This window comes from Triticum aestivum, chromosome 2D (assembly GCF_018294505.1).
Source record: "Triticum aestivum cultivar Chinese Spring chromosome 2D, IWGSC CS RefSeq v2.1, whole genome shotgun sequence".
NCBI classification, from domain to species: Eukaryota; Viridiplantae; Streptophyta; class Magnoliopsida; order Poales; family Poaceae; genus Triticum; species Triticum aestivum.
This window is the reverse complement of record NC_057799.1, coordinates 35,028,406-35,098,806: the sequence shown is the minus strand read 5'-3', so window position 1 is coordinate 35,098,806 and position 70,401 is coordinate 35,028,406. Positions and strand designations below refer to the sequence as shown.

Sequence of the window (70,401 nt, the reverse complement as noted above, 5' to 3'; positions counted from 1 at the left end):
TCTCCATTGCAGGAAAAACATCTCTACTTTTCGTTATATCTGTGTTCTTTACTTTCAAGTGTTATTACTCTTGCCACCACAAACTCATCATATTTACTACTCTGGTTCATTTGCCTCTTGGGACACTGGCAACGTTTGCAGAGTCACATGCAGTTACTTCACGTAAGAACTGTGACAACTTGTGTGTGACAGAAACACTACTTATAAATATTCGCCTCTGCTCTTCGTTGGGGCGATTACTATTTGGGATACTTACGTGAAAGTGCTACACCACCACGTTTGGTTTGCAGGTTATCAAGCATTTTCTACTGTTCCCGAGGAGCTAAGTGTAGACTATTTGTTTCATAACTGTTTTACAGGCGTTGTTATTGTAGATGATGCTTCATGTTGGTGACATTTGCTCTACTCGTTCTGGGAAGACTTATCTACCTGAATACATTTCTCGTTTTCCTCAGGAGTAACAAGCTTCGTTAGAAGAATACAAAAAAGTACGACTACTGAGCTTAATACTTTGTTTGCAGAAATATCGATCACTCGACAATAAGATAAATCAGTGAGAGAGTATTGTGCTCCGTTCTTGGGCTCAAGATCTCCCATAGTCTATCCTACCAATTATGCAACTGAGCATTCGATTGACTGTGATCTTATTAAGGAAGTCAAAATGCATGCCTTTGCAGGGACTGAAGAGGAGGACCCTCAAACACAACTTATGTTCTTTGTGAAGGAAATATGCCCTAGAGGCAATAATAAAGTTGTTATTTTATATTTCCTTATATCATGATAAAATGTTTATTATTCATGCTAGAATTGTATTAACCGGAAACTTGATACATGTGTGGATACATAGACAAAACACAGTGTCCCTAGTAAGCCTCTACTAGACTAGCTCGTTAATCAAAGATGGTTAAGTTTCCTAACCATACACATGAGTTGTCATTTGATGAACGGAATCACATCATTAGGAGAATGATGTGATGGACAAGACCCATCCGTTAGCTTGGCATGATGATTGTTAAGTTTTATTGCTATTGCGTTCTTCATGACTTATACATATTCCTTTGACTATGAGATTATGCAACTCCCGGATACCGGAGGAATACCTTGTGTGCTATCAAACGTCACAACGTAACTGGGTGATTATAAAGATGCTCTACAGGTATATCCAAAGGTGTTTGTTAGGTTGGCATAGATCGAGATTAGGATTTGTCACTCCGAGTATCGGAGAGGTATCTCTGGGCCCTCTCGGTAATGCACATCATGATAAGCCTTGCAAGCAATGTGAATAATGAGTTAGTTACGGGATGATGCATTACGGAACGAGTAAAGAGACTTGCCAGTAACGAGATTGAACAAGGTATGATGATACTGACGATCGAATCTCGGGCAAGTAACATACCGATGACAAAGGGAATGACGTATGTTGTCATTGCGGTTTGACCGATAAAGATCTTCATATAATATGTAGGAACCAATATGAGCATCAAGGTTCCGCTGTTGGTTATTGATCGGAGATGTGTCTCGGTCATGTCTACATAGTTCTCGAACCCATAGGGTCCGCACGCTTAATGTTCGATGACGATTTGTATTATGAGTTATGTGTTTTGGTGACCGAAGATTGTTCGGAGTCCCGGATGAGATCACGGACATGACGAGGAGTCTCGAAATGGTCGAGAGGTAAAGATTGATATATTGGACGATAGTATTTGGACACCGAAATGGTTTTGGGACGTTTCGGATATTTATCGGAGTACCAAGGGGTTACCGGAACCGCCCGGGGAAAGTATTAGGCCTACATGGGCCATAGGGGAGAGGGGAGGCAGCCCACAAGGGGTGGCCGCGCCCCCCTCCCATAGGGAGTCCGGATTGGACTAGGGGAGGGGGCGCCCCCCTTTCCTTCTCCTCTTCCCTCTCCCTTCCCTCTTTCCCCCTCCATGAGAAGGAATAAAGGGGGGCCGAATCCTACTAGGATTGGGAGTACTAGTAGGACTCCCCCCCTCATGGCACGCCCCCTAGGGCCGGCCTCCTCCCTCTTCCTCCTTTATATACGTGGGCAGGGCACCCCTTGGAGACACACCAATTGTTTCAAGCCGTGTGCGGCGTCTCTCTCCACGGTTTACTCCTCCGGTCATATTCACGTAGTGCTTAGGCGAAGCCCTGCGCGGATCACATCACCATCACCGTCACCACGCCATCGTGCTGACGAAACTCTCCCTCGACCCTCTGCTGGATCAAGAGTTCGAGGGACGCCATCGAGCTGAACGTGTGCTGAACTCGAAGGTGCCGTACGTTCGGTACTTGATCGGTTGGATCGCGAAGATGTTCGACTACATCAACCGCGTGAACCTAACGCTTCCGCTTTTGGTCTACGAGGGTACGTAGACACACTCTCCCCCTCTCGTTGCTATGCATCTCCTAGATAGATCTTGCGTGAGCATAGGAATTTTTTTGAAATTGCATGCTATGTTCCCCAACGCTTTGATACTTTATGTGGGACTTTTAAAATGAAAGATACATCTTGAGAATTTATTTTAATGAGACTCTTCAAGTTTTCTCTCAAGGATGATGCACCAATTTTGTACACTCGATTGCCATATGGCAGTATAACCAACTGGAAAAATATGTGCAGATAGGTTCATGGCTAAACTCCTCCCTGCCTCCAAGATTACCAAACTATGAAAAAATCTTACTTCCTTCGCTCAAGAAGTGGTAGAAAGTTTGTATGCAGCCTGGGAGAGATATTCTAAATTTCTGAATCTTTGCCTGACCATGGTTTTGCTGAATATGTGATACTCCATATGTTCTATCATGGCATTAACGATGAATCCAAGTCTCCTCTTGAGTTGAGTGCAGGTGGGCGATTCATGGCTCTAACTCTTGAAGAAGGAAAAGCACTCATCGAAAGAATTATGACTGTTGGGCCCATCGAGATGGTATAATCGGTCTCACCAAAAACGCTAATATTCAAGTCTTTTGCACTAGTCGGTCTCATCGAGATTATCACTTTGGTCCCATCGAGTTTAGTCAAAAGCTTGTAACGGTTGGATTTTTGGTGTTGCGTATTTATACCCCTCCACCACCACTTACTCTCTAAGATAGCCATCAAAACGAACACAGATTCCACCATTCATTTTCTGAGAGAGAACCACTTGCTCATGTATTGAGATCAAGAGATTTCATTCCTACCATTTGAACCTCGATTTCTAGCTTCTTCAAGTTGCTTTCCACTCCAATCCTTCTCCTACCCAAGCCAAATCTGTGAGGGAGAGATTGAGTGTTGAGGAGACTATCATTTGAAGCACAAAAGTAAGGAATTTGTAAGTGCATCTAGTGCCACCCCTAGTTGGTTTTGGAGTATTGACGACAAACTTAGTTGAGGGACTAATGTGTTTGTGAGAATTGTAGGATAACACAGGTAGTAGTCCCTTATTGATTCAGTTTACCTACCAGAGATGACCCCTACAAATGTGTGAAGACATTGAAGACAATGGTGGTTCGTGAAGACATTCACGATGAAGATAATGACATGTGAAGACATTCACTTGAAGATTATGGAGTGCGAAGACATAGTTGTTTCTTAGTTTCCTTTTCTTCTTTATTGAGTCATAGGAACCACCGTACTGTTAAGTGGGGTCCAAGTGAACAAAGTCAAAATGACTGATGTGATGCTCAACCAAAATCCTATGCCTTTGAGTGAACACAATGAGAGCAAATCTTATCCAGAGTCGCGTGAGTCACCTTTGCTTGTAGCCCAAGCCAAGCTGCCGCGCGTGTTTGAAATCCGACCGTTGGACACGTGTCGGTTCTTTAGTGACCTAGGGTCATTTCGGACATATCATGTCGGGTTGCCTCCAGGCTATAAATAGCCCACGCCCTAGACCATAAATTGGTGGCTGCTCAGAGTTAGTGCATGATACGTCTCCAACGTATCTATAATTTTTGATTGCTCCATGCTATTATATTATCTGTTTTGGATGTTTATGGGCTTTATTATACACTTTTATATTATTTTTGGGACTAACTTATTAACCCAGAGCCCAGTGCCAGTTTCTGTTTTTCTCCTTGTTTCAGTGTTTCGCAGAAAAGGAATATCAAACGGAGTCCAAACGGAATGAAACCTTCGGGAGAGTTTTTTTGGAACGGAAGCAATCCAGAAGACTTGGAGTGTACGTAAAGGAAGCAACGAGGAAGGCACGAGGCAGGGGGCGCGCCCTCCACCCTCATGGGCACCTCGTGGCTCCCCTGGTGTATTTCTTCCTCCTATATATACCAATATACCCTAAAACCTTCGAGGAACATAATAGATCGGGAGTTCCGCCGGCGCAAGCCTCTGTAGCCACCAAAAACCAATCGGGACCTGTTCCGGCACCCTGCCGGAGGGGGAATCCCTCACCGGTGGCCATCTTCATCATCCCGGCGCTCTCCATGACGAGGAGGGAGTAGTTCACCCTCGGGGCTGAGGGTATGTACCAGTAGCTATGTGTTTGATCTCTCTCTGTCTCTCGTGTTCTTGAGGTGATACGATCTTGATGTATCGCGAGCTTTGCTATTGTAGTTGGATCTTATGATGTTTTCCCCCCTCTACTCTCTTGTAATCGATTGAGTTTCCCCTTTGAAGTTATCTTATCGGATTGAGTCTTTAAGGATTTGAGAACACTTGATGTATGTCTTGCGTGGGATACCCGTGGTGACAATGGGGTATTCTATTGATTCACTTGATGTATGTTTTGGTGATCAACTTGCGGGTTCCGCCCATGAACCTATGCATAGGGGTTGGCACACGTTTTCGTCTTGACTCTCCGGTAGAAACTTTGGGGCACTCTTTGAAGTACTTTGTGTTGGATTGAATAGATGAATCTGAGATTGTGTGATGCATATCGTATAATCATACCCACGGATACTTGAGGTGACATTGGAGTATCTAGGTGACATTAGGGTTTTGGTTGATGTGTGTCTTAAGGTGTTATTTTACTACGAACTCTAGGGCTGTTTGTGACACTTATAAGAATAGCCCAATGGATTGATCAAAAAGAATAACTTTGAGGTGGTTTCGTACCCTACAATAATCTCTTCTTTTGTTCTCCGCTATTAGTGACTTTGGAGTGACTCTTTGTTGCATGTTGAGGGATATTTATATGATCCAATTATGTTATTATTGTTGAGAGAACTTGCACTAGTGAAAGTATGAACCCTAGGCCTTGTTTCCTAGCATTGCAATACCGTTTGTGCTCACTTTTATCATTAGTTACCTTGCTGTTTTTATATTTTCAGATTACAAAAACCTTTATCTACCATCCATATTGCACTTGTATCACCATCTCTTCGCCGAACTAGTGCACCTATACAATTTACCATTGTATTGGGTGTGTTGGGGACACAGGAGACTCTTTGTTATTTGGTAGCAGGGTTGCTTGAGAGAGACCATCTTCATCCTACGCCTCCCACGGATTGATAAACCTTAGGTCATCCACTTGAGGGAAATTTGCTACTGTCCTACAAACCTCTGCACTTGGAGGCCCAACAACGTCTACAAGGAGAAGGTTGCGTAGTAGACATCAAGATCTTTTCTGGCGCCGTTGCCGGGGAGGTGAGTGCTTGAAGGTATATCTTTAGATCTTGCAATCGAATCTTTTTGTTTCTTGTTTTATCACTAGTTTAGTTTACAAAAGAAAACTACATAAAAATGGAATTAAGATTGCCTCATATGCTTCATCTTTTTAATGTCTTTCGTGAAAATGATGGGAAGGAAAATTGTGCTCAAGTACTAGAAGAAGAATTACATAGAATGCTTGGCATAATATATGTGAATGATGAGAATGATTGCAATGTTGTTAGTATGAATTCTTTGAATACGCATGATGCTAATGATATGCAAAGCCACAAGCTTGGGGATGCTATGTTTGCTGAAGATGATATTTTTAGTCCCCCAAGTTTTGATGAGCAAATTTATTATGATAAAAGCATGCCTCCTATTTATGATGATTATTGTGATGACACGTATGTTATAAAGAATAAAGATAACCATGAAACTTGTCATCATGATTTGAATTTTCAATTGGATTATGCTTCACATGATAGTTATTTCGTTGAGTTTGCTCCCACTACTATTCATGAGAATAAATTTGCTTATGTGGAGAGTAGTAAAATTTATATGCTTGTGCATCATGAAAATAATGCTTTATGTGATGGTTATATTGTTGAATTCATTCATAATGCTACTGAAAATTATTATGAGGGAGGAATATATGCTTGTAGGAATTGCAATAATATCAAGTTTCCTCTCTATGTGCTTAAAGTTTTAAAGTTATGCTTGTTTTGCCTTCCTATGCTAGTTGATTTTTGTTACCATAAGTTGTTTGTTCACAAAATCCCTATGCATAGGAAGAGGGTTAGACTTAAATGTGCTAGTCATATTCTTCATGATGCTCTTTTTATGTTTCAATTCTTATCTTTTATGCGAGCATCATTGAAATCATCATGCCTAGCTAGGGGCGTTAAACGTTAGCGCTTGTTGGGAGGCAACCCAATTTTATTTTTGTTCTTTGCTTTTTGGTTCTGTTTAGTAATAAATAAATCATCTATCCTCTGGTTAGATGTAGTTTTATGTTTTAATTAGTGTTTGTGCCAAGTAAGACCTATAGGATCTTCTTGGATGATAGTTATTTGATCTTGCTGAAAATTCCAGAAACTTTCTGTTCACGAAAACAATTGTTTAAAGTCACCAGGACGTGATAAAATACTGATTCCAATTGTATAAGATCAATAATCAAATTATCTAGGTCTTCCTATTTTTGTAGAATGTTTTGAGTTCCAGAAGTTTGCGTTAGTTACAGATTACTACAGACTGTTCTGTTTTTGACAGATTCTGTTTTTCGTGTGTTGTTTGCTTATTTTGATGAATTTATGGCTAGTAAAATAGTTTATAAACCATATAGAAGTTGGAATACAGTAGCTTTAACACCAATACAAATAAAGAATGAGTTCATTACAGTACCTTGAAGTGGTGTTTTGTTTTCTTTCGCTAACGGAGCTCACGAGATTTTCTGTTAAGTTTTGTGTTGTGAAGTTTTCAAGTTTTGGGTAAAGATTCGATGGACTATGGAATAAGGAGTGGCAAGAGCCTAAGATTGGGGATGCCCAAGGCACCCCAAAGTAATATTCAAGGATAAACAAGCGTCTATGCTTGGGGATGCCCCGGAAGGCATCCCCTCTTTCGTCTTCGTTCATCGGTAACTTTACTTGGAGCTATATTTTTATTCACCACATGATATGTGTTTTGCTTGGAGCGTCATTTTATTTTCTTTTGTTTTGCTTGCTGTTTGAATAAAATACCAAGATCTGAAATTTTTAAATGTTAGAGAGTCTTCGCATAGTTGCATAATTATTCAACTACTCATTGATCTTCACTTATATCTTTCGGAGTAGTTTGTCGTTTGCTCTAGTGCTTCACTTATATCTTTTAGAGCACGGCGGCGGTTTTATTTTGAAGAAATAGATGAACTCTCATGCTTCACTTATATTCTTTTGAGAGTCCTAAACAGCATGGTAAATTTCTTTGGTTATGAAACTAGTCCTAATATGATAGGCATCCAAGATAGGTATAATAAAAACTATCATAAAAAGTGCATTGAATACTATGAGAAGTTTGATACTTGATAATTGTTTTGAGATATGAAGATGGTGATATTAGAGTCATGCTAGTTGAGTGGTTATGAATTTGAGAAATACTTGTGTTAAAGTTAGTGATTCCCGTAGCATGCACGTATGGTGAACCGTTATGTGATGAAGTCGGAGCATGATTTATTTATTGATTGTCTTCCTTATGAGTGGCGGTCGGGGACGAGCGATGGTCTTTTCCTACCAATCTATCCCCCTAGGAGCATGCGCGTAGTACTTTGTTTTGATAACTAATAGATTTTTGCAATAAGTATGTGAGTTCTTTATGACTAATGTTGAGTCCATGGATTATACGCACTCCCACCTTTCCACCATTGCTAGCCTCTCTAATACCGCGCACCTTTCGCCGGTATCATACACCCACCATATACCTTCCTCAAAACAGCCACCATACCTACCTATCATGGCATTTCATAGCCATTCCAAGATATATTGCCATGCAACTTACCACCGTTCCATTTATTATGACACGCTCCATCATTGTCATATTGCTTTGCATGATCATGTAGTTGACATCGTATTTGTGGCAAAGCCACCGTTCATAATTCTTTCATACATGTCACTCTTGATTCATTGCATATCTCGGTATTCCGCCGGAGGCATTCAGATAGAGTCATATTGTTGTTCTAAGTTTGAGTTGTAATTCTTGAGTTGTAAGAAAATAAAAGTGTGATGATCATCATTATTAGAGCATTGTCCCAGTGAGGAAAGGATGATGGAGACTATGATTCCCCCACAAGTCGGGATGAGACTCCAGACAAAAAATAAAAGAAAATAAAAGAAAAAAAGAAAAAAGAGGCCATAAAAAAAGAGAAAAGGCCCAAATAAAAAAATGAGAGAAAAAGAGAGAAGGTACAATGTTACTATCCTTTTACCACACTTGTGCTTCAAAGTAGCACCATGATCTTCATGATAGAGAGTCTCCTATGTTGTCACTTTCATATACTAGTGGGAAATTTTCATTATAGAACTTGGCTTGTATATTCCAATGATGGGCTTCCTCAAAATGCCCTAGGTCTTCATGAGCAAGCGAGTTGGATGCACACCCACTTAGTTTCTTTTGTTGAGCTTTCATACACTAATAGCTCTAGTGCATCCGTTGCATGTCAATCCCTACTCACTCACATTGATATCTATTGATGGGCATTTCCATAGCCCGTTGATACGCCTAGTTGATGTGAGACTATCTTCTCCTTTTTGTCTTCTCCACAACCACCGTTCTATTCCACCTATAGTGCTATGTCCATGGCTCACGCTCATGTATTGCGTGAAGATTGAAAAAGTTTGAGAACACCAAAAGTATGAAACAATTGCTTGGCTTGTCATTGGGGTTGTGCATGATTTAAATATTTTGTGTTGTGAAGATAGAGCATAGCCAGACTTTATGATTTTGTAGCGATAACTTTCTTTGGCCATGTTATTTTGAGAAGACATGATTACTTTGTTAGTGTAAGTGCATCTAGTGCCACCCCTAGTTGGTTTTGGAGTATTGACGACAAACCTGGTTGAGGGACTAATGTGTTTGTGAGAATTGCAGGATAACACAGGTAGTAGTCCCTCATTGATTTGGTTTACCTACCAGAGATGACCCCTAAAAATGTATGAAGACATTGAAGACAATGGTGGTATGTGAAGATATTCACATTGAAGACTATGACAAGAGAAGGCATTGCGTGAAGACTATGGAGCGCGAAGACTTAGTTGTTTCGTTGTTTCCTTTTCTTCTTTGTTGAGTCGTAGGAACCACCGTACTGTTAAGTGGGGTCCCAGTGAACAAAGTCAGAGTGACTGAAGTGATGCTCAACCAAATCCTATGTCTTCGAGCGAAGACAATGAGAGCAAATCTTATCCAGAGCTGGATGAGTCAGCTTTACTTGTAGCCCAAGTCAAGCTGCCGCGTGTGTTTGAAATCTAACCGTTGGAACACGTGTCAGTTCCTTAGTGACCCAGGGTCATTTCGGACAAATCAGGTCGGGTTGCCTAGTGGCTATAAATAGCCCACCCCCTACACCATAAATTGGTAGCTGCTCAGAGTTAGTGCACGGCTTTTGTCGTTTGAGAGCAACCCACCTCCGAAGCTTTTGAGAGAGAGAAATCCTTGTGAGGACAAAGCCCAAACACCCAGAGCCAAAGAGTGTTAGGCATCACTGAAGTCTTTCTATCCACGTGACCTGAAGACTTGTTACACTTGAGGACTATGAATCCTCCAGCCGGTTAGGCGTCGCGTTCTGAGCATCCAAGAGTCATTGTGGATCGCCGGTGAACGAAGTCTGTGAAGGTTTGGAGGTCTACCTTGAAGACTTGCCAGAGTGATTGGGCGAGGACTGGGTGTCCTTAGCTCAAGGGGAATAAGGTGAAGACGTGGTCTTCTGAGTTGAATCTCAGCCTCCCTAACCAGACGTATTGTTGTCACAGCAACTGGAACTGGTACAACAAATCATGTGTCCTCACCAAGTGACTGGTTATATCCTCTCCCTCTCTTTACTTACAGTTTGTCTTTGTGAAGTCATTGCCTACTTGCACTACTTGTTTGACTTCATTGTGTGACTACTATCATTGTTTGGCTTCATACTATCTCCCATCCTGATCTTTACTACCTAGCTGCTATTAGTCTTCGTGCTTTCACTTCATTGCATACTTGACTATGGCTTGCTTGGTGTAGTCTACCTTCCGCTACATATCAATAGGTTCATTTCTATTGTTTGTCTTCGAATCTCTCATGTTTTGAAGACGTTCATAAAAATCGCCTATTCACCCTCCCCCCCCCTCTAGTCGATAACTAGCACTTTCAATTGGTATCAGAGAAAGGTACTCCCTTGTTATGTGTGATTCGGTTTTACCACCTGGAGTTTTAGCTATGTCGACTGCAGGGATAATCAAAGTCTCCGCTGCTTGCCCCGTCTTCGATGGAACTGAATATCCCTACTGGAAGAATAAGATGCGCATGCATCTTGAAGCCATTGATGTCGACCTCTGGTATGTCATCAAGAATGGCGTTCCCAAGAATGGTGAAGGTGTCACCCCTGCTGATGTCAAGAAGTTCATTCAACTGGATTCTACTGCCAAGAACATCATCTGTGGTCATCTGACCAAAGGACAGTATGGCCGTGTGAGTGCTCTGGAAACGTCAAAGGTAGTCTAGGACTGGCTCTCCAAGGTCAACGAAGGCGTCTCAACCCAGAGAGATCAAAGGATCAGTGTTCTTCGCAACCTCTTCAACCGCTTCAAGAGAAACGACAATGAGAATGTCCAGCTCACGTTTGATCGCCTCACTGACATCACAAATGAGCTTCGTGCTCTCGACGCCACTGAGATCACCAAGCATGAAATCGTCAAGACACTACTGAGATCACTTGACAGCTCGTTCGACACCCTTGCCCTGATGATACAAGAACCCCCTGACTTCAAGACACTCGATCCGTCTGATATACTTGAGAGGCTCAACACACATGAGTTCCAGCTATCTGAGAAAAGAGATATCTATGGTCCCAACTACGGCCGAACTCGTGCTTTGAAGGCAAAAGCTGTTTCCTCATCTGAAGAAGAATCTGACTGCAGTTCTGATGATCCTGAAGACATTGGAAAGGAACTTGCTATGCTTGTGAAGAAGTTCCAGAAGTTCACTAAGAAGAAGGGCTTCAGAAAGTCTTCACGATCCAGCTCAAGAAATGATGAAGCTTCCACTCATGACTACAAGAAGAGAACATGTCACAAGTGCAAGAAACCTGGACACTACATCTCTGAGTGTCCACAGTGGGACAATGAGAACAAGAAGAAGAAGAAGAAGAGCAAGGAATATGATTCTGATGACAAGAAGAAGAAGAAATCCTCAAAGTCTTCTTCCAAGTCTTCATCTCATAAGAAGAGCTCATCTGGCAAGGCTCGTGCTTTTGTTGGCAAGGAGATGGATTCAGAGGAGGAGTCTGCTTCTGAGGAGGTGGAGGTGGAGTCTGAGGAGGAGTCTGACCCTGGCGTTGCAAGTCTGGCTCTATCTACAGCCTATGTTGCCAAGTCCATCTTCAACACTGAAGACAATGGCCCCGTCAACAACGCTGAAGCTAATGACAAGGACGACTCTGCTCCCACCTACTGCTTCATGGCACATGGTGCCAAGGTAAAATCACGCGGTGCTTACTTTCAAACATCAAGTGAAGATGACTCTGATTGTGAATCCAAACCCAGCTACAAAACACTTGCTAAAATTGCAACTGAACAACAGAAAGCTATGGAACATACTCAAAAACTGTTAGACAAAAGCGATGACCTGTTGGACGCTGAAATGACCCGTTCTTAGTCCTTAATTGAAGACATAAAAAATCTTCATGTTAAGTACCAGGAACTTGAAAGTCGTCATGAAACGCTCTCAACCACTCATGAAAAGCTCTCCTATGATTATCTTCAAAGGAAGCAAGAGCTTGAGAAATTGAGAGCGGCTCATGAAGATCTTCAAAAAGAGAATGAGTCACTTCGCGCTCAATAGATCAGTTCCGCTCAGGAAGGATTTGAACCACCATGTCTAAAATGCATTGAGCGTGATAACGCTACTTCTGTTGCCGAATGTTCTACTGCTGCTACTGTTGCAATATCTTCAACTGCTGATGTGGTAACTAACCCCTCTACTGAGGATACCACTACTATTGCTGATGAAAATGCTAGGTTGAAGACATTGCTTGAAACAGGGATGTACAAAAGTCTCAAAGGGCATCAGACACTGTGTGATGTCCTCAAAAAGCAGATTCTGAACCGAAACCCTAGGAAAGAGGGTGTTGGGTTCGAGAGGAAAATGAATGTTGATGGCTCCTACTGGAAGCCTGAGCAGTACCCCAAAACCACATGGGTTGCTACAAAGGAACCTTCAGTGGATCCATCCACCTTATCTGGCTTCACTTGTGCTAACCCTATTATCATTGATGAATCCTTTGATGCAAACTATAAACTGTTTAAGAATCAGAATGGTGAAGTGTTTGCCAGATATATTGGTACTAACTGCAGGAATGGGCCACCTATGAAGAAGATCTGGGTTTCCAAAAGTTGTCTTGAGAATCTTCCTGTGAATGTCATCATGACACCGCCTGGGAAGAAGACAAATCCTAGACCAAAGGCTTTATATGGTCCAAAGGCTTCATACAGACAGAGGACTCGCCTGAGTCATCCTAACGCCAATGTTTTGCAGGGAAATCATACTCAGACTTATGAATATGAGCGTGTTTCTTCAAACCGCTATGTTCATAAAACTAAGAAATTTTCTGCTTATTCATATGAGTATCATTCATCTCCTGCAAGGCTATTTGCTAGGGCTCCAAAGCCGAAGTTCTCAGATGCTGCACTTAGACTCATTACTTCTAAGCCACCCCTGAAGATGTGGGTGGTTAAGAAGAATTAACTTTCTTTTGCAGGGAAAGGTCTCCAGCCAGAAATCATAGGCGTCTGATGCTATTGCTGGGGACCTAAAACATCTTGTAGGGCGCAAGATCAAATGCCCAAATGGTCTTACTATGTATTTTGTTCCTGCATCGCTTGCCAATCATCCTATCAGTCCTAATCTTGATCTGAGCTTTGATAATCCTCTTGCCCGTCAAATATTTATGCTTCACAATACTCTTGGTGAAGCCTATCCCCCTAACTGTACTGTAGGGTATGGCACCTCATGCTTCAGAATGGATTATGGACAGCGGATGCACTAATCATATGACTGGTGATCGAAGTCTTCTCATGGACTCAACCTTACGTCCATCTGACAAGAGTCACATCACATTTGCTGACACTGGTAAAAGCAAGGTACTGGGTCTAGGTAGAGTTGCAATCTCAAAGGATCAGCACATGGATAAAGTGATGCTTGTTGAATCCCTTGGTTTCAACTTAATGTCTGTCTCAATGCTTTGTGACTTGAACATGATTGTGATATTTGGAAAATATCGTTGCCTTGTACTAATGAAATCTGACAAGTCTCTAGTCTTTGAAGGGTACCGGAAAGATGATCTGTACATGGTAGATTTCTCAGCAGGACCACAGCTTGCCGTATGTCTTCTAGCAATAGCTTCAGAGTGCTGGCTCTGGCATCAGAGGCTAGGCCATGCTGGCATGAGGAACTTACACACTCTCGCAAAGAAGAAGCATGTCATAGGCATTGAGGGCGTCAAGTTCAAGAAGGGTCACTTGTGCGGTGCCTGCGAAGCTGGAAAGATGACAAGGGCCAAGCATCCCTCGAAGACAATCATGACGACATCTCAACCCTTCGAGCTGCTACACATGGACTTATTTGGCCCTACTCACTACTCTACTCTCACTACTACTGCTTGTCTCTATGGCTTCGTCATTGTTGATGATTATTCAAGATATACGTGGGTGCACATAATTCTCTACAAGACTGAAGTGCAGGATGTCTTCAGACGCTTCGCCAACCGTGCCATGAACAACTATGGCGTCAAGATCAAGCATATCAGGAGTGACAACAGCACTGAGTTCAAGAACACCGGCTTCGACCTTTACTTGGATACATTAGGCATCACTCATGAGTTCTCTGCTCCGTACACACCTCAGCAGAATGGCATCGTGGAGCGCAAGAACAGAATGCTCATTGAGATGGCACGGACAATGCTTGATGAATACAAGACTCCAAGAAAGTTCTGGCCTGAAGCTATTGATACTGCATGTCATGTCATCAACCGTGTTTATCTTCACAAGCTTCTGAAGAAAGCATCCTATGAACTCCTCACTGGTAAGAAGCCAAATGTCAGTTACTTCAGAGTATTTGGTGCTAGGTGCTGGATCAAGGATCCACATCACACTTCAAAATTTGCACCGAAAGCACATGAAGGTTTTATGCTTGGTTACGGAAAGGATTCGCACTCCTATAGAGTCTTCAACCTCTTTCACTATAAAGTGGTTGAAACTGTGGATGTGCGGTTCGATGAGACTAACGGCTCGCAAAGAGAGCACCTGCCAAATGTGCTAGATGAAGTTCCACCCAGTGAATCCATCAAGCTAATGGGAACTGGAGAAATCATACCATCTGAAGCACAGCCTGAAGAGGAACTTATCATTTCTGCACCTAATCAACCTGAAGACAATGCTCAGCCTGAAGACAATCCTCCTAACAACGACAATGATCAGCAAGAGCAAAATCTTCGTCCAGTTCATCCTCGTGTTGCAAATGAAGTACTGATTGAGAAGATAATTGACAGCATCAATGCGCCTGGTCCACTCACTCATTCAAGAGCAACACAGCTAGCAAATTTCTGTGGGCACTTTGCATTTGTCTCAATATCTGAACCCAAGAAAGTTGCTGAAGCCTTCATGGAACCTGAATGGATTCAAGCTATGCAAGAAGAGCTTCAACAGTTCAAGCTGAACAATGTCTGGGAACTTGTCAAGCGTCCTGACCCCCCGCAAGCACAACATAATAGGCACAAAATGGATATATCGCAACAAGCAAGATGAGCATGGTCAAGTTGTCAGAAACAAGGCTCGCCTCGTTGCTCAAGGATACACTCAAGTTGAAGGTATTGACTTCGATGAAACATTTGCTCCTGTGGCTAGGCTTGAAGCTATTCGCATATTGCTAGCCTATGCAAACCATCACAACATCCTGTTGTATCAAATGGATGTGAAGAGTGCATTTCTCAATGGCAAGATTGAATAAGAAGTGTATGTTGCACAACCTCCTGGCTTTGAAGATCCAAAACATCCTGATATGGTGTACAAGCTAAACAAGGCACTGTATGGCCTCAAACAAGCCCCTCGCGCTTGGTATGATACACTCGAAGACTTCCTGAAGAGCAAAGGCTTCAAACCTGGTTCCCTGGATCCCACACTCTTCACGAAGACATATGATGGTGAACTGTTTGTGTGCCAAATATATGTGGATGACATTATCTTCGGCTGCGCCAACCAGAAATACAGTGATGAGTTTGGACACATGATGCAAGAGCAATATCAGATGTCCATGATGGGTGAGCTGAAGTTCTTCCTTGGTCTTGTCAACAAAGCAATGGCATCTTCATATCTCAAGAGAAATATCTCAAAGATTGCCTGAAGAAGTTTGGAATGCAAGACTGCAAAGGTTACACGACGCCAATGCCAACCAAGAGTCATCTGAGTTCTGACGCCAATGGTAAAGAGTTCGATCAAAAGGTATACCGCTCCATGATTGGTTCTTTACTTTATTTATGTGCATCTAGGCCAGATATTATGCTTAGTGTTTGCATGTGTGCTTGATTTCAAGCGGCACCAAAGGAATCGCATCACTTAGCTGTGAAGCGAATTCTTCGATATTTGGCTTACACCCCAACATTAGGATTATGGTATCCAAAGGGCTCAGAGTTTGATCTAGTTGGATTCTCGGATGCTGATTATGCTGGTGACAAGGTGGATCGCAAGTCTACATCAGGCACATATCACTTTCTGGGACGATCACTTGTCTGTTGGTCTTCAAAGAAGCAGAACTGTGTATCACTCTCCACTGCTGAATCTGGATACATTGCTGCTGGATCTTGCTGCGCTCAGCTTCTATGGATGAAGCAAACACTCAAGGACCATGGCATCCATCTGAAACAAGTACCACTCTACTGTGACAACGAAAGCGCCATCAAGATTGCCAACAACCCAGTTCAGCACTTGAAGACAAAGCACATTGAAATTCGCCATCACTTTCTCAGAGATCATGTCATGAAGGAAGATATTGATATCATACACGTCAACACTGAAGAGCAACTGGCAGATATCTTCACAAAGCCCTTGGATGAGAAAAGGTTTTGCAAATTGCGGTGTGAGCTAAATATCTTGGAATCCTCAAATGTCATGTGATCAGGCACACATCCTAACACTTATGCATGTTGATGACTTAGATGTGCAACACACGAAGTAAAGTATATCTTCAATCAATGAAGACTTACACTCTAAGTGTGAATACATTAACGCGGAATTTGACTTCGGAGCGCCACGATAATTGTGCGCCGTGTCTGGGTCTAATACTTCCTATACGGTGGGTAACGCCACCACCAAATTCTTCTATTTGAAGTGTTTTTCTCATGGCGTTACATTTGCTATGTCTTTGCATTTGGTCTGTCTTCATTAACAACATGACTTCATGATTATCTTCACAATGTTGATTTGGTTTTATTCTGATATATGTTCTGTCCTCTATAGCATTCACTTATAGCTATGTCTTCTCGTTTGAATCTTTTGAACTAAGTGAATGTGATCGGACCCTAACCTCTCTATGCTTTCTACATCAAACTCTATCTATCCAAATCATATGCATTCTGTTGAAACTGTCGAATGTCTTCTCTGTGTCCTTGTCAGCAGAAGATACAGAGACAAACATTAACTCTGTTTTAAATGCTCAATTCTTATTGCCTGAAACCCAGAGAAGCCGGAACGACCATCCGACAGTCCAGGCGGGCGTGGGAACGTGGGACAACTCCCAATGTGTTGCATGTTCGCCACGTGTCCCTCAGATGTGAACCGCCAGGGGCACCTGCGTAATTGCGATGTGCCGTCCCTTTCCCTATAAATACACATCCAATCGCAGTCAAAATCTTTCTTCCACCTCTCCATCTCGACAAACCCTAGCGCCACCGCTAGCTCTCGACAACGCCAGCGACGAAGCGCTTAGCTGCCGCGACCTCTCCGACGCCGTCTTCACGCCGGCCGCGGACATCGTCTTCTCCGCCGCCGCCGTAGGTGTCCTCCGTCGCCAAGTTAGGCCACGGAAGATCGAACTGCTCGGCCTCATCTTCTACTCCGTCTAGCAGTTCATCATGTGGTAAATTAAAACCCTCTTTTTTACCTTCTTTTTGATCCTATAGATTCATCCTTTCTACCAAATGTGGTTTCTGCCTCCACAAATTTGGATATATCCTGTCTGCATCTCATATGATGCCTAGTATATTCACTTATGCTTCACACGTAGTTAGATTCCTCACTTGTACTTATTCTTGGATTCGTACAAATCTAGAACCAACTCTCAACATATAAGTGAATGTCTTCGCGCTATGAGGTCAATGTCTTCTAAACTGATTTATCTTCAAAATCTTCTGAGAATGCATATGACCTCTCCCCTTCCCTCGCATCTCTAATGCTGTCACAGGTACATGTACGTGGGAGAATCCCTTGGTTCTCATGGTCTGCATTCATTTGCAGAATTCTTACAGCATCACATCAACTCTCCCGAAGCCAGTTCCTGTCTGTCCAGCAAGCGGAAGCCTTTGACAGTGTTGAAGCCATTCAGTCTGAACCTCATGGCAACAGAGAAGTCTGCAAGGAAGGGTGGAAGATAGCGCCGTGGGAATACATCAAGAGATTTGCCTCCTGACCTCTATGAGCTGTACAAGACAGATCCAGAGGAGGACTACAATCAGCGAAAAACCCGAATCCAATGGATTCGAAGATATTGGGCAGAACAATGGTACAAGTACAGGTTCGTGGCCCAGGAATATGCTGAGAAGAATGCCATCAAGCGACCCTGGGGAGACATCTTGTACAAAAATCTTCCACCCAGGTCCAGAGCTGAAGCCATTGAACAAGGCTTCTACCCTTGCATGGTCTGTGGACCACAGCCTGCAGATGCCGGCCCATCTTCATTGCTATGGTGTCGTGACGACAATCTGTTCAAGCGCAACTTCCAGTTTGCCAAGAACTCGGCCAAAGAAAACAAGAAGTCGCGGGGATTAGACTTCAACCCCGGTCCCTCTGCTCCTCGTGCCGATGGCACACGCGAAGCTGAACCCAATCTTGTTGGGCCCTTCTACAACTTGGAAGGTCTCATCACTCATATTATGGTTCAAGGGACAGCCATGGATGAACCTGCAGACGACGCTGATTCTGACGAAGTGCCTGCACCACCGAAGCCTAAGAAGCTGAAGAAACCCAAGGCTTCGAAGCCTTCCACTGCACCAAAAGCTTCACGAGCGAAGCCTCTGGCCACTGCTCCTCCTGCACCAAGTGTGCAGTCTGAGGATCTCTCACGCATCTCCAAGTCTGAGAAGAAGAAAAAGAAGCCCATGCACACCACTGGTCCAGCTCTGACCCCTGCTGCTGTTCTGAGGAATGAGAATGACGCCATTGATCTGTCAAGTGACGACGATCTTGCTGATGACGCTCTTGAGCAGCTGATAAAGAGCAAGCAAGAGGCAGAAATCTTCAATGATTTGCCTCTCTTTGACGTGGAAGTATTGAACAACTTCATTGATGAGTGGTTTGACACCCCCAATCTCAGCTTTGACGATCTGCAACTTCCCATTGGCCTATGCGTCTCCTTCCATGGCGCCATTGCTCCTAAGCTGGCTCTTGCTCAGAAAATTGTTGAGCTGAAGCACAAGATCGATTATGAAAAGGCTCAGTTCAAGAAGCACATGGACAAGCTCAGCGTGGCAGACGTCCAAAACTTCAAGGTCATGCTGCATGAGCTCAAGGAAGCGTTTCACAAGAAACGTGATGAAGCCAAAGGTTCTCGTGAGCGCATGAAGATTCTCGCTGCCAAGTGTGTTCAAGCTTACAATGAAGCTGAGAAGCGCAAGGCACTTGGGCGTCCTGGCATCGACCCTAAGATGGCTGCCAAGCAGAAGAACAAGCCTGTTGTGGACCAAGCTGAACCATCCAGGCGGCAAGAACCTCGCATTGTCTTCCCCGCTAGTATGACAGGCGTGAAGCCTAAGGTCCCCACAGTGGCTTCAGAGCTTCAGAAGACAAGGGCAGCTGAAGCCAAAGCTAGAAAGCGCAAGACCAAGAACACCACTGATGATGCTCCACCCACCAAGAAGCGCAAGACCAAGAAGAAAGATCGGGCTGCTCCTACAGAGCCCCTTGTCGTCGAGCCAATTTCTGTTGCTCGTCCTCCATCTGCACAATAAGAACGTCGTTTGATAGTTCACGACCTGCTTCCCCAGAGGCTCCTGAAGCTGAAGACATTCCAGCTGTTGACCCCACCGCAGCTGAAGACATTGGTCATCAAGACAATGTTGAAGATGAGGAAGTCCTTCCTCAGATCGAGCACAATGTGGCAGCATCGCCTGTTCTCACGAACAGCGAACTCATCAGCATTGGTCGTCCATTGACGCCAATTGCTCAGGATGACTCATGGGTTGATCACCCACAAGACTCCCCCCGTCAAGCAGAAACACCAGTTACTCCCCCAACTCAAGTCACCACTCCGGTGATTGAAGATGAAGACTTTGTGGCCCAACCAACTCCATCTCCACAAGCGTCGCCAGCGTTCCACAGGCTTCGCAAAGGACCAAGGCCACAGGTCACTCTGTCAAGTGTTCCAGAAGGAGAAGAGCGCCAATTGGTGTCACGCCAAGTCTTTCCTGGAGCCTCTCCAACTGTGAACAACCCCGAGACTGAAGCCAACATGGCTGAAGATATTCCGGCTGCATCAGCCGATGACCAAGAAGAACCACGAGTTGAATAAGAACGTGTTGCTATACCCCCAACCAATCCTGAAGTTGTTCTCGAGGAGAACGTGTCCGACCCTCCAGCTACTCAAGTGGAGGCTAACAACATTGAGGCGACCACCAACACCAACACTGAAGCCAATGACATTGTCATGGCTGAAGCTAATGTGGCGCCTGAAGTCAATGTGGTGCCCGAAGTGATAGCACCTGAAGTCAATGCTACACCTGATGCAAATTTGCAGCCTGAAGCCACTGCCACTGCTCCTGTACCGCCTCCCAGGCCACATACTATAGAGCAAGCATACAACTATGGTCAGCTGGTCACTGTCAGATGGCCTATTCTGGTTCCTCCACCTGCTGCTGGTCCGCAATTTGATTATCATGTCGAGCACAGGCCTCAGCTCCAGAAGCCAAAGCCAAGATTGCCCAGGTTTCCAGGTACTGCCACTTCACCAGGGTCCTTCAATGCAAATGGCTTCATTGCGCACAACACTTTCTTTGATAGCGCCAAGAACCCCTATTCCAAGCCAAGGATTTCATCAGATCGGTTCTGGAGCTATCATCAGTTCTTTATGATCAAGGGCACATCTTCCCTCATATGCGTCTTGACTGTGAAGCCATTACTGGATTGCCATGCCTTGAAGAAGCCCTTGACTGCTTTCGTGATGCTGGATTGCTGAATTTTGTGACTGATAAGGAGCATTGGAATGAAGAGCTTCTGCTGCAATTCTATGCCACCCTCCACATTCGCGGCTACAACAGGGATCCGAAGACATGGATCCTTGAGTGGATGACAGGCAACGTACACCATGAAGCTAAAGCTTTTGACATTATTGAGCTCACTGGTCTGCCCACTCCAGGTGAACTATATGAACCTGGTTGTCAGCTTCACCGCAATGCTTTGGAGAGCATCTTTCAGAAGCCAGAGCCCAACATGAGCCAAATGTTGAGCATGATGAAGCCTCTGCCACATGACGTTGATTACCCAAAGGAGTTCTTTGTCGAATACCTAGAGTATCTGCCCCGCACTATTTATCATATCATCAGGCAAACTCTATGGCCTGTCAAAGGACATTCTTCAGCAGCAAAACTTGAAGGAGAAATGAAGACTTTGGTCTTTTATATCTTCAACAGCATCAGCTTCAATGCTCAAGACTTCTTTATCAGGCAGCTGGCTGCATCAGGCTCTGATCTCTTTGGACTGAAGTTCTACGCTCCATGGGTTATGCGCCTCATCAAGCTACATTCAGCTGTCAACTATCAGCCATCTGCTCGCAACCATCTGATCTTTCTGCCAGAGGTTGATATGTCAGTTGAAGCCATATACCCAGAGCCTACCAAGGAGCCTGTTTGTCTTCACAATGCTGATCACCAAAGCTTCACGCAACCCATTGAAGGAGTCCAGGCAGTCACTCGTGTTTATCCTTTGGCTGGCAATACACGCTTACCTCACCGTGCTCAAACTGAAGCCACTGAAAGCACTATTACTCAAAGGCCTCGGAAGCGATCTCGTGTTCTCAATGACCGAGAGCTTCTCGTCGCACTGCATCAGAAACAGGATAAGCATCACTACTGGCTGAAGCGTCAGATGCAAAGCCTCTTGGTGGACGTCAATCGCATTCGCAATCTTGCCACCAAGAATGCCTTTGTCACTCATGAAACCTGTCGGAGGTCTTGGAAGAGTTTGACATTGTTGAGTGCTGAAGCAGATCTTCAAGACGATGGCTTCACTGAAAGATTCAAGTTTGACTCCACTCCTCTAAGGAATGTTGTCTTGCGTCGAACTCCGTCTCTTGAAGACTCTGATTATTCCTCCTCAACTGCAACGGTGAATGCCAGAGTGATAGATGATCAAGATGATGCTACTTCGCCACCTCCAACTTCAGCGCGTATCGACACTGCACCAAGTTCTTCTACACCGCCAAACCCCGACGCCGACCCTGCATCTTCTGCTACTCCTTCTGGGAACGAGTAGAGGCTCTATGTCTTCAAACATTTTTTGTCCTTACTGACAAAAGGGGGAGAAGCATATGAGTTGATAGTCTTCAAGCGGGTCCATATGGGCGGTTGCTTTATATTTTTCCTGGTGTTTACAACTCTCGCTTTTTGATACATTTGGTTCTTTGAGTTGTAACACTTAAACTTGATGGTCGTCTGCTACTTGTTTGCTATTCTGTGATGCGATGATAAATTCCGCATGTGCGATGATAAATCCCGCACGAAGTCATATTGCAGACGTCCATTTTTCATTATGCATATCATTATCTTCGTTATATCAAATCATGCATGATGAATTGTCTTCATAAGTTGAAGAGGATCTCCACAAGTACAACCTGCCATGTGCATTTGCATTCCAAAAGCAAATTACTTATATGCACATCTTCAGGGGGAGCCTTTTGCTACTTATGAAGACAATACCTAAATCCTTTACAATTTCACATACTTTTATCCCCGTTGAAAACTTCAGCCAGTTTGTCATCAATCACCAAAAAGGGGGAGATTGTAAGTGCATCTAGTGCCACCCCTAGTTGGTTTTGGAGTATTGACGACAAACCTGTTGAGGGACTAATGTGTTTGTGAGAATTGCAGGATAACACAGGTAGTAGTCCCTCATTGATTCGGTTTACCTACCAGAGATGACCCCTAAAAATGTATGAAGACATTGAAGACAATGGTGGTATGTGAAGATATTCACATTGAAGACTATGACAAGAGAAGGCATTGCGTGAAGACTATGGAGCGCGAAGACTTAGTTGTTTCCTTGTTTCCTTTTCTTCTTTGTTGAGTCGTAGGAACCACCGTACTGTTAAGTGGGGTCCCAGTGAATAAAGTCAGAGTGACTGAAGCGATGCTCAACCAAATCCTATGTCTTCGAGCGAAGACAATGAGAGCAAATCTTATCCAGAGCTGGATGAGTCAGCTTTACTTGTAGCCCAAGTCAAGCTGCCGCGTGTGTTTGAAATCTGACCGTTGGAACACGTGTCGGTTCCTTAGTGACCCAAGGTCATTTCGGACAAATCAGGTCGGGTTGCCTAGTGGCTATAAATAGCCCACCCCCTACACCATAAATTGGTGGCTGCTCAGAGTTAGTGCATGGCTTTTGTCGTTTGAGAGCAACCCACCTCCGAAGCTTTTGAGAGAGAGAAATCCTTGCGAGGACAAAGCCCAAACACCCAGAGCCAAAGAGTGTTAGGCATCACTGAAGTCTTTCTGTCCGCGTGACCTGAAGACTTGTTACACTTGAGGACTGTGAATCCTCCAGCCGGTTAGGCGTCGCGTTCTGAGCATCCAAGAGTCATTGTGGATCGCCGGTGAACGAAGTCTGTGAAGGTTTGGAAGTCTACCTTGAAGACTTACCAGAGTGATTGGGCGAGGACTGGGTGTCCTTAGCTCAAGGGGCATAAGGTGAAGACGTGGTCTTCTGAGTTGAATCTCAGCCTCCCTAACCAGACGTACAGTTGTCACAGCAACTGGAACTGGTCCAACAAATCATGTGTCCTCACCAAGTGACTGGTTCTATCCTCTCCCTCTCTTTACTTACAGTTTTTCTTCGTGAAGTCATTGCCTGCTTGCACTACTTGTTTGACTTCACTGTGTGACTACTATCATTGTTTGGCTTCATACTATCTTCCATCCTGATCTTTACTACCTAGCTGCTATTAGTCTTCGTGCTTTCACTTCATTGCATACTTGACTATGGCTTGCTTAGTGTAGTCTACCTTCCGCTGCATATCAATAGGTTCATTTCTATTGTTTGTCTTCGAAACTCTCATGTTTTGAAGACGTTCATAAAAATCGCCTATTCACCCCCCCCCCCTCTAGTCGATAACTAGCACTTTCAGTTAGTATGCTTGAAGTATTATTATTTTCATGTCAATATTAAACTTTTGTCTTGAATCTTATGGATTTGAATATTCTTGCCACAATAAAGAGAATTACATGGATAAATATGTTAGGTAGCATTCCACATCAAAAATTCTGTTTTTATCATTTACCTACTCGAGGACGAGCAGGAATTAAGCTTGGGGATGCTGATACGTCTCCAACGTATCTATAATTTTTGATTGCTCCATGCTATTATATTATCTGTTTTGGATGTTTATGGGCTTTATTATACACTTTTATATTATTTTTGGGACTAACTTATTAACCCAGAGCCCAGTGCCAGTTTTTGTTTTTCTCCTTGTTTCAGTGTTTCGCAGAAAAGGAATATCAAACGGAGTCCAAACAGAATGAAACCTTCGGGAGAGTTATTTTTGGAACGGAAGCAATCCAGAAGACTTGGAGTGTACGTAAGGGAAGCAACGAGGAAGGCACGAGGCAGGGGGGCGCGCCCTCCACCCTCGTGGGCCCCTCGTGGTTCCCCTGATGTATTTCTTCCTCCTATATATACCAATATACCTTAAACCTTCGGGGAACATAATAGATCGGGAGTTCCGCCGCCGCAAGCCTCTGTAGCCACCAAAAACCAATCGGGACCCTGTTCCGGCACCCTGCCGGAGGGGGAATCCCTCACCGGTGGCCATCTTCATCATCCCGGTGCTCTCCATGACGAGGAGGGAGTAGTTCACCCTCGAGGCTGAGGGTATGTACCAGTAGCTATGTGTTTGATCTCTCTCTCTCTCGTGTTCTTGAGGTGATACGATCTTGATGTATCGCGAGCTTTGCTATTGTAGTTGGATATGATGTTTCCCCCCCCCCCTCTACTCTCTTGTAATGGATTGAGTTTCCCCTTTGAAGCTATCTTATCGGATTGAGTCTTTAAGGATTTGAGAGCACTTGATGTATGTCTTGCGTGGGATACCCGTGGTGACAATGGGGTATTCTATTGATTCACTTGATGTATGTTTTGGTGATCAACTTGCGGGTTCCCCCCATGAACCTATGCATAGGGGTTGGCACACGTTTTCGTCTTGACTCTCCGGTAGAAACTTTGGGGCACTCTTTGAAGTACTTTGTGTTGGATTGAATAGATGAATCTGAGATTGTGTGATGCATATCGTATAATCATACCCATGGATACTTGAGGTGACATTGGAGTATCTAGGTGACATTAGGGTTTTGGTTGATGTGTGTCTTAAGGTGTTATTTTACTACGAACTCTAGGGCTGTTTGTGACACTTATAGGAATAGCCCAATGGATTGATCGGAAAGAATAACTTTGAGGTGGTTTCGTACCCTACAATAAACTCTTCGTTTGTTCTCCGCTATTAGTGACTTTGGAGTGACTCTTTGTTGCATGTTGAGGGATATTTATATGATCCAATTATGTTATTATTGTTGAGAGAACTTGCACTGGTGAAAGTATGAACCCTAGGCCTTGTTTCCTAGCATTGCAATACCGTTTGTGCTCACTTTTATCATTAGTTACCTTGCTGTTTTTATATTTTCAGATTACAAAAACCTTTATCTACCATCCATATTGCACTTGTATCACCATCTCTTCGCCGAACTAGTGCACCTATACAATTTACCATTGTATTGGGTGTGTTGGGGACACAAGAGACTCTTTGTTATTTGGTTGCAGGGTTGCTTGAGAGAGACCATCTTCATCCTACGCCTCCCACGGATTGATAAACCTTAGGTCATCCACTTGAGGGAAATTTGCTACTGTCGTACAAACCTCTGCACTTGGAGGCCCAACAACGTCTACAAGGAGAAGGTTGCGTAGTAGACATCAGTGCACAGCTTTTGTCATTTCAGAGCAACCCACCTCCGAAGCCTTTGAAAGAGAGATCCTTGCGAGGACAAAGCCCAAAACACCCAGCCAAAGAGTGTTAGGCATCACTGAAGTCTTTCTATCCGCCTGACCTGAAGACTTGTTACACTTGAGGACTGTGAATCCTCCAGCCGGTTAGGCGTCACGTTCTGAGCATCCAAGAGCCATTGTGGATCGCCAGTGAACGAAGTCTGTGAAGGTTTGGAAGTCTACCTTGAAGACTTACCAGAGTGATTGGGCGAGGACTGGGTGTCCTTAGCTCAAGGGAAATAAGGTGAAGACGTGGTCTTCTGAGTTTAATCTCAGCCTCCCTAACCAGACGTATAGCTGTCACAGCAACTGGAACTGGTCTACCAAATCCTTGTCTTCACCAAGCAACTGGTTCTATCCCCTACTTCCTTTACTTTTCAGTTTGTCTTCGTGAAGTCATTGTTTGCTTGTCTGATCTAATTGACTTCACTGCGTGAAGACTATTACATGTTTCGCTTCATACTTTCTTCCATTTTGATCCATACTACCTGGCCGCTGATAGTCTTCGTACTTTCTCAATATTGCTTACTTGACTATATGGCTTGTCTAGTGTAGTCTATCTTCCGCTGCATATCTATAGGTTCATTTCATCTGTTTGTCTTCAAAGACCTCGTGTTTTGAAGACTTTCATAAAAATCGCCTATTCACCCCCCTCTAGTCAATAACTAGCACTTTCAGAATTCATCACCAACACAACATCTATTACCTTTTGGAGTGGTGTCTCCTAGATTGGTTAGGTGTCACCTGGGAGTCTCCAAGATCATGTGGAGTTGAACCAAGGAGTTTGTAAGGGCAAGGAGATCGCCTACTTCGTGAAGATCTACCCGAGTGAGGCTATCCTTCATGGACGGAAGCCCCTTCGTGGACCCTTCGTGGGTGAAGCCCTCCGTGGACTCGCGCAGCCGTTACCCTCCGTGAGTTGAAGTCTCCATCAACGTGGAGGTACGATAGCACCACCTACTGGAACCACGCCAAAAATCATCGTGTCTTCGTTGCGTTTGAAATCTCCAAACCCCTCCTTTACTTACATGTGCAATGTTTTACTTTCCGCTGCTACACTCTTAGAATTGCATGTGTAGGGTGATACTTGACCGAAAGTGCCTTGGAGCACCCGGCGACTACAACCATTGAAATCGCTCCCATTCAATCGCATTGGGATCCCATCCACTATATTAGGGTAGTGTGTATTAGATGAATCTGCACCATGTATAGCTCTTCAGCATTTCCGTATCAAATGACGAAACAACTGTTCTCTCTGACATGCATGTGTACCCCACGTGCTATCTGCCTCAACGACCAACGCCCACCAATCCAGCATCAATTCAATACACCCCGCTCCTCATCCTCCCATCGTTGCCCTTCTTCCCCAGGACATGCGATTCTTCCCCATTCATCCTTCTTCGAAATCCTCTTCTACAGCTCCTGCCCCTTCTTTCCCAAACTTCTACTTGCCACGTGGAACAAAACTAGAATGAACTAGGAAGACTATGTCCGCCCTGGCCGTCACTCGAGCTTGCCGCGTCCTTTGCCTCCATGGCCGACGACACCACGTCCGCCATGACCGCCGACACCAAGTCATGCGTTCTGGAGGCCAGCACAACGTGTGTGGAGAAAGCTAGGAGGAAGACGATGCGCAAATCTAGATAGCCATCGTTGTTTGTGCTTGACGCGTTCAGGGCACCGCGTCTGCCTGGCCGCTGATTCATGTTCTCCGTTCCCGCGGCCAGCGATAACATCATCGTCGGGACATCTTCATAGCATACGTTGTTTGACTCCTGGTCATCCCCGTCGTGTCGCCGTCAAGCTCTGTATGGCCATGCCCCACCTCAGCAACAGTGTCATGTACGCCGTGCTCGCCCTGGTCGAGGCCGTGAGCTTCATGCTCGTAGTTGCCGTCCTAGACCTGAGCTTGCGCGTGGCCGGCGTCCTCCGAGTCTCCGATCGTCTTATACATCATTTAATACGTTATTGTCTCACGGTGGAGCGGCAGCGGCGACACCGCGTGTGCCCCGGCCGCCGGCACCATGGTGCCTTCCTGAACCCAGCTGTACTACATCCAAGCACGATAAGAACTGGCCGCTTCCCACAGCTACCATCTTCCGCGTCCGCGTTGTCTCCGTCGCCGTCAAGCTCCGCATGGACGTGCTCCTCCTCACCCACTGTGTTCTATATGTCGTGCTCATGGTGAAGGACATGGGCTTCTTCCTCATGGCCGGCCCCCTTGACCCGAGCTTGTGCCTGGCGGGACGGTCGTGCTTAATGGCCACAAACGTATTGCTCGCATCTGACAAAAGACAGTTGGGGGGCCGAAATTAATGTGATTCTTTGTTCATACGCAATATACGTCTCGTATTGGATGGAAGCAAACTTACACTGCATCCATCCCGAGACAGTAATGGACGTACAGATTACAGGGAGTGGAGCCTCCGTGTGCTCCTAATCCGCCTCCGATACTTGACTTGCTAGAATTGTTAAAATCTGCTTACAACTAAAATTGAAAAAATGTTATGCTTTATTTGGTCAAGTAAATGACGAAGAAGAGGCTACCCAGCATCAATGTTTTTTGCGAACGTGTCCCAAGCAGAAAATCCAATGTTTTTTGCATCCAGGATAATTGATTTATTTTTTCTTTGAAAGCACCTCCCATATATTAATCAATTAACAAGTTCTTACAATCCTTCATTACAGAATCAGCCACGCAGGGCGGACACTAGTACAGAATCACTGATTTCGGACCCACATACAAACATAAAGCAAATTTATTTTCTCTCTGCGGCTGCATGTCGTTAATGCTGCACTGCACCTGCACTGACGATCTAGAGTTCTAGACCGTTTGGGTTTGGTACAACTAACTGTAACAACATGAGCAAACAAACAGAGACGTGAGGTATAGATCACATGCGTCCACAGCTCTCTCATGCCATGCCATCCCTTTCTCATGCTCAACTACTAATCTGCATCCACGTACAGTATTAACCAAGGGAGATGCATTTGTGCCAGTCAGAGAGGTGGATTGGATCTATCTAATCTGCCACACCGACACCGGCCCACCCACCGGACACAGACGTCTGCTAGTCCTCCAAAATCAAGACTTGGCATCAGTGACATTAACGACAAACAAAAGATGCTACTCACAGTATGCACGCACAAGATGGATGATGCAGACAGAAGAACAAGAAGAATGGCACAGGCTCAAGCTACACAGCCAGGCATCATCATCATCATAATCACATACCTCATCAGTTAGTTACTTACTTACAGAGAACATCAGATCATGGCTAGCAGAGATATCCCACATCTTCCTGTACAAGAGGAAGGTGCTGAGCTGGGCTCTCCCTCGCATCACACCTGCTGGTAGGGTTGCAACAACCACCAAAAGGGCAAGATATATCATGCTCTTTGGGCCATTTGCCGCCCTATAATCTATATACATTCGCCTACTATATGTGCCGGAGATGTCTACAAGGCTGAATGACCGTCCATGTCGAGGCACATTCGCTGTTAGTGCCTCCCCAAGTTCCTGAACTTGTCCTTCATATCCACCTGCGCACAGGAATCGTCGTTTCAGCCTCGGACGTGGCACAAACCCAAAGACAGACCGTGTCACCAAAGCGAAAGGCCATGTGCAGAAACCGGAATACATACATACCGTCGATCTGTCTTGAAACACGTCGGGGTAGGCAATCTTGATGTCCTTCCAGTTGCCTCTTCCGTACCTTCAGCAGCAACAGCAGACGAATATATATGAATGAATGAATAAATAAAGAAATGAACACACACCATCAGGAAGAAGTGAAGCAGAGGTTTCTCTAGGGGAGCTCTATTTTCGATGTGAAAAGTAAGAGCGAGAGAAGACGGCGTACTTGTCAACCCCTTCGATCAGGGTTCTCTCTTGTATCTCGGTCCATTTCTTTCTTGTTTTGTATGGAACTGCGGGCGGGGGCCTCATCTTCCTTTCGTAATTCGGTAACCGGCGCTGATGTGGCGGCCTTTCAGAGTCGGAGTCGCCAGAATCCCACTGCATTTACAAGATGGCAGCATACGATCAGGAATACTGCACCACATGCAACCCAAAAAAACAACCTTGAAGACGACCGATACTGAATAAGATTTTCTTTGTGTCTGCTAGCAGAGTTAAACTGCCAAAGATAGTCAACAACCAGACATGTGCATTTTCAGCGAGCGTTTTTGTTGCAGATTGTGGGAAGTCTGTAACTCAGATCTGAGATCAGGCATTTATGTAGTTATCTAAATTTATACCTTCTAACAATATCAGGGGTTTACTTTGAGAAAACAAACATGACAAGGTCACCAAAATAGGAGCATGACAACTAACATAGTGTTTAGGGTAACCAACAATTTTACCAAACATCATGCAACCAGAACATACATACAACTTATTCTTCCTGTAAATCCAGCTTATCCAAGTGTAACATGACAAGATTTATGCTAAAACGTTGATATTTTTTGTCATCAAAGATGAAGAGCTAAGAAAGCTGATATATTGCCCACAACAAAATTGCTAGAAGCTGCACGATTTTATAGGCTATACGAGAGCAATTTAAATACACAAAAGCCTCATAGGATCGCGTCTTTAACAGAACGTCAATAAAAGCCAAAGTGAAATCACCTGATAAACGATTGCACTAGGTTTCCTCTCCATAAGACCAGGCTTAGAACCCGTTACAGGATGGCTCTTGTCACGGTCAGGGGCAGCCTGCCCGGTGACACCAGAAGACGTAGCTTGCTCCTTGCCTTTGATTGCTGCGCCTGTAACCGGCTTTTCCGGAATTCGAGCATCCGTCGTTCTTTCTACTGGCTTTTGTTGATGTCGAGCATAATCCTCGTGGGCATGGTTAACTTCTCCTTTTTCCCTACCAAGATGAACTTCGTCATTTTGAGCACCAACATCCTCGTTCGCACCGCTTGTGCTGGGCGCATTGGCCGCCTCATCAACTTGAGGAGCCTTGGATGGATCTTGCCCAAGCTTGCCTAAAATCTCACGCTCCGTCGACTCCCCTACTGCATCAACCAACAAAATTGCGTTAATGGAGATGTAATTTTTTTTCTAGCTATCTTAAAACAAGATCAGAACCCAGAGTCGGAGGAGGTTCGCTCAACATGACCCATGGAAATTCTGAGATTTGGAAATTCTCAAGGAGATCTGGATAGGAAGGAAAGGGAATGCGGCGCTCACCGAGCCGGCGAAGTTTCTTGCGCGTGCCCTGGTCGGCGTTGGCCCACGTGTCGAGGGCTCCGGCGCCGGCGATCCGGTCGGCCTCGAGCTCGAGCTCGGAGGGAGGCAGGCTCTCCCACTCGGCGTCGACGAGGCGCCTGAGGGCGGCCACGTCGTCGCGGACGACGGCGAGTTGGTCGGGGAAGCAGGCCGCGACGCCAGGGTCGGCGAGTACGTCGCGCGCCTTGCGGAGGGGTTCGCCGGAGCCGTCGGCGTAAGAGCCCGACAGGGCGGTGTCGAGGGCGCGGAGCGCGAAGGCCTTGCGCAGGCGCGGGGAGGTGTGCGGGGAGACGGGCGGGAGGGCGGCGAGCAGGCCGGCGAGGAGGGAGTGGGGGACGCGGCGGTTGCCGGCGACGAACTCGAGCACGCGGAAGGCGTCGGCGGCGGCCAGGGGCGGCATGGTGGTGCTGGGTCGCCCAGGCCGCCGTCGCGTTCCCCTCCTTCTTTCTGTTGGGTTGGGCTCTGTCTGGGCCTGGGTCTCGGTATGGGCTTTGGGTTCGGCCCAACTCCATCTCCACTGGCTCCCTTTGCAGTCCAGCTCAGTGGCACTGAGCTTCAGTGAGTGAGCAGGAGACTGCGCCATGGCCGCTACCACCACCACCGACGCCGCCGCCGCCGGCCTGGTCCTCCTCCTCATCCTCTCCCACCTTGCGGTGGCGGTGGAGGTCGCCGGCGACCCTCTCCTCCTCGCGTGCGGCGCGCCAGCCGCCATCACCCTCCCCGACGGCCGCGTCTTCCTCCCGGACTCCAATGTCTCCATCTCCCCTCCCCACGCCTCCCGCGCCACCACCACCACGGCGTCCTCGCCGCTCTACTCCACGGCGCGCGTCTTCTCCGCCGAGGCCACCTACTCTCTCCCCGTCCCCCGCTCGCCCCACCGCCACCTCCTCCTCCGCCTCCACTTCCCCCAGCCCGCGCAGTTCGCCGTCGCCGCGGGCGACCTCGAGCTCGTCTCCGGCGCCCGTCCGGCCTCTCGTGCAACCAGAGGTCGCCACCGCTACCGCGAGTACCTGCTGCCGCACCGCGGCGGCGGCCTGCTGCGACTCCGCGTCTCGCCGCGCCCCGGCTCCCTCGCTCTCCTCAGCGCCGTCGAGCTCTTCCCGGCGCCGGACGCGCTGCTCCCGCTCCCGCTCAGCCCGCCGGAGCCTTTCCGGCTCGCCCAGACCTTCTACCGCGTCAATGCCGGCGCGGCGCGCGGGGAGGCCTCGCTCAACGACTCCTTCTGGAGGGTCTGGGAGGGCGACGCCGCCTACCTCCTCAACCCCGCGGCGGCGCGCTCCGTCTCCGTCGACCCGGCCAGCGTCCGCTACCCCGCGGGGGCCGCCCCGCCGCACGCCGCTCCGGCCGCCGTGTACGCGGACGCGCAGGAGATGGCCGACGCCGGCGTGGGCAACCAGCGGTTCAACCTGTCGTGGGCGTTCCCCGTCGACCCGGGCTTCCGCTACTCCGTCAGGCTGCACCTCTGCGACATCGTGGGCCGCAACTCCACCGACCTGGTCTTCGACGTCTACATCAACGGCGACGCCGTGCTCAGCTCCTTCGACCTGTCCGGCAAGCTCGGGCTGTTCAACGCCTACTTCGTGGATTTCATCGCCGACGCCCAGCCAGGGTCCGAGAAAATCTTGCTGCAGCTTGGGCCGCCTCGTCTGTCATACTCGAAGCCGAATGCCATCCTCAATGGCGTCGAGATCATGAAGCTCGGCGACCGGGAGGCGGTGCGCGTCGACACCGCTCAGACATCGAAGGCTGCACGCAAGAAGAAGGTTGCGGTTATCACCGCCGGCGGAGCAATGCTCATCGCCATCTGCATCGTGGGGACGGTGCTGCTCCTCAGGCACCGCCGGCGGAGGAAGAAACAACGGCGGTCCCTCAGCCGGCAGCCGTCCTCCTCCATAGGCCTGCACACGCACACCGGCATCTCGGCATCCAAGGTCTCAGCCGCCAGAAGCCACAGCCGCGCATCCTCGGGGCCGTCCCTCAGCATCGGCCAGATACGGCGGGCGACCGGCGACTTCGACGAGGGCCGGGTGGTCGGCGTCGGCGGGTTCGGCAAGGTGTACAGGGGGGTCCTGGAGAACGGCGCCGCGGTGGCCGTGAAGCGCGGGAATCCGCGGTCGCAGCAGGGCCTGCTGGAGTTCCGCACGGAGATCGAGATGCTGTCCAGGCTCCGGCACCGCCACCTGGTGTCCCTCATCGGGTACTGCCACGAGGACAACGAGATGGCGCTGGTCTACGAGTTCATGGCCGGCGGGCCGCTCCGGAGCCACCTGTACGGCGCGCCCGGGGCGCTCCCGCCGCTGTCGTGGAAGCAGAGGCTGGAGGCCTGCGTCGGCGCGGCAAAGGGCCTGCACTACCTCCATACCGGCGTCTCCGAGACGATCATCCACCGGGACGTGAAGACCACCAACATCCTCCTCGACGGGAACCTCTCCGCCAAGGTCTCCGACTTCGGGCTGTCGATGCCGGCGCCGGCCGTCGACCACGACGTCGGCACCGCCACGGTGAAAGGCAGCTTCGGGTACCTGGACCCGGACTACTTGAGGCGGCAGACGCTGACGGACAAGTCGGACGTGTACTCCTTCGGCGTGGTGCTCCTGGAGGTGCTCTGCGCCAGGCCGGCCGTCGACCCGGCGCTGCCCCGCGAGCAGGCGAGCCTCGTGGACTGGGCAATGCAGCGGCAGAGGCTCGGTGAGCTGGAGAGGGTGATGGACCCCCGGCTCGCAGGCGGCGTCGGCGCCGCCTCGCTGCGCAAGTTCGGCGAGACGGCGGAAAAGTGCCTCGCGGAGTACGGCGCTGATCGGCCGGCGATGGGCGACGTGCTGTGGAGCCTGGAGTGCGCGCTCCGGCTGCAGGAGGCGTTCCTGAGCTCTGGCGGCGAGGGGAGCAGCAGCATTGCATACGGCGGGCAGGGGCTTCCGGGCAGTGTTCGTCGGGTGGGCGGCGATGGTGAAGATGGTGCGGATGCTGGGGTGGCGACAAGGGTCTTCTCACAGATACTGGATCCAAGAGGAAGGTAGATATTAGGTTGGGCCAAGCTAGGTTCAGTTTAGAGTATTTCTGTTGAAATTGCTGGTGTTGTGGTTGCAAGATGATGATTGCAGGAGAGATGATGAAACGAGTACATTTTGAAATCTCACTGGAATCTGCATGTATATTGCAGCACATATCCTTGCATTCAGTTGGAGCTTGAAACGAGTCAAGCCGGGCACTGGTTTCCTACCAACTTTAGCGTGGCTGGTTCCTTTTTTCTTCCTTTTTCTTTTTGGTACATCGTATAAACAAGTTCAGAAATACCCAGACGAGCATCAGTTTCTCTTCTGAGCTGAAATGCAGATGCAATTTGGGCAGTTGATGAAGCCGTGTACTCCCAATATCCTACAGATGCACGGCTGCAAATTGCCAGATACAGCAGAAATAACAACCCGCTGCCGTTTTAATCTCCTTCAGCACCATTCATAGCAGAATACAGAAACACAACCAATGCAAAGAACGATAAACGGTAGTGCCATACTGTCAGCAAAACTAGCATAATGATTCAGGAATGTTGCTCATGTTGAGATGGGCCTTCACGCCTCCTCAACAGCAAGAAGGTTCATAACAGTTGATTATTCACGACCTTCGGAGCGAAACGCCTCACAGAAGAGCGAAGAAAGAGCAAAAAAAAACTTGTACAGGCCAAAACTTTTAAGACGGTGTGTGCACAGGCTGGACAACCCGAGCCTGCGAAGGGTTATTTTGCAAGGGCTCCCACATCAGGGGAACTTGATCGGCTCCGGTTGCAATGCCTTCTTCACCAGCTCCGACTGCTCCTGCACATGGACTGTCAAGAAGCCGGTGGCTGTGGCGGCCGAAGGCGCCCTGCCCACGTACTTGATGTCCTCAAAAGTGCCCCGCCCGAGGGTCTTCATGGCTGAGTAGAGGCGGGGTGAGATGTAGCTGTATGCGCCCATGTTCATTGGCTCCTCTTGGCACCACACGATCTCCGCATCTGTGTACATAGTGCAAACATGAACAGCTATACAACTAACAACTAAACTGAAGACAAAACAATGCAGCATATCGACTTGGACAACAACTGCTAACGGACAGCAGTAGCTACTACAAGCAACCAGCTACGAGTCAAGATTCAGGACACGCAGTGGTGCTGACGTCCTCCTAATCTATCCAGCACCAGCCCGGTGAGGTGTGGTATCAACCACAAGTGCCAGAACTCGCCATGTTCTACAAGCATATTAGTAGCAAGAAATACAGGTGCAACAAAACCAAAGCTCACTTTGATACAAGCAATGTCACCACATCACAATTTTGAAACTGTGAGGAACGACTGGCAAACATAGCAAATGTATGCATTCACACAAACAATGGATTAAATTTTGAGGAGAAGGATTCATACTTGGATATCTCTTTAGCTCTCTCTGGATAAGGTCGTACGGGAATGGGGAAAGTTGCTCAACCCTGCAAATAGCAACATCACTGCGCTCAGACTTTTTCCGCTCATCATCAAGTTCATAATACACCTGCAATATGACGATTTCAAAAGGGAGTTCATATCTGCACTCAACTGGTAATTTGTTTAGCTTGATTTGTGCTAAAAGGGAACACATACCTTTCCAGAACATAATACAAGGCGGTTGATACCCTCCTCGACTTCCTTGTGATCGTTACGGTCCTTTATCAGCCGCTTGAAACGTGTTCCTTGCTTATCAAATCCTGGGTGCCCTTCAACATCATCAAACTCAGAGAGGTTGGATTTACACTCCTTATGCCGAAGAAGGTTCTTGGGGGCCGTCACAATCAGCGGTTTCCGGAAATCCCTATGTATCTAGATCCCACAGACAGAGTATAAGGATTATTTCATGCTAGTAGCTACATGATGACATCTGGCAAAACTTTGGCATAGTGAAAACAAACTAACCTGACGACGCAGCACATGGAAATAGTTTGCAGGGGTTGTCACATTCACAACCTGCCAGTTACACTCCTGTATCTGCTTGCGAAGAGTTGGGTCCATTTCAGGTATGACAAAAGGATTGTCATCACTCATCTGTGGAACAAATTGATAATCTCCGGTAAGCAACAGACATTCAAGAACCAATCGTTACTCATCCACAAATAATGAAAACCAAGCCATCACCATAAAAATTCGAGCCATCAAAAGTTGTAAAACAAACCGTATTTTCTAGAATAGTGACAGGATATTTGAAACTGACGAACAACTAAAGCATGCTAGAGAACTATCAAAGAACAAGGATGCAAAAACAGGAGGCTGCTTCTGACTGGACAGGACTAATTGGCTGCATGATACAGAAAAGAACAAGAACTATGTTCTGTGAATTACCTGAAGGAAGCGCTCCAAACGGGAGCTGGAGTGTTCCGGACCTTGGCCATCATAACCATGAGGCAGTAGAACAACAAGGCCAGTTTGGCGCAGCCATTTTGCCTCTCCACTACTCAGAAACTGGTCAAACATCACTTGTGCACCATTGGAGAAGTCACCAAACTGAGCTTCCCAGAGTACTAGCGAATTCGGGTTCTCCATGGAGTAGCCCAATTCAAACCCAAGAACAGCGAATTCAGAAAGTGAACTGCAAAAAGCAAATTCGTGTCCTCAATCCCAAGAAAAAGCAAATTCTCCTTATTCAAATTGAAACTTGTTACAGGTAAAACAGGGGCCATCTCAAAACAATATATAACCAGAATAATCATAAAATTAAGTGGGCGGTTCGAGGCAGCAAGTAAAAGTAGAGCTTATCTAAATAATGGATACTTTTATCCATTCATGTCTAAAGACAAGTAGAGCTTATTGTTCTGCTGGTAAGCTGAACAATTATATTCCAAAGCATAGGTGGGCCAAATAAACCTACAGAACCGGTTATAGTTTCTCCATTTTTGTCTATGGACCAGGGGAACAAGAATGATCTTATAAGCTTCCAAATTTAACAAGTGCAGATACTATTACAGCAGTCACTAGGATGACATAAATATAGTTCCATTAGCAGACTTACCTGTTGCTAACAGTAAACAGCTCCTCATTCTGATTCATCACAACATGATCGAGCGGGCAGTATTTCGCCCCAGTTTCCTGGTCATGCACAACTGAATGCCGGTGGCTAAAAGTTCCCCTTTCCACATCCTGTCCACTCAGCCTAACATGGTTGCCTTCAACTATGAGTGCTGCAAAGGCAAGGGCTTCGGCAACAGCCCAATCAATACCTTCACCACTCTCGATCATTGCAGCGCGCTGCTCAAAAATCTTCTTCACTGCTCTGTGGGGCTTGAAGCTTTCAGGCAGAGTAGTAATTGCTTGCCCAACACGTTTCAGTACCTCCGGCTTAACCCTGCAAAGCAAGCATTTCAATGATGATGGATGGCATAACTGTTGAAGACATAAACTACAAGCATAATCAACACAAATAAAGCTGTTACCCGGTGTTGCGAACACGTGAAATTTGCTCAGGTGACTTAAAGCCAGTCCAGTAAGCCGAGAGCCAATCCCTCTTGTTGGGAACATAATCTTTGCTTTTAGCAAACTCTTCATTCAGGATTCGGTTCACTTTGTCGTGGATCCTCTGAACATCTTCTTTAGTGACTTCACCTGTTTCAAGCAGTTTCTGTTCATAAAGCTTCAATGAACTGGGATGGTTCTTAATGACCTGCCAAAGAATAATTTTCATCAGAAACAGTGAAACACAGGGTGCTAGAAGCACAAAGCATCAATATCAGCATAAAAGCACAAGTATGATAGAGACAGGAACAATATAAGAGGGTAATGATGCGGCTAAAAAGGAATGAGAATTGAGCTGAAGCATCAATATCAGCATAAAAGCACAAGTATGATAGAGACAGGAACACGATAGAGAGGGTAATCAGGTGCAGATAAAAAGGAATGAACATTTTGCTGTATACTTTATTGATTAGAAACCTAACTACCAAAGTGGAAATGAACAACGACATATGCAAAATACACAGATTCAGTAGCATGGGGATTACCTGATACATCTTTGGCTGTGTGAAGGATGGCTCATCAATTTCATTGTGTCCAAAACGACGGTAGCAGATCAGGTCGACCACCACATCAGAATGGAAAGTCTGGCGCCACTCAGCTGCAAGTTCGCAGACACGTACAACAGCCTCCAGATCATCACCATTAACATGGAATATAGGGACATTCACGGCCTTGGCAACATCCGTGCAGTACTGGGAAGACCTGCCGGCTCTTGGATCAGTTGTGAAGGCAACTTGATTGTTGACAACAATGTGAATGGTTCCTCCAGTTGTGTAGTTTGGAAGGGCACTTAGATGGAGCGTCTCATACACCACGCCCTGCCCAGCAAAGCTGCCATCTCCATGAATAAGAATGCCCATGTTCTTTGTCCTGTCATCATCATTGGAGTAGAACTGCTTTGCCCGCGTCTTGCCAATGACAACAGGATCGACGGCCTCCAGATGACTGGGATTGGCGACCAACGACAAGTGGATCCTCTTGCCACCACGGGTGGGCCGGTCGTAGGAGGTACCCAGATGGTACTTGACATCACCGGTTCCAGTGTAGAGCCCATCCTCGCCTTCGACAGGCCTGGTCCCGCCAGCAAACTCACTGAATATCTGAGACAAGGGCTTGCGCACGACGTTCCCCAGCACATTGAGCCTCCCCCTGTGGGGCATGCCAATGACAATGTTCTCGACGCCGAGATCGGCGGACCTGTCGAACATCTCCTTCATGCCGGGGATGAGCGTCTCGCCGCCCTCGAGGCCGAACCGCTTGGCGGTGGCCCACTTGGTGGCGAGGAAGTTCTCGAACTGGGTGCTCCAGATGAGCCTGTCGAGCATGACGAGGCGGCGGTCCTTGGGGTACTCCCTGGGCGCGACGGTCTCGATCTTCTCGCGGAGCCAGTTGCACTTGTCGCGGTCGGGGATGTGCATGTACTCGAAGCCGATGGGCCCGCAGTAGGCGCGCTCGAGCTTGCCGAGGATCTCGCGGAGGGTGAGCACGGGCCGGTTCTCGGAGAGGAAGCCGGCCATCATCCAGACCCCGAGGAAGAACTCGCGGTCGAGGTCGGCCTCCGTGAAGCCGTAGAGGGCGAGGTCGAGGTCCTCGGGCACGGCGCGGTCGTCGAGCCCCAGCGGGTCGAGCGCCGCCTTCATGTGGCCGTTGACCTGGTAGGCGCGCACGAGGAGGAGCAGCTGCATGCTCTCCTGGATGGTCTGGCCGGAGAGGCCGGTGGCGGGGGAGCCCGCGGCCTGGCCGAGGAAGTTGCGGAAGAAGTTGTCCCACGACTCGTCGACGGAGGACGGGTCCGCCTCCCACGCGCGCTGCAGCTCCTCGAGGTAGACGCTGCTGGTGCCGTCGAGGAAGCTGTCGGTGAGCCTGGAAAGCGGGACGGCCCGCGGGGCCGGCGCCGCGGCCCTGCGGCGGAGCGCCGTGGTGTGGAACCCCGCGGATCGGGCGCCCGGGGTGGCGCTGGTGGCGCGGGCCAGGACCGCCCGCCGCGCGGCGTGGCGGGCCACCCCCGTAGCGGCGCGGAGCCACGTCATTGCTCTCGTCGTCCTCCCCTCGCGCTCCTCCTCGTCCTAAATCGAATCGAGACCAACGGAGGAGATCAATCGGAGAGAACTACGGCGGATCGGGGAGGAGGGGAGGGGATGGGGACGAACCTTGCGCGGTCAATGGCGGCGGCGGCCGCGAAACCCTCGTCGGAATCGAGGAAGGGAAGGGGGGCGAGTTTGTTTTGCCTTTTCTTTTTCTCTGGAGATTGATTTTGTCTTGGGAGAGGGTGCAGCCCCCGATGCGAATGCGGTGCTGGCTGTACGAGGGGTGGTGGGGGATAGAAAGGGACGAACGGAATGGCTTCGGGTCAAAAGCGGTGGCGGGTGGGTCCGGTCCGGTGGGGTGGGGGGCAGGGTTCCGGTTCAAAACGTCGCTTTTTTTTTTCTTTCCAGAGGAAATCGTGTCGCCGCTCACCGACACGGCGCCGCGTGGTCATCTAGACAACTTTTTCTTTTGAAACTGTCATTTAGAGATATTTAGGAATTTAATAATGTCTTCTCTTTGGGATATGTCAACTTATCTTCGGATTGTTGAGATAGGATGTCTTGTCTAGCCATTGGTGACGACGAAGAGTTAAATAAAAGATACATGACCAAGGGAAGATATCTTATATCCCCCCACAAAAAAGGATATCTTACCCCAATAACAGTTTCTTTCATTATCTCTGCTATTTAAACATAGGTTGGTTTGTAGTATGTTGGGCTTCGCCTCCGCCCGTTCCACGGCCTTATCCCCACGTTTTCGCGGTAACCTAATCAAATCATATTTCATCAAAACCTCAACTAAATCAAAACTTTCCTTATCTTTCTCTACTTATATCCAAATAAAATCAAGCTACCAAGACTTTGCCTAGATACAAACTTTTTCCCTTTCCCCGCCCACAATCAAATCAAATCTTCCAAAACTTCAACTAAGGGGGTGTTTGGTTCAGGGACTTTTTAGTCCCAGAGACTAGAAAAAGTCCCTAAAAAGTCCCTAGGAATCAAACGGGGGGGACTTTTTCTACAGGGACTAGAAAAAGACTCTACTGGAGAGTCTTTTTTGATTAATCCCTGGGACTAGAAAAAGTCCTAGGACTTCTGAACCAAACACCCCCTAAATCAAAACTATAACTTTTTTCCTTTTCCCCATCATAATCAAGTCAAATCAAATCTTACCAAAATCCAGAATATGATGGACACAAGATTCATGTCAGGCTCAAATGATATTTAACCACTAGAATATGTATGTATGCATCCGCGCACGTACAATTAAGCTAGTACTATTTGATAAACGTCAAAAATACATAAAAAAAAGTACACTGGAAGACCCAAACAAGAAGTAAAAAAAAATACAACATAGCCTCTCAACGCCATCTGTTTTTTGCAGGGCCTTTCAACTCCATCTCCTTATTGAGCCACAAGAACACTGGAGAAACAATTATTTGAAAGGAGCGATTGCATAAAAAAGCGGAACATGGTCTCTAGCAACAAACACACCATCATGAGAGGTACCATGAGTTTGTGCCATCCTTGATATCATTACAGCCATGGGGCAAAGGCCAAATGCAACCGAGAAGTTATGCAAGCCACTCCCTCTGTCCCATAATGTAAGATGTTTTTTTACTCTAGTGTTGTGTAAAAAAACATCTTACATTATGGGACGGAGGGAGTATGTAAAATGATTTTGTCGGACTTATTGGAGATGCTCTTAGTGACATCACCTTTGCTATTCTAACGTTTTTCATTTTGACATGTTTGTCATTCTAACGTTTGACTTGGCTGGCTTTTTATGTGGATGAAGGTGGACAAAGGGTTATCCGTCCCTTGCACAATCCTGAGTTGTACATATTTTTCTTGAGCTGTCCATTCTTGATTGACCAAACAAATTCATTAACCTGCCTACTTTGTTTAACAAGTCCGCAGTTGATTTGACTGAAATCTATTCCGACGTTTCAGAGGATGATACTGAAATCTACAAGATGTCCTCTCACACAAATAAAATGACAGAAGAAATGTGCATCATATACCCACTGCATCTCTGAAGGGACGCGTCCAAACAACTGAAACAATCGACAGCCGGCACAGCCCTACCATCTGATTCACCGGGCATCGTGCATCCGTGCCGAAGAACAGCATGACAACCAAAACGTGAAGCCAGACCCTTCCCATGTGCAACTACCATCTGGTTGTGATCTCCCACGCGTGCTAAACTGAGATCCAAAAACTAGAATCTAGAGTCTACAGAGATCCACAGTGGCTGAGGTAGCAGTTGACATTCTCATGCCTGCCACTGAAACTTTGCTGCTAATGGGGAATATACAGTCAGCAACGCAACGACCGGCACACGACGCGCTTTCTCGAAGCATCCGAAAACGAGTGAGCTCACATCTGATGGTTCTATCATCCCTGGTCCTGCGTTAAGGCACTTGTACCTCGCTGTTTACAGTCTTGAGCTTACAGTGTATATACGGTCTTCAGTTCACCAGGACAGAAGAGTTGCTTAGTGTCTCAGTCAGATCTTGGACCAACGCCTCGCTCATCCTGGACGGTTATGGCCGATGCCAAGAAGATCCTGAGTAAGGCATTTACAACTGGAGCGATTAAACATCCGCATATAGCTTTACTTCTCAACTGAACGCAATATATAGGGACATAAGTGCCAAACATCAACGCACAACTCGGAAAAAGAATTTCTGAATGCATTAAGCACATGGTTAAAACCATATCAAACACTTGGTCCGGTGTGGGGTCAGCTTGAGCCGAGGTCATCTCGTAACAGGAACAGGAAGAATAGCAAACAAGCACACAAGCAGGAATAGGAATATTGGATGTCACCATCCTTTGGTTAGCAATCAACTACAGTGCTGGCAACTCACAAGCCAGCAAGTCAACCTCTGTCAGATCTTCAGCCACTGACTCTACTTGATCAAAAATCTTAACCATCATGCCAGTAAGCACCGAGACAGCACATGGTCCTTTCTGCAAGATTTCTTGTTTATTTCGTTCTGCAGTAACCTTGGGCCAGTACAGATCTCAGTATTCTGTGGCTTGGACAGACCCCCCAAATTAACATGGCATTGTATCGCATATTCGTACTGGTATCTGGTTCGGAACTACTGAACTACTTAATGTGTGCATATCTTTAATTTCATCGTTTCTTCATCAAACAAGACTGCCATATATATACAGTACCAATGTAACATTCTTTCTACGGGGAAGTCCGAACTAGATCCTTTGCTTACTAAGGAAACTTTTACACTTCGGCATAAATTCATCTAGTATCTTACATAAAAACACCTAGGAGACCATACTGTAGCAGAACTTGTAGTCCACAAAACTATAGGCAGAGCAAAAAGGAGGCCAAAGGTGACAAAACAGAGGATGGACTCTTCCTCACCAGACAAGCTTTCTTCTTATCTTAAAATACGTGCATATCTTGAAATGCATCATCTCTCTATCGAAAAAAGATAACCATATACAGTACCAATGTACCGTTCTTTCCCTTGGGAAGACCCTAACTGAATAATTTGCTGACTAATGTAGTTTTTGAACTTCAGTTCAATTCATTACAAACTAGCAACTGCAAGGGAACTTAAGTAAAAGAAGAACTCGGAGAACATGTTGTAATAGATCTTTTTTTGGTTCATAAAAATAAAGGCAAAACAAGAGACCATTATCTAAATCTAAATGAGGTAAAAGTGGAAACCAAAGGATGTATTCTTCTTTACCTGACAAGCTTTGTTCTTAGCTCTGGTTTCAGCTGTGCTGGGGATATCATGGTTTGGCTTGTTGAATCTCTTTTCTCGCCGATCACATGAACCCCAGCCATCTGAGAACCTGCCACTTCTTCATACACAGAAGAAAAGAAAAAACAAGTTAATAGCACCAAGGGCCGGTGGATCTGCAAACAGAATGAGTTGGCAAATGCATACAAAATGACATACTGCATAGACGCTCTGACAAGAAATTCAGCACGGTTGACGTTGTGGCTGTCATCAAATTCAATAGAGTGGTCCTTGATTTCAAATGAGATATTGTAGAAGCATGATATTTTTCTCCACCCTGAATGGGTTAGAGAAGTTACACCATGAAGATTCCCACTCCATAATCAGAACTCACAGTCAGTAACAGCAGTGTAAGAGCACGGACCTGACTTTTTTATGTATGGATTCCCACTGATCACGGTGTAGTCACTTTTATCTAGAATCTGAAACCAAAATGTTGGGAGAGAAGCGTAAACCTTAGACTCCGGGCTATCCATCGCAAGTAAAAAGGGCGAAGGAACTACACTAGCATGTAATATAGTAAAAGAGAAAGTATTACTTGAATAATTTCTGTCACTAGTAATATAATTTTTATCTCAAATATTGCAGAGTAATGATATGATCAAGCTCTCTTGATTAATTTGCAGCTCCAAACGCCAAGAGTAAACCATAGATTTGAGCTTTCCATCGCAAGTACAAAATGGGGAAGAAACTACACTAGCATGTAATGTAAGGAATGCCACGACGACACCTGCACATCAGAGAATCATGCTTGTTTCCCCAATGCAATGTATCACCCGAAACAATTTTTGTTCAACAGCAGCATGTAATTTGCATCTCAAATATGCCTGGGTAGTGACCCAATCAAGCTTTCTCGGCGAATTTACGATCCCTAACAAGAAGAATCATCGCCACAAAAATTCTCTCGCGAGACGAGTGTATTGTTCCGATGAAGCAGGCAGGCAGAAGTATCTAGGTATGGTATGGAATGGGATGGGAGAAATGATAGCGTACCGAGACGGCTACCTCCTGGTACTTCCTGAAGCTGGCGACGGACGCGGCGGCGGAGGGGAAGAGGCCGTGCGGCGCGGCGGCGACGGGGCTCCCCGCCGCGCCGGGCTCCGTCACCCAGGGCAGCTCGGGGTGCGGGCTCTGGACGAGCATCAGCGGCCTGGAGGCGTCGGGCGCCATGTAGGGCGGGGGAGACGAGGGCGACGGCGGGGGCGGGGGCGGCGTGGCGCGGCCGCGGCCGCGGCCGTGGGAGGCGGTGACGCGCGGGAGCTTGAAGGGGCGGGCGGGCTGCAGCACCTCGCCGCGGTGGGGGTCGTCGTCGGGGGCGGGCCACAGGGAGACGGCGGGGGAGGGCGGCGGCCTGGGCAGCGCCCGGCGCGAGGCCTCGGCGACGGCCGTGTCGACGGAGGCCCAGAGCGCCGCGTCGTCGAGGTCCTGGTCGTCCATGGCGGTGGCGGAGGAGTGGGATTGGGGATTGCCGTCTCGTCTGATCTCGCTCGCAGCAGTCCAATTCGAAATTCGAGAAAGGAAAGCGGGTGGCTAGCTGGGCTTGGATGGGCTTTTGCCCTCCCGGTTCAGCCTAGAGCACGGCCCATGTAACTTATATTCAGCCTAAGCAGCCCAATACAACACCAAAAAAAAACAGGTTCTCCCCAGCATCAGACTGGCCATGTTTAATGGAAGAAACCTTGATATCCTGAAAGAAAGAAGAAAAAAATGATGTTGCATCCAAAAAATCAAAACAAAATAATATTCATAATATTCAGACGACACAAAAATGCCACCAATGAACAGAGAAAAATAATGATTCGTGCACCAAAAAAAGAACTGAACAAAAACAAAAATTCCATTCACTGCACTGACCTACACTAAGCCAGCAGCACACTGCTGTACAGAAGTGGCAGAAGCATGTATGTACACAGGAGGGCTCTACATATCTACTAGCTAGTTGCAAGCTGAAGACAGCAGCTCGAGAATCGCCATCATCATCATCATCATCATTCACCACTGAGGCTGAGAGAGCCAGTCCTGAATGGCGAACCGGAGGGCGTGGTTGGGGGTGAGGCCGAGGTGCTTCAGCTTCAGGTCGGCCACGGCCCGGCCATCCTCGATCCACTCGCGGATGGCGCGTCCCTCGTACGTCACCCCGTCCACGGCCACCTGAGGATCATCCATGATTTCCTTGAGAATCGGGCACAGGAAGAAGGACGGTACTGGCCGCCCCCTGATCAGATGCAGCTGCTCCAGTTCTCGTACCGTGTCCGGAGTCAGCTCCGGTCTGTCTCCGCTGCACTCGAGCCCAAACTCCGCTAGCCGCCGGGCCGCCTCCATTGGCCACTCCCCGGCCGTTGGATCCAAGATCGACGACAGCTTTCCACAGGACAGAGCGCGCCTTACTTCGCTGGCAAGGCCTGGACTACCAGGCTGTTTACCAGTTAGTAGCTGCAGTATCACGGTACCGAAGGAGTTGATATCAGACTTGTGTGCCAGCAGTCCAGAATCCAATGCTGGGTGATCCTTCGAGTCTTCCGCTGTCAATGTACCAAAATCGGCTATCTTGCAGTGGGAGTCGGAATCTAGAAGGATGTTCTCGAGATTCAGGCCACCATGAACCATCATCTGTGGTTTACATGAATGCAGGAACAGCAGAGCACTCGAGATCTCCGCCACAATGCGTGCACGGATTTTCCATGGCAACGGCGGGGCACTGTTGAGTTCGCCGAAGAGATGGTCATGAAGGCTCCCATTTTTCGGATACTCATAGGCAAGACAGAGTGCCTCTGGGCATACCCCAACCAATGTCACTAGATGAGGGTGCCTCACTTTGTTTAGGATGTACACCTGCAATACAAAAATGAAAAAAATTCTGTCAGATAAATAATAGTTAGTGCTACACAAACCTAGTTCATTACAATCATTGAAGAAAATCTGAAATGCCTAATCACTTTTAAAAGGAATTTCCTTATTATATTAGCCACCACAACTCACAAGCAGAACATATAAACAACAGACTAAGTAAATGGCTCAAGCAAAGTAGACCAAACGTATTGCTTAGTGTCCGCAGTACTTCAAGCTTGATTATGTTCCAAGGAGAAAGTTATATATATTCACAGGTTTAGTTGTTGGTTTGTCTCAGTTCATATGACAACAGACATGGAACTACAAAATCTGCATAAATTCTAGAGAAAACGCAACCTAAAACTACAAAGTTCTGGATAAATCTAGAGAAAATGCATCCTTATATTATTCATCAAGACACACGTATAGTTCCATTTCATGAATATCACTGCCTTTTGACTTTCAAAATTTCATGACGCCATGTTCAATAATTGACTAATGCATCAAATATAACAGCGTAACAAGCAGTGTAATGGGAGTACCTTCCGCTGGAATTGCATCGAGCTCTTAATGCTATCTGAGTGCAACCTATGAATCATCACACTCCTGTTCATAATTTTTCCTTTGTAAATGCACCCATGACCTCTTGGACGTAATTTGAAGCTCTCTGAGAATTTACATGTTGCAGCTTGCACATCTAACAGTGTCAATTGTCTAAAGGTGTATGGATCATCACCAAGAGCAATTGAACTGCAGTTTGGCAACTTGGAATGGCTGTATGTGCACCCTTCTTTGACATGGTTCGTATGTCTATCTTCATTCTTATGAGCCTTTGTTCTTTCCTGCTTGAGAATATTTATGGAAGATTGAATCACCTCGAGCTCCGCCACAGCCTCATCCATCCGAAGGCTCATGTTTTTAGCACGAGCATCTAGGATGTCTAATCTTCTCATAGAAGAGTCCAACACAGCCGTAGCTTTTTCTTTACTTCTTGCCAGATCTTCATGCTGCTTTCTCGTGGCTACGAATAAACCTTCAAGTTCCTCCCTTATTTTCATTTCTCGTTTTTTAGAAGACTCAGAAGCTTTTACCTGATAGAAGAGCAGAAGCCAGGTAAGCAAAGAAATAAAAATGCATAGTTTCCTTCACAGTATTCAAAATGGGATGTTAGGAGTTGCACAGTAAAAGGAATCGAGCAATTTAGTGAAAAAAGACAGCTTATGTCAAATGGTGACAATAGGTGGCTGCATACCCTGACAAAAGCACCGGCCACTTTTGACTCTATTTCTTTGCGCTTGCGAAGCTCAAGAAAAGCTTCCTTCCTTGATCCCTCAGCTTCAACCATGACTTGCTTGAGATTTGCATCCAACATTTCCTGATAGATACCATTAACTTTAAGTTTTAACACGGTAAGATCAACTCCAAGTACAAAACTAGCAAAATAGAAATGAAGCAGAAGGGCCACCTTAGAATGTAACTGCAATGCTCCCCCATGTACGGAGGAATCAGGCCAGAGGGTTGAGTTGAATGCAGATTCTGCATCCTGTAAATTTGATAGTCTCATATTGTAGAAATGGTTGGCATCAGCTCCAAAAGCTCCATAATCTGATACAGTGCCTTCTGCAAGCACGGGTTCAGCGCTGTTGCTATTTGGGCTGAACCTAGTCCTCTTCCTGGTCATCATAATATCATCATGGTTGTAGATTGAGATGCTGTTGCCAATCGCTGCGCTTGCTTCTCTGGTCCAGATGTGTCTTCCTCTCCATACAAACCAAATTTCACAAAATGCTGGAGCATTCTTTGCCATAAAATATTCCTTGTTGTGGCCTGCCTTTAACTTGAAGCAACTGCATTTATGGGTAGAGAGCATTGAAGTGAGGACAGTGACAAAAGGAGGCCACCAGAAAAAAACTACATCTCCACAAACTCAGCAACTGGATAATGGTCACTGCTGACATTTTGATGAAGAAGACCCCAAGACAACAATAACAACGGGCATATGGATGCTATTCTTCATTGTTTAGTGAACAATGAAGCATCTCGACATCTTACTATGAACTTGTGTTTGATGTGTTTGCAAAACAGAATAGTATGGAAGGACTTAACTAGCCGGTGCTGATTTTCTCCGTAATCACTTGCTTATCCTAGTTTTATCAGTGCTTTTTCATGGTTAGCTGAACATGGCCAAGACTCCGAGGCAGGTTGGCAGAATACACATTCTTTTTTTCTCATCATGTAACCCACTTAGTGATTAACATGTTTCGACAGGACACAATTCCTTGTGTAGCACAGGCAATAAGATCATATCATGTGCAAATCGTAGTTGACGACAGTCGGAACGGTGCTTACTTGTCCGGTATAGAACCCATGACAAGCTTTGTGACCCCATGATCCCTGACCAAAGCGACGATGCCGTCGTTGATCTGTTCGTTCTCTGTTACAAGAACAGTTGCCTGCACCTGTGGCCAAATGAAATACTCAGTTTGGTGGGCTAATTGGTTTGTACTGCAACTTGCTGAAAACTGGAGTAGTAATGATACTCTGTAAAAGGGAGGAGCAAGTTTTGACAAGGAAATGGAGAGGTACCTGCGCCCTTTGACAGAAGGCGAGGTAGGCGAGGAGGATCCTGTTCCTCTCGTCCCTCTCGGACCTGCGGTGCGACAGGACCAGCTCCTCCGTCGCCTGAGCCGCCGGAATCTTTCCCACTGGAGCAGGAAGGAAGGGTGTGAATTGTTGCTAGGTACGCGCAAGAAAAGAGATGAGAAGAAAATCAGAGGGGGCAGAGTGGAATTGGTGGCGTACGGAGGGTGGGGATGACCGGGGAGGGCTGGTGGACGTGGACGAGGGCGACGCGCGCGCAGCCGAACCGTCGGAACGCCCAGCGCAGCAGCGGCAGCGTCTTCTCCGGCGACCTCCCGACGGCGACGTGGAGCAGCGCGCCGGCGCCGGCCTGGTCGCGGCGCAGGAGCGCGCCGGCGCCGCCGTATACGAACTGGTTCCTGGCCGGGCTGGGCGGCGGCGACGGGCTCAGGATCTCCATAGCCGACCGCACGACCGATGGATCCGCCTCCTCTCCTCTCTCCGGCGCCCCCTTCCTTATAGCTGCGGCTGCGGTCAAGCCGAGACCACCAACCAATCGAACCCTCAACGCCGCAGGTGTGTGTCGCTTGCGCCGGAGCAGGGTCGGCGAAACGGACGGAAGTAGTAAGAAAATCGGCTGAGCACCTAGTGGTGGCTCCGATGAGGCAAAGAAACCATTTTTCTGAGGATGGGGCAATAGAAAATCAGCCGGAGGCGAAGAATATGCTGGGATCCATGGATGGCATGGAGTCAACGCGAGGTTGCAAAGAGCATATGCGGCTGATATACCCCGCTTACTTCCCCCTCTAACCCCAGAAAATAGATAATCAATCCGCTAAAGAAGTGGCTAATGATGTGGAACCCTGCCACTGGTACAGTGATGGGGGTTTACTAATCAGCGGATTGAGCATCTGGCTGGCTGCTCGGCTTGACTCGATCCAACATGGAGCGGAGCATATCCATGAGGATTCGATCGATCGATCGATCTCCACCATGCCGTTGCGTGTCAGTGTGCGTACGTGATCTATGATTCTAAATCTGTGTCGTGGTTGGCTACTTGTTTTATTGCTTTTCTACTCTCTCTTGGGTTGTCTTGTTATTATTCCAGGGTGATCACTTGTTTGCTTGCTGGGTTGAGTTGAGTGGTGGACGAGTCGCGCTTGCCACCGATTTGTTTATCCGCGTTTGCTACGTGGAAGTTGCCTCGACCGTGCTTGCCTTCTTTCTACCTCTGGGTGGGGTAAAAATTGGGTTGTCTGTTATTAAGGCCATCTCCGATCGCAACCCGCAAAAAAACCAACCACATCCGGTCATGAACATGGATCAGTCCACGGACACGGATGCGAGAGACAGTCATTCAACGCTAGCCGCATATATTTTCACAATAATTCAAATTAACTGGACGGAACTCGTGCAAACACGACCGAATTTTATATAAACACGTCGGATTTCATGTAAACACGCCGGATTTCATTACAAATACATGAAAGCGGTCCTAAGCGGGCTAAATGATCGCCAGCGTCGTCCGGTCCCCGTCTCCGGCCTTGAACCAAGAAAACGCAAGTTTTTGCCTTTTCCAGCTCTGCTTCCGTGACCTCCGCCTCCGGAGTCGCGGGAAGTGAAGTTGTCCACCTCGACGTCGCAGCCAAGCGACTAGTTGACCGTCGATGCTGAGCCTACCAAGCTTGGCGTCGACGGGAGGGGAGGAGCGGTGGCCTTCTTGGGACCCGAGCAACAACGACCTACCGTGCACTACACTTCCTCGCTGCCCTGCGGCTCCTGCGGACATGCCGACTTTTTCGTGGTCGTGGCGTCGGGCGCGGCCTCCTCATCGCCGAACAATGCCTCGCCCTCGTCGTCCTCCCGCTCTTGCCGGCGGCCACCACCTCCGCCACCCGCTGTCGGTACCGCCAGGCGAGGCGGATCTCGCGGGCGGAGCGGTAGGACTCGAGCAGCGCCTCCTGCTCCGCCAGGTCCGCGCCCGGCGTGACCGCCCTGCCAGCGGCGACTTGCTCCTCCGCCTGTAGATGCTCCTGGAGGAGGCTGTGGTTGTAGTTGGCATCGGCCTGCGCCTCCCGGAACTGTTCCTCCCGCTCCTCCCGCACCATGTCCATATAATGGGCATGGGCCTCGCCGATGGTCAGGGTGCAATGCACCGGCGAGGGTGCCGCGGTGGATGATCGTGCCATGGAGGAAGAAGAGGGTGGCGCTGGTTCATTGTCGGAGGCGTCCTCCATTTGCATGTCCTCTGACTGCCTGTTGGCCTGCCAATCGGCAGCAACGGCGGCCATGGCCTTCTTCTGCTCCGACGTCAGCCCGTCCCAGAGAGCTTTGGCCGCGGAGGGATCCATGGCGGGGAGTGGTGTTGAGAGGGATGACTGTGGCTATGGTGGGGCACCGGTTTATATATAACCGGTGGGCGGCAGAAGAACAGACGAAAGGCGCCCGAGGAGATGCCTAGGTAATAGCGTGCCATCAATGTGGACGGCATACGGACGAACGGGCGGCCGCCATGTCGCTTGAACGCGCGGCAGTCGCCTGCACCGAGAAGTGGCGCGGGCAACGCTCTCTCGGCCAGTGCGTCGCTTCAATGCCGCGTTTGTGAGCGGTCACGTCCACTCTGGGCGGACATGAATCTAGGCGCTGACGCTCTGGAGCGGCGCTGAACGACAACACGCGGGAGGGGTGAGGGGTTTTTGATGGGCCAGGACGGTCAAAAATGGGCTTGGGATCGGTCCGGACTCCCGCAAACCTCCCCCACCTTTTGTTTCTGGCTTGCGGGAGAAATCGCGTCTGAACCACTACGCGGACCGATACAGGGCCGCGTTAGATGGCTTCCACGGTCCGAACAGCTCGGTCCGGACGGTTGCGGGAGGTTTACGGGTCGGCGTTGGAGATGCCCTAATACTACATGCATGGACAGAAGCCACACACTTTCATGGACTGGACTACATGCTCTAGTTTAATTGGCACCCTTGATTTTAACTGATGGGCCCACCTCACTTAACCAAATCCCAGCCAATCAAATTCTAACCACTCCGTATTCCTCCTGTAAACCCCCGTGTGTCTAGCATTGCTCGTTGTCTGGTTACCCACAGGCTTGCATCGCACGAACCTCGAAGCAGTCCAGGCTCTGGAGAAAATTTGTGGGCACGATACAATGCAAAATCTATAGTCTTACACTCCTTTTACTCGCTCACCTCTAGCGCGAGGAAAAATCCAACCTCAGTTCTCTGCACCAGTGGTGACAGTGACTTAGATCTACGGTATTGATGACTAGCAGACCAAGATCTCCGGCATTAGGACATCCTCTTCCCCTCTGTCAGTTGCTCGTCCCCTTCGTCGGTGTCGATATCGTTGTCTCCATCTCGCCCACTTTGTCTCCGGCACTGACAGGTCGTCATCGCCATCTTCCATGGCGGTAAAAAAAAGCAGCATACAACCACTCTCTGTCCATCCACTTTTAGGCCATTGGGTAAGGTGTAGAGTTGGTTTCACTAGGACGAACACATGAGCTTACGACTCAGGCGGCAACACTCACAGATGTGATTCAAACCTGCCTCCTGTTGGTTCACATGAGAGCAGTTTGTCGAAGAGAGAGGATGATGAATTTAAACTACAACTACAACCATAACAATGTAGAGGCTACGAACATGCTTCAAATGAGCTATGAAGCACCGACACGGCGACACCGATACAGCGATACGGGATACGGCAATTTCTAAAAACAGCAATACAACGATACAGTGAATATATATAAATAATTAATAAAAATGGCATGTAATAAAAGACAAAACATAATAGAATTTTTGAGATGAGATCAAAATACTGGTTGCTGGATTTCTTCCATGCCACTTTTCAAGTCCTGAATGGTCATCCAGGTCCTCAACTCATCATGGTTAATTTGCCTATTGCAATCTGCAAGGGGCCAGCCAAGCTTCGTTGGTCCGGTTTGTAACACGAACAGGGAGCCAAGATCCATTGAAAAGCCCAGCGTTGCTGGTCTCCCTTCAAAAAAAGATCCATTGAAGAAAAAAAAACATGAATGGATAGACAACTAGAGAACAATAGAGTTCACCGGATCTATTTTTATCTCGCTCTTGCTGGGGATTGGCGCCGCGACCGCGACGACTGCAACCGCGACGACTGCAACCGCCGATAGCCAGGGCCAAAACACGGCAATCCCACAATGCATATATCCAATAGTCGACCAAACCCAGTAGAGAAACGAACTACCATCGTTGATCCTAGGGACCACACACAGGGCCCCCTTGACAGAAATACAAGATCAGCAAGTGCCCTCACAATGCTTGCAATTAGCATCGCATAACGTGAAGGATGCCGACTGCTAAGACCATGCATGCAAACGGCTGGACCGCCATGGCGTTGGCGGCCGTCAGCTGGTCCTCCCCGTCCCGGCCGATCCCAATAGTGAGCTCCTCTTGTCCATCACTACCACCGCCAACGGCTCGCTTCTGAGATACTGCCCGTGCCTTTGTGTTGTCTGTGTTGGGTGGCATGAACATTTTTTTCAAAAATGCGATGAACATTTTAGAAAAACTTGCGAACATTTTTAGTGTTATGAAGTATTTTTAATGTCTTGTATTTTTTTAAATGTTATCAATATATTTTAAAATTATGCGAACATGTTTTGTTTTCATGAACTTTTTAGAAAAATGATATGAACATATTTTTCAACTTTTCAACATTTCAAAATGACATATTTTTTGGAATGGTACGGACATTTTGAAAAATTACGTGAACAACTCTTTTACTTCTCATAATTTTTTCTAAAATTATTGAAGAACATGTTTCTAAATGTGTGAACATTTCCCTAAATGTCATGAACATTTATGGCCTGAACAATTTGTTTTTTAAAACGAACATTCTGCTGTAATGCATGATAAAGTTTACTTGTCGCTGCTTTAGTATAAATTTATATTACAGTGGTACTAAAGAAGTGATATGTAATATGAATTGGAGGGAGTATTACTTACTAATAAAAGTAAAAAATGAACGAACCAACCTGTACATAATAATGATGATAACGGTACCTACACGTACACACAATGAATCAGCACAACTGAAAAAAGGATGAATCGGGCCCTAAAGAACCGCGTTTCAAACAAAAAAAAAGAATCAACACTGAAAGGTTTCTACCGGGCCGGGCCGTTAGAGGCTGGCCGTCCAGGCCACGTGCAACTAGAGGAAGGTTGGGGGTTTTGAACTTTTGTTTTTTTGAGGGAAGGGGGTTTCGAACCTTAATTACCTTTGATCTTTCTTCCTCTCAAATACTTACTGCACGGCATCCGAGGCGCTCGACGATATCTGCCGAGAAGGCCGCCCCCGTCGCAACCGTGGCGTCGGTGTCGTTGGCTTGGGCATCGTTGACCAATGCAGCCGCGCCCGCGTCGTCGGCTCGGGCAACGGCCGCCTCGCCGTGGCCGTCGACGGCGCCGACCACAGGTACGATTACGACGTCCTCACCTTGTTGGGGTGGCAGACGGTGAGGGTATTCCTCCTCGACCCCCGCGGTGGCGGCGAGGTCTGCAAGCTCCCCCCTCCGCCGACCGGCAGGGACGACAACAAGTGCGTGCTCAAGGCCGTGTTCACGCCCGACGCCGGCCGTGGCACGGTCGTGGCCACGTGCAACAGCAGCAAGGTGTTCTACATCGACACCGGGAGCGCGAGGGGAAGAAACATGGCGTGGACGGCCGTCGACGTCGTCGAGGGCCACGCGGGGCACCTCACCGACCTGGCCTTCGACGCCGGAGGCGGCAAGCTGTACTGCCTCGACTCATGCGGGGTCGTGCATGTGCTCGGCATCCCTCACAACTGCCAGGACCCGGCGCCCGTGGCCCGCCATCCGTTGACCCGCCTGCCCGCCGACTTCCCGGCGCCCTACGACGACGTGTTCGCGCTGACGAGGACCAAGCATCTCTTCTTCTGCCATGGCAGCCTGCACCAGGTCTGGCAGAACACTAGCGCCGCTGTCAAGTTGGCCTCCGGACTTAGGATTTCCTTGGACGAGATCCACGTCGTGAGATATGACCCGGGACGCTGGCCGGCCTGGGAGACGGTGAAGGATCTAGGAGGCAGCTCCGTGTTCGTCGGCAGGAATACCAACCCCGCGGTGGTGCGAGCCGCCGGGGCCGGCGCCGTCCTTGGGGTGCGGCCGAACTGCGTGTACTGGATCATCTGGCAGCGTGTCCCGATGGTGTGCGGCGTGGCCACCGGAGCCTCTGAGCCGTTTGTCGCCCCCAATGGAGGAGTGTGCAATGGTGACTGCTGGTACTTCGACGATGACGGCATGAGGAACAACCGTGACGATCCGGAGAAATTAGCGGGTGCCCCTGCAGTAGCTAGATATAATTGGCTAGCAATAGGTGTGTGCGCTAAAGACAATTGGCTAACACTAGGTGTGTGTGAAAAGTCTTCTGATGAATGAAGCGGATAAGGGCATGTACAATGGTGCTATTTTAGAAGTGCCACGTAGGATAAATAGTGAGATGGAGGAGAGGGCTTGTCTTCTTTTATTTAGGGTTTAGGCTAACACTAGGTGTGTGTGTGTGTGCGCGCTATTTTTTCAATTATCTAGCCAATATTCCTTTGTGTGTATCTCCCAAATTTCAGCATTTATATGTGTTTATTATGTTACAAGTAATGTTAATTCCAAAATAATATTTCAATCAAATCCAAAACAGTTATTTAACAAATGACTAAACTAATTCAAAAACTTCAAAAATAAAAATCAAAGACATTAAAAAGTTCAAATACTTTGAAACAAATAAAATTATTCATGTTCATAAAATTAAGAAATCGAAAATATATATTTCACACTTGTTTTCTACTGGTAGATATTAAATATGAAAAATTCGCTCCACATATCTTTCATTTAATTTAAGTTTTCCAGTATTGTTCCAGTGAAATTTTAGTTTTTTGCCAACAAAGTTTCACTAATTGGCCAAACAAACTTCATATGACTTAGAATATTTTAATTAATTCATACATATTTCAATTAATGTTATAAACGTTCAACCTACACATAACATAAACTCCGATTATTTCCTTTGTTTAAACTTATATAAAATTCAACATACATTTTAAACCATTTAATTTTTTTCCTCACATTTTTTGAATAAGTGTTTCAAAGTTGAAATATTATTTTAACAAAATTTAACTTTTTATTAAAACATTTATTCAGTTTATTGGAACATGACAAAAATAATTGTATTTTTTGTGAAATCTCTGTGAGATTTTCTAACCTAATTAATATATGTCTGAAATAATACAAATTTACGTGAATTATATGTGAGTGTTTCCAAAATTTATCAAAATTTTATTCAAATAATTGAATTTTGTTTGGGAATTCCATGAAATATTTAAATATGACTGAAATAATTGAAACTTGTGTAATTATTTATGAAACAATTTGCCATTTGTTTGGGAACTCCATGAAATATTTGTGATGTGGGTTGGAATAGGACTAAAATAATTGAAAATTGTGTAATTATTTACGAAACACTCTATCTTTTGTTTTCAAACAATGAATCTCACTGAAATAATTCAAAAAAAACAAGAAATAAAAAATGTTTAAATACACTTAATAGCAATTTAACTAAAAAATCCCAATTTTTTTAAAGCAATTCATTTGAAGCAAGGAAACGTTGGTACATGTATGAAATGTTTCTTAAGTTGATTTGACATGTGATTGGAGCAAATATAAACTGGATAAATGTATCAAAATTTGATCTTTCTATGAAGGTCTTGCCACCAAAAATTGAAATATGTAAAATATGACTTTTGATGCAAATTATACAAGTGTATAAATTATAGCAATGACATTCGATAGATGTATTTTGTATGTGAGGGAGGATCTCGAGAATTAGGCATGCAACTGTGCTCCTCTGCATGCATTCCTTACAAAGTTGAGCATGGTCATCCAGGGACTAACATCATGGAGAGAATTCCTTATTTGGCCCTTTCTTAAATTGCTTCCCTTTTGGCCCAAAGTTTCGTCTTCTTCCCTTTTTGACACTCAAACTTCATTTTGTTCCCTATGTGACACTTCTGTCTTTTTTGCCAATAACGGTGTTAAGTCTGAACTAAAAAGAATGTTTTACCCCTAGTGTAGTATGTGACTAGATTACTAGATGTGATATATTTTATCGTGGTTGAATAAATAAACATTTTTTTACTATATTATTAACAGTAATAATATGATGAGTGGAACAATGACGAATCCATTCAGCATTTACTGTAGCGTATACATTTGTACAGATTAATCTTACAGGTGATAAACTAGACCGCTGACATGTCAATGGGTCAATGTCGCTGAGCTATGTTCTTACCTCAATTGCTGCACACGCTCAGGCCATTACGTTAAGCCAAGAGCACAAACTTCGAATAGCTTCATCTCCGTCGAGTCATTCCAGTAATGATCGAGCCTCCTGTTGGAATTAAACCCGGTGTCATGTGTCATGTACGTATATAGGTCCTGTTTATTTGGGCTTTTGCTTCTGCTTTTGCATCTTTTTCACTTTGACAGAAAACCGATCAAACTGTGTGTACTGGATAAACCGACAGTATGTCCTGATGGTGTGCGATGTGGCTACCAGAACCTTTGAGCCGTTTGTCACCCCCAATGGAGGAGTGTGCAATGGCGATTGCTGGTACTTCGACAATGACAGCATGGAGAACAACCGTGACGAGCCAAAGAAATTAGTGGGTTTCCCTGCAGAAGCTAGATATAATTGGCTAACAATAGGTGTATGCGCTAAAGATAATTAACTAGCACTAGGTGTGTGTGAAAAGTCTTTTGATGAATGAAGTTGCTACGTAGCGGATAATTGGCTAACACTACGTGTGTGTGTGTGTGTGCTACTTTAGTCCTATTCCTTAAAATGTAGCACACACATATATAAATGTTGAAATTTGGGAATATTGGTTAGATAACTGATTGAAATACTCTACTTTTTTAATTATCTAGCCAATATTCCTTAATGTACATGTCCCAAATTTCAGCATTTTTTGTTAGGTCTGTCTAGGGCACATCTTGCACATGTAAATGACTCAATGAAACTAGAAAGAAAAAGACAAAAAAAATGCTTGTACGTATCTTAACGTAAAATCAATGACATAGAACATAGATGCAATACTTAGAGCACATCTAAATATGGTTCAGCAAAACTGTTATAGAATTTATATGACAAAGAACGTTAATTCCAAAAATAATATTTCAATTGACTTCAAAACAGTTTTTTGACAAACAATGAAAGTAATTCAAAAATTTCAGAAATAAAAATCAAAGATGTTAAAAACTTTAAATTTTTTGAACAAATAAAATTATTCATGTTCAAAAAATTAAGAATAAAAAAACATTTCACACCTTTTTTATTGTAGATGTCAAATATGAAAATTCGGTTCTGTATCTTTCAATGAATTTAAGTTTTCCAGTATTGTTCCAGCAATTTTTTTGCGAACAATGTTTCACTAATTGGTCAAACAATTTTCATATGACTTAATTAGAATATTTTAATTAATTCAGACATGTTTCAATTAATTTTCAAAACATGCAACATACACTTAATACAAACTCTGATTATTTCCTTTGTTTCAACTTACTTGATAAACATTCAATATACATTTTAAACCATTTAAAAATTACATTGGTGAATAAGTGTTTCCAAATTGAAATATTATTCTAATGAAATTTTAATATTTTGTTAAAACATTTATACATTTTATTGGAACCTGACTAAAGATAATTGTAATTTGTATGAAATCTCTATGCGATTTTCTAACCTAATTAATATATGACTGAAATAATAGAAATTTACATAAGTTATATGTGGATGTCTCCAAAGTTTATAAAATTTGATTGAAATACTTGAATTTTGTTTGGAAACGCTATGAAATATATGTGGGTTGGGATAAGATTGAAATAATTGAAACTCGTGTAATTATTTATGAAACACTTGGTTGTTTTTTTAAACAATGAATCTCACTGAAATAATTCAAAAAATCAAGAATAAAAAATGTTTAAATGCACTTAAATAGTTGTACAAAATTGAATAAAAAATCCCAATATATTGAAAGCAATTCATGTGTAACAATGAAATGTTGGTACATGTATGAAATGTTTCTTAAGTTTGATTTTGAAAAGTGATTGGAACAAATATAAATTGAATATAATCTTTTGAAGTTTGATCTTTCTATGGAGGTCTTGCCACCAACACACTAACTTGGCAGTCATTGTTCAATCTGATTCTTCGGAGGCACTGTCGGTTTTGACTGGAGACAACCTTTCCCGGTGAACATATGGTCATTTAGTTGCTGAGATCAAGCATCTTATGGTAGAGAAGGAGTTTATTCCACTGAAGATTAAACGTGAGCAAAATAGGGTAGCAGATCGGTTAACTTTCTATAGTCGTACGGAGAGTACTACTGCTGTGTGACTAAATAGAGGTCCGCCCTGTATAGAGAAACTTTTGCCTCTCAACTGTAACTCTATTCATTTGGAATAAAACTCTTTTACCCTTGCAGAGAAAAAGGTATGACCCGGGACGCCTACTGTTCTTGAAAGGAGTGAAGGACATTTTATTTTTGACGGTATGTGGTCATCGTGACTTTTCATTGATTGGTAGGAGGAGAAAACTGGAAATACAAATCAATTACATGTGACAACTCCTACTTGTAATTTACAAGGCAAAAAGCAACCATCAACTATGGCCTATGTGACACATACGTGCCGTATCATTCTTTTTCTTTCAGGGGCAGAAAGGAAGGCGATCTCACATGCCGCCAAAGAGTTTCTGCCGCCGTCCTCCGGCGGCTCCCCTCCTCTAATGACCTCGGTCGTCGGTGATGAGGGGGGTTGCCAGATCCATGTGTGTGGATCATTCTAGGCCCTAGTAATTTAGGGTTTTAGATTGTTCATTTTCTCGGCTTCAGCTGTGGCGATGGCGGCGCTGAATAAAGAATCTTCAGATCCTTCTATGATGAGGCGATCCGTCCTCCGGTTAGGGTTGGATTTGGAAAACTTGTCTGTTTAAGCGAGGACGGTGTGGCAACGGCGACATCCTTGTGTCCTCGAGCTCCTCCGTTGCGAGGACGTTTGCTCCAGCGCCGGCGTAGAGCTTGAGAGGTTGTGATGCAGATACAGATTGTGATCTGCATCCGTGACATCTAAAAGATAGTGGATCGTGTGCTGGGTTCATGGTTCATGGCAGGCAGGTATAGTAACCTCCTCCGATGTCTTAATCATGCGCGGCGGGGGAGCCGACGAGCGGGCGACGGGGAGTCAGTGTGCGCCGCCATGAAGATTCAAGCGGAGGGCGTAGGGGATGAGGGTGATATGGGGTCAGACACGAGGAAGAAGAAAGGGGGTCGCACGCGAGGAAGAAGGTGGGGGCACGCACGAGGAAGAAGGAAGGGGATCGCACGGTCTGGGACCACCCATCCTGCGGTTGCGTGATGACCGGCGCCTAATAGTCACCTAAAATCAAACCACTTCGGATAGCTTTCACACAACTGAAAAAAAGGAGTTCTCTACCGGGCCACGTACCGGGCCACGTGCAACTGCAGAAAGGTTGGGGATTTCGAACCTTTAATTACCTTCCTAGATCTTTCTTCCTCAATTACTTGCTCCGTTTTTGAAATGACCTTAGTACATACGTACGTAGTACTACTACAGATGTGATCTTTAAAAATGAGTCAATTACACTGGTGGTGCTATAACTTGGCGTAAACGGTCACTTTGGTGCTAGAAGTTGTGGCGTACATTGAAGTGGTGCAAAAACTTGGCATTAACGTGCAAATACGGTGCTTATCTCATTTATGTACGGAGTAGGTGCTGACTAGGCACGTGGGGCCCGCTGTCAGCCATTACACCAGGTCGTTTAGGGGTGTGTGGCCTGATTTTTTGGAAAACACCCTCGAAATATTTATTTTCACAAAAAGCCCCTGTTGACGTGGGAGTGACATTTTTTTCACCTCTATGAGGAGTGGGTCCCATCTGTCAGACCAGAGTGAAAATTAAATAAAAAAGAAGAACGCCTGGAGTCGAAGCCATGTCCGACTACAAACCCCCAACACGGCTAACCAATACGCCAATGTTTAATTTGGATAAGAAAGCTATATGTACTAACCTGGCAGCATGGGGAGCTTTTACGGGCTGCACATAGTACATATAGCTTTAAAATTTATTTGTAAAACATAACTAATAAAAAATATGTTCACATATTTGTGTGATACAAATATTATACATGAAAATGATTATTAGTAAATGATAACATTTAAATATACATCCTTGCATGATATAAATTTTTTTAGTTAATATGGACATTTAATAAAATTAAAATATTTAATGAATACGTAAATATTATATAGTCACGGCTTAGATTTAAATTATAGAAAATGAATATTCATATGAGCAGTTTAAATTATAAATTATCATTATTTTTTGTTATAAAAACATTGAACTATACAAACGTGCATATAATTATTGAAATGTTGTATACCTAAAATAATTTTATGAATTGTAATTTAACTTTGTAAATTGTAAATTATGAAAACACTGTTATAATTCATAAATATTTTTTAAATAATATGTGAAATTTTTATAAACACAAATATTCATTCATTATTTTTATTACTGAGATTATAATTTAGATTTTTTTTAAACACTTATAATTTTGATTCTTTCTACAGAAAAATAAAAAAGACTAACAGGTGCAGAAGAAACCGCAAGATCTGCAGCCCATTTACCTCCACCTGCGCTGCCATTACAATAGATAAAGTTTTTACCCGTTCCGGACGAAGAAAACTGAATGGGTGCAGTGGTTTGCCACCTCGTTTGCGTGGGCGTTGTTCTGGGTACGATCCCCACCGGCCACATCTAGCATTTTGTTTTCTGTATTGGGTGACATGCGGGACCCACATCTCACAAGGTGACAAAATCTTCCCACGTCAACAGGGATTTAAAAAATATATTTCGATGGTGTTTTTGAAAAAATCAGGCCACATGGCCCTTCTCTCTGGTCGAGCGGCTGACCGCGGGCCCCATGTGCCTAGTCAGCACATACTCCGTACATAAACGAGATAAGCACCGTATTTGCACGTTAATGTCAAGTTTTTGCACCACTTCAATGTACCCCACAACTTCTAGCACCAAAGTAACCATTTACGCTAAGTTGTAGCACCAACAGTATAATTGACTGTTTAAAAATCTACTAAGATAAAATACCTAGTTGCAAAAACCTACAGATAATAAAATCAAAACAAACTAGTAGTGATTTTATTTGACGAGGGTAAAAGACCCGGTCCCATACGGATTTTCCGGCGGGACCCACATATGAAACGAACCCGAGTACATGCATGATGCAAACTGCCAAGATCCTCCACACGCGAACCGCTGGGACGCCCTGGCGATGGCGGCGGCCGCGATCAGGTCCTGGGCCGATCTCAACACCGAGCTCCTCGTGTCCATCGTCGCCGCCGCGGACAACGGCTTGTCTATACGAGACTACCAGTGCCTCCGCGGCGTCTTCGCCGCGTGGCGCTCCGCCCTCGCGCCGCCGTACCCATGCATGCTCTCCCTCGCCGACGGCGGCGGCCGCAGCGCCTCCGTCTTCTCCCTCCCGATGCGGCGGCCGTTCAACCTCTACACGGCTTCCGAGCCGCTCTACGAGGGCTGCCGCGAAGGCCGCGACCGCAACGGCAGCCGCGTCCGCGTCATCGGCTCGGGCAACGGCCGCCTCGCCGTGGCCGTCGACCACGGCAAACCGAGGTACGATATGCACGGCCTCGTCACCATCTCCGGCTGGCAGACGGTGAGGATCCTCCTCCTCGACCCCGTCAGTGGCCGTGGGGGGTACGGCGAGCTCCCCCCTCCGCCGACCAGCATGGACGACTACAAGTGCGTGCTCAAGGTCGTGTTCACGCGAGACGCCGGCCGTGGCACGGTCGTGGTCACGTGGAACAGCAGCAAGGTGTCCTACATCGACACTGGGGGCGCGAACATGGTGTGTTAGACCGTCGACGTCGTTGGCCACACGAGGCACCTCACCGACCTTGCCATCGACGCCGGAGGCGGCAAGCTGTACTGCCTCGACTCACACGGGGCCGTGCACGTGCTCGGCATCCCCCACAACTGCCAGGACCCGGCGGCGCCCGTGGCCAACGATCCCACGTCGACCCGCCTGCCCGCCGTCTTCCCGGCGCCCTACGACGAAGTGTTCATGCTGACGAGGCCCAAGCATCTCTTCTTCTGCCATGGCAGCCTGCACCAGATCTGGCAGAACACTATCGCGGCCGTCAAGTTGCCCTCCGGACTTAGGGTTTCCATGGACGAGATCCACGTCGTGAGGTACGACCCGGGACGCTGGCCGGCATGGGAAGTGGTGAAGGATCTAGGAGGCAGCTCCGTGTTCATCGGCAAGAATAGCAACCCGGCGGTGGTCCGAGCCGCCGGTGCCGGCGCCGGCGCCGTCCCTGGGGTGCGGCCAAACTGTGTGTACTGGATCAACCGGCAGCGTGTCCCGATGGTGTGCGACGTGGCCACCGGAACCTCCGAGCCGGTTGTCACTCCATCTCCCAATGGAGTGTGCAATGGTGACTGCTGGTACTTCGATGACGACAGCACAAGGAACAACTGTGACGAGCCGGGTGCCCCAATAGCTGCATCAATAATCCTACACCTACAGGTAATTAACAGAGAGTTACGGACCTCCCTTCTCTTCTAATCAAAGTTCGCCCCGCACGTGTGCGCGCTAAGGATAACTAGATGATGCCCCGCACGTTTGCAGGAATATTTGCAACATATTTCAGAGATATTTGATTTTATGGAAATAAGAATATTCAGAGAAGTAATATGAGAGTTATAACTAAAAATACATATGGTTTATTGTGTTGGACTATTGTGTTTTTGTAAAATATTTATTATAAACTAGAAAAAATGCCCGTGCGTTGCAACGGGAGAAAAGAAATATCACTTGTCCTGCTTCTGTGATGTCTCAGGACCCCTCTTCTCTCTCACACACACATACACACACATGCATGTGCCTTCTATTTTGACATAACTCCCGAACTCACGTCGGCCGTTCACCACCTGATCACAATGTACTCGGACATGGTCAATACCAAGGCGACAAGCTCATCCACGACACTGCCGGAACCACACCCGTGCAAGGGAATGTTCATACAAAACATAAAAAAACCAATCTCATCGAGCTAGACGTGAGGACCGCCCTCGGCAATCTACTCCCTGATTCCCGTGGGTTACTATGCCATAAAAATGCTCTCACAATCAATATTTCGACAATTCAGTAAAGAAAATTACAACATCAACATTAAAATTGGGAAAAAATATATTAAAAAAGGAAACATAATTAATAGTGAAACCTAAAGTGTTAAGAAATAACCTGATACAACTTTCCATCTATCAATGGAATAAAAAAATTTCTGCATTAACCTTAAATTTTGGAGTAGTATACTAAAAAAGAAACATAATTTAATTGCAACATAAACCTAAATTGTTAACAAATCACCTGACACACCTTTCCATCTATCAATGAAATATAAAAGGATAAGTAGACTTCATTTTTTTAGGATAACTTACTTATCTATTTATTCAAAAAACTCGGACATCCCCGAGGCAACGATCTGCAAAATACAGTCTGGTGGATCATCAGCCCACACAATTTTCTTTTTAGGAATAGATGATACTATTAATCAATAAAGAAATTTATTTTAGTACCAAAAGCTGGCCAAAGAGAATAGTAAACTGGATGGGCTACCTCTCGCCCCCGCGTCGCCCCGCAGGGGCGGCTCGGGCGGAACCCTAAACGCCGCCGCCGCCGCCCCCTCTCCCTCTCACCCCCTCTCGCCGCCGTCGGCGCTCGTCGGCGGGCAAAGCGCGTTGGCAGCCGGCGGCGGCAGGATCTGGCGCTCGCGCTGGTCGGGCGCGCCCCTCGCGGTGGTGGGTGTTGTGGAGTTTTTGGCTGCGAGATCTGGAGCTCGAGTGACGGCGCACGGCGGAGCTTCGCAGTGGGGTGGAGGTGCACGACTGGGGCTCGCAGGAGGAGTTGGTCACGGCGCGGTGGCCCCTCCTGGAGGCGACGACACGGGACTTGGCGGGTCAAGGCGGCGGCGGCGCGGTTCGGCCATCGTGGCGTGGTGGTGCTCGGCCAGGAGAGGCTGCGCTTGCGGCGGCCGAGCACGTCGCGGCCCTCGCGCCTCCGTCGTGGTGCCCCTCTTGGTCTTCGTGGTCGTGGGTGCTGGAGGCGGTGGAGCGGGTCGGATGGGTCCGATCTGGGCTGTTGGGCCGTGACACAGTCGTCTGCCGGGAGTTGGCCTGACGGCTGGTGTGTGGTCTGGCATCCCTTGGTCGGGCATGGAGGGAGCTCGGCGAGTTCTCAGCCGTGGAGGTGCTGGTGGTATGGCTGTGTGCTCCTGGCTGTGCGGGTCTTGGTGGGACCCCGGCTTCTCGGCTATGATGGCGAAGTGCTGCGGCGGCGGCGGAGTAGCCAACTTGGATGCTGTGGCCCCAATCCGGAGGGCAGGGATGGAGGTGCGCGGCGATCCGGAAGAAATTCCTGCCCATGTTCGGTGCTGGCGATGACGGCGCCCGTGGGTGTCGTTCTTCTCCTTGGAGGCGTCGCCAAGGTGTGTCGACATCTCCATCTCTCGCGCCTGGGATTGGTAGCGGTCTTCGGGTGAAAGCCTAGGTTCGGAGCCGAATCCGCGTGATGGCGGCGTCATCTACGTCGTTACTCTGTTGGGAGCATTGCGCTTGAAGACACGGTCATGAGGTTCTATGTTGCGGTGCTTCCGGCGCTCGCCGCTGTCCAAGACGATCTTCAGTGGCGCAATGTACGTCATCGTCGGTGAATCCAAGACGGTGCCTTTTGTGGACTGATCAAGTTCCGCCATTTACTTGCCACCTCCTTTTAGGCATCAAAGGGTGGATGGTGCGTCGACGAGGGAAGTTCACCTGGAGTTGGTGTTGTCTTCGGAGGTGACCGGCGATGGTCGAGACGCGGTGATGTTGCTCTGTTTTTGGACAAGCGCTTTTTGCTTTGTAGTTGTGTTGTTGGTGGTGGCTGTCTTCGGACTAGCCCTGGTGTGGTGTGTGAACTACGCTCGTTGTTTGCAACAAGTTGTAATTTTCTTGTACCTCAAATTCTGCCTTCTATAAAAATATGGTACGCATTCGCGTACTCTCGAAAAAAAACTGGATGGGCTGAATCATAGGACATGGCATCCCGTGCCCGCAAATAAAGAACGCTTTCCCCTAAACAAAAGTGAAATAAAAAAATGTTTCTTCTAAAAAAAAGGGAGCTTGTGCCCGCTACAGCCAGCAGCCGCCGCCGCGCCCGAGCGAGCGAGGAGAGGCCGAGCTCTTCCTTGGGATACCATCTCCGCCGTCTTCCTCTCGCCTCCAGCCGGCGAGCCCAACTGCCGCCGATAACCTCGCGCCGCCACCCTCTTCTATGCCTTCTCCACTCCCTTCCTCCCTCTCCTTGGTCCTCTTCTTCTCCCGTCTCTCTCCTCCCTCCACGCAGGAACTTAGCCGAGCCGCCATGGCAGTATAGCTTCGCGGCCGCCGCCCTCTTCCCTGCCTTCTCCCTTCCTTTCCTCCTTCCTCTCCCTTCTTATCTTCTCCCGTCTATCTCCTCCCTCATCTCTCTCTCTCCCCTTCCAGCGTAGGAACCCAGTCGAGCCGCCATGGCAGAGAAGCTTCGCCGCCATCGCCCAATTTCTTTGCCGCCTTGATGTTAGATCTGGTTCGTCGTTGACCGTCTGAACACCCCACGCATGTCGCCACAGCTGCATCTGGCCCAGACGCTGGAGATGCATGCCAGATGGGCTGAAGCCCAAGCGCGGAAGACTGCCCAGGCGCGGAAGACGCATAATTGAATTACCGAGACAGAAATTTAGTACCACCTCGAATATGTTTTAAATTCAAACTGAAAGCGTAAAATCACGGGGAGAAGCGTATTGTGATGGTGAACCAGCGGAGTCAATCCGTGCTTTATTATTAAAAATAAAAAAAATAGAGAAAGATATATCATACATGTTTGCATGTTGAGATGAACCTTTTTCTATGACTCATTCCATGTTGAGACGAGTCTTCTCTAATGCATGTTGCTTGATGAGGTGTCACACTTGCATGTTGGGAGAAATATGTTTGTGGGGGCTAGCTATTTAGATATAGAAGGTTGGCTAACACTATCTCCCAAATTTCAACATTTATATGTTTTATATTACAAGGAATGTTAATTCCAAATAATATTTCAATCAAATTCAAAACAGCTTTTTTAACAAACAATAAAAGAAATTCAAATATAAAAATCAAAGACGTTAAAAAGTTCAAAAACTTTGAAACAAATAAAGTATTCATCTTCATGAAATTAAGAAATAAAAAATATATATTTCACAATTTTTTTCTATTGGTAGATGTCAAATACGAAAATCCGCTCTCGAATCTTTCAATTAATTTATTCACAAAAAATCTTTCAATTAATTTAAGTTTTCCAGTATTTTTCCAGTGAAATTTTAGTTTTTTGCCGGTAAAGTTTCACTAATTGGTCAAACAAATTTCATATGAATTAGAATATTTTAGTGAATTTAGACATATTTTAATTAATTTTAGGAAAATTCAACATACACTTAACACAAACTCTGATTATTTCCTTTGTTTCAACTTACTTGACAACCATTCGGCATACATTTTAAAGCAACTTAAAAAAATTGTTTTCACATTTCTGAATAAGTGTTTCCAAATTGAAATAGTATTCTAATGAATTTCCCCCCAAATTGTTTCTAATTGTTTTCACAGATCGTACCACACAAAAGTAGACTATGTGCATGTCCATTGATCTTTCCCAAATCTGCCGAAAAAGGAAGTGTGGTACGTGCAAACGAGACACCATGGAGCCGGGCTACCAGGTGGTCAGAACTTAGAAAACCAATGCCACCGTTAGATCGAGCAGCTAGTGGGTACTTTAGAGCATCTCTAGCAGACCCGTATAAGTGGTCAAATTCTTATAATTTTTGTGTTTTACAGTTTTGATCGAAAAAAGTGTCCAAAACAGAAATCGTAAAAGTGATCCAACCCGTAAAGTTTTTAAGGGCAGCCGAAAATGCACACCCGAATCCCTTATGTTTGGAGGTTGGAAGGCCGAACCAAGGGGCCCCCGTATACCGGTCAAACCTCGTCGAAGCAAACACGCCGCCGCGGAGTTTGCCGGAATCCGCCCTAAACTCGCCGAAATTTATCACCGCACACCGGAAAAGGCCGCTAGACGCCGCAGTCGATCGCCGCCGGTTCGAATTGGACGAGCTCGACATCGTCGTGGCCTCCCATGACCTCAGCCTGGCGCCAGAATCCTCCCGGCGTGGCAGGCAAAGGGGCACGGCTCGGTCGGCGCGGCTGGCAATAGAGCAAGGCGCGGACGGCGGAGGCGACGGGGCGCGGCCGGCAAGGCTGGGCGCGGCCGGCAGGGACGGGGCGCGACCGGCTAGACAGAGACAGAGCCTCCCAAGGCTCTTTCATCAGCAGGCGAGCCATAGGCAACGCAAGACAGAGATCGTGTTTGTTACAGTTGCGTGAAGGAGATGGCAGCACAAGGCTCTTTCATCAGCAGGCGAGCCATAGGCAGCGCAAGAATGTCCTCCGCTTGGTCAAGCATAACAGATGCATGTACTCTGGCCAAGAAGAGGTGGCCTCCGTGGTGGATGCCTACTATGGCGCGGCGTTTGGTGCCGCTGAGTCCCGGAGTTACACGTTAAATCTGAATGAGTTGGACTTGCCACGGCTGGATCTATCGCAGCTGGAGGAGCCGTTCACTTATGAGGAGGTGGAAGGTGTCATCAAGGGGATGCCCCTGGACAAGGCGCCCGGGCCGGTTGGATTTACGGGCCGTTTCTATGCCGCATGCTGGCATGTTATAAAAGATGATCTCATGAAGGCCTTGGTTTGTCTCTACAATGGGGACGTTCGAGGTTTGGCCGTGATCAACAAATCTCTTGTTACTCTGCTGCCCAAGAAGGATGGTGCCCTGGATGTGGCGGACTTTAGGCCGATCAGTCTTGTACATGGAGCTATTAAGATATTTGAGAAGGTGCTGGCTTGTAGATTAGTGTGGAAACTACCGATGCTTGTGGGAAACCACCAGAGTGCTTTTGTGAAGGGCAGATCCTTACACGACAACTTCATGTTGGTCCAAAGTACAGCCCGGAGGCTGAATGCCTTGCGCAACCCCGCCATACTGCTCAAGCTAGACATTTCGAAAGCATTTGACTCCGTTCAATGGCCGTTTCTGATCGAGGTGATGCAACAACTTGGTTTCGGACCTAGGTGGAGATCATGGATATGTGGCATTCTTGCAACCTCTACTACCAAGATCATGGTGAATGGGGACCCCGGGGACACTATTTACAACTGCAAGGGGCTCAGGCAAGGCGACCCGATATCACCGATGCTTTTTATTCTCACTATGGAGCCGTTGCAAAGGCTGTTTGAGTGTGCAACGCAAAGAGGGCACTTGGAGTCGTTAGCTTCTCGAGGGATGAGGCAACGGCTGTCCATATTCGCGGACGATGTGGTGGTTTTCATCAAACCCAAGCCAGGAGAGCTCGAGGCTGCAAAGCGTATTTTTGAGGTTTTTGGGGAGGCTTCAGGTTTGCGGATAAACATGGCGAAATCTGCGGCCCTTCCGATAAGGTGCTCGGATCAGGAAATCACTATGGCAAACAGCGTGTTAGGATGCCCGAGAGGGTCCTTCCCTATCAAATACCTGGGCCTCCCGCTGGCATTACGGAAGCCGACTCCGGCGCAGCTACAATACTTGGTGGATCAAATGGCGAATTGTCTCCCTAAGTGGAAGGCGACTTTGATGCCGAAGAGTGGACGGTTGACCTTGGTCCAATCAGTTGCCATGATGGCCTTGGATCTTCCAATGAAAACTATTGCTGCGATGAACAAAGTGTGCCGAGGTTTCCTCTGGTGCAAGCGAGCTAATGCAGATGGTGGCAATTGCGCTGTTGCCTGGGATACAGTTTGTGCACCAAAATGGCCTGGAGGTCTCGGAATACCAAACCTCAAATGGCTGAATGTGGCCATGCAAGCTAGGTGGCCATGGCTTCAACGGGTGGGCTCGAGCAGACCTTGGAGTGAATTCACAATTAAAGTGCCAACGGATGCACAACTTCTGTTCCAGGCAGCCACCAGGAGTGAGGCACATTGTGGGCTTAACACCCTTTTTTGGGAAGATCGTTGGATCCATGGGATGAGGGTGCAGGAGATCGCACCAACCATATATGGCATGATTCCTCGACGAGTCAGATTGACGAAGCATGTGGCATTGGCCATTGAGGATGGCTCTTGGGCTCTGGATGTTGGCCCGGAGCTTGGTGAGCAGGCCTTGAGGGAATTCCTATCCCTATGGCTCTGTGTGTGCACGTGGGAGCCGGAGGTGGATGTGCCTGATAAGGTCACATGGTCCTGGGAGACGAACGGACGATACTTGGTGAGGTCGGCCTATTCGGCAAGGTTTTGGGGTCGGGAGGTAGCACCCTTGGCGGAGCTGACATGGTCATCCCGGGCGCCCTCTAACTGCA

General features: G+C 46.9%; 5 protein-coding genes across 6 annotated transcripts; 1 reads left to right on the top strand and 4 right to left on the bottom strand.

The window, feature by feature from the left end:
- Positions 1-28,987: 28,987 nt before the first annotated feature.
- Positions 28,988-31,454, bottom strand: LOC123051344 (uncharacterized). The gene is made up of 5 exons (XM_044474205.1): positions 31,016-31,454; positions 30,449-30,840; positions 29,682-29,836; positions 29,468-29,534; positions 28,988-29,361 (listed from the first exon to the last, which is right to left on the bottom strand). Exons 1-5 carry the CDS (start codon positions 31,452-31,454, stop codon positions 29,320-29,322), a joined length of 1,095 nt encoding a protein of 364 aa, XP_044330140.1. The 3' UTR covers positions 28,988-29,319.
- Positions 31,455-31,622: 168 nt separating this feature from the next.
- LOC123051343 (receptor-like protein kinase THESEUS 1) lies at positions 31,623-34,232 on the top strand. The gene has a single exon (XM_044474204.1). The coding sequence runs from the start codon at positions 31,636-31,638 to the stop codon at positions 34,069-34,071; it is 2,436 nt and encodes an 811-aa protein (XP_044330139.1). The 5' UTR covers positions 31,623-31,635; the 3' UTR covers positions 34,072-34,232.
- Positions 34,233-34,541: 309 nt separating this feature from the next.
- Positions 34,542-39,881, bottom strand: LOC123051342 (2-oxoglutarate dehydrogenase, mitochondrial). The gene is made up of 9 exons (XM_044474203.1): positions 39,710-39,881; positions 38,045-39,625; positions 37,481-37,707; positions 37,060-37,392; positions 36,393-36,639; positions 35,970-36,098; positions 35,661-35,876; positions 35,448-35,571; positions 34,542-35,042 (listed from the first exon to the last, which is right to left on the bottom strand). Exons 2-9 carry the CDS (start codon positions 39,587-39,589, stop codon positions 34,807-34,809), a joined length of 3,057 nt encoding a protein of 1,018 aa, XP_044330138.1. The 5' UTR covers positions 39,590-39,625; positions 39,710-39,881; the 3' UTR covers positions 34,542-34,806.
- Positions 39,882-41,556: 1,675 nt separating this feature from the next.
- Positions 41,557-45,429, bottom strand: LOC123051341 (wiskott-Aldrich syndrome protein family member 2). The gene is made up of 6 exons (XM_044474202.1): positions 45,223-45,429; positions 44,362-45,055; positions 43,733-43,790; positions 43,528-43,645; positions 43,312-43,429; positions 41,557-42,155 (listed from the first exon to the last, which is right to left on the bottom strand). The coding sequence occupies exons 2-6, from the start codon at positions 44,803-44,805 to the stop codon at positions 42,120-42,122; spliced, it is 774 nt and encodes a 257-aa protein (XP_044330137.1). The 5' UTR covers positions 44,806-45,055; positions 45,223-45,429; the 3' UTR covers positions 41,557-42,119.
- Positions 45,080-49,819, bottom strand: LOC123051340 (U-box domain-containing protein 33). Of its 2 annotated transcripts, XM_044474201.1 has the most exons (8): positions 49,000-49,819; positions 48,784-48,902; positions 48,547-48,656; positions 47,663-48,044; positions 47,450-47,572; positions 46,740-47,288; positions 45,616-46,200; positions 45,080-45,519 (listed from the first exon to the last, which is right to left on the bottom strand). In XM_044474201.1, exons 1-8 carry the CDS (start codon positions 49,235-49,237, stop codon positions 45,361-45,363), a joined length of 2,265 nt encoding a protein of 754 aa, XP_044330136.1. In that variant the 5' UTR covers positions 49,238-49,819; the 3' UTR covers positions 45,080-45,360. The 2 variants fall into 2 exon arrangements, with proteins under 2 accessions (XP_044330136.1, XP_044330134.1); XM_044474199.1 differs by having other exon boundaries at positions 45,080-46,200; positions 49,000-49,817.
- Between the last annotated feature and the right edge of the window lie 20,582 nt (positions 49,820-70,401).

What these genes read in the sequence shown, in the direction of transcription:
- LOC123051344 (XM_044474205.1), bottom strand. Translation starts at nt 31,454, where the DNA reads ATGCCGCCCCTGGCCGCCGCCGACGCCTTCCGCGTGCTCGAGTTCGTC. An exon ending in CTAGTGCAATCGTTTATCAG is followed by an intron (nt 29,837 to 30,448) that starts GTGATTTCACTT and finishes TTGTAAATGCAG; the next exon opens with TGGGATTCTGGCGACTCCGA. An exon ending in CTGATCGAAGGGGTTGACAA is followed by an intron (nt 29,535 to 29,681) that starts GTACGCCGTCTT and finishes TTGCTGCTGAAG; the next exon opens with GTACGGAAGAGGCAACTGGA.
- LOC123051343 (XM_044474204.1), top strand. Translation starts at nt 31,636, where the DNA reads ATGGCCGCTACCACCACCACCGACGCCGCCGCCGCCGGCCTGGTCCTC.
- LOC123051342 (XM_044474203.1), bottom strand. Translation starts at nt 39,589, where the DNA reads ATGACGTGGCTCCGCGCCGCTACGGGGGTGGCCCGCCACGCCGCGCGG. An exon ending in TTGTATTATGTTCTGGAAAG is followed by an intron (nt 35,572 to 35,660) that starts GTATGTGTTCCC and finishes GTCATATTGCAG; the next exon opens with GTGTATTATGAACTTGATGA. An exon ending in AGAGCTAAAGAGATATCCAA is followed by an intron (nt 35,043 to 35,447) that starts GTATGAATCCTT and finishes CTATGTACACAG; the next exon opens with ATGCGGAGATCGTGTGGTGC.
- LOC123051341 (XM_044474202.1), bottom strand. Translation starts at nt 44,805, where the DNA reads ATGGACGACCAGGACCTCGACGACGCGGCGCTCTGGGCCTCCGTCGAC. An exon ending in TCCATACATAAAAAAGTCAG is followed by an intron (nt 43,646 to 43,732) that starts GTCCGTGCTCTT and finishes TAACCCATTCAG; the next exon opens with GGTGGAGAAAAATATCATGC. An exon ending in CTAAGAACAAAGCTTGTCAG is followed by an intron (nt 42,156 to 43,311) that starts GTAAAGAAGAAT and finishes TGCCTTACTCAG; the next exon opens with GATCTTCTTGGCATCGGCCA.
- LOC123051340 (XM_044474199.1), bottom strand. Translation starts at nt 49,237, where the DNA reads ATGGAGATCCTGAGCCCGTCGCCGCCGCCCAGCCCGGCCAGGAACCAG. An exon ending in CCCGGTCATCCCCACCCTCC is followed by an intron (nt 48,903 to 48,999) that starts GTACGCCACCAA and finishes TTCCTGCTCCAG; the next exon opens with TGGGAAAGATTCCGGCGGCT. An exon ending in CCTTCTGTCAAAGGGCGCAG is followed by an intron (nt 48,657 to 48,783) that starts GTACCTCTCCAT and finishes ATTTGGCCACAG; the next exon opens with GTGCAGGCAACTGTTCTTGT.